The 72,089-nt window shown below is 41.1% G+C and overlaps 1 protein-coding gene across 1 annotated transcript; it reads right to left on the bottom strand.

The window, feature by feature from the left end:
* Positions 1 to 12,626: 12,626 nt before the first annotated feature.
* On the bottom strand, positions 12,627 to 58,197 carry LRIG2 (leucine rich repeats and immunoglobulin like domains 2). The gene is made up of 18 exons (XM_053393509.1): positions 57,918 to 58,197; positions 39,312 to 39,377; positions 37,951 to 38,025; positions 37,198 to 37,332; positions 35,771 to 35,914; positions 34,909 to 35,052; positions 33,948 to 34,091; positions 33,592 to 33,735; positions 30,952 to 31,032; positions 29,517 to 29,588; positions 29,322 to 29,390; positions 26,677 to 26,840; positions 24,413 to 24,733; positions 20,326 to 20,607; positions 18,277 to 18,729; positions 17,472 to 17,621; positions 16,403 to 16,687; positions 12,627 to 15,927 (listed from the first exon to the last, which is right to left on the bottom strand). Exons 1-18 carry the CDS (start codon positions 58,163 to 58,165, stop codon positions 15,698 to 15,700), a joined length of 3,207 nt encoding a protein of 1,068 aa, XP_053249484.1. The 5' UTR covers positions 58,166 to 58,197; the 3' UTR covers positions 12,627 to 15,697.
* Between the last annotated feature and the right edge of the window lie 13,892 nt (positions 58,198 to 72,089).

Genomic DNA, 72,089 nt, shown 5'->3' with positions numbered 1-72,089 from the left:
AAACAATTTTTGAGATGAAAACAAAGGATATGGTAGGATCACAAGATGGCCATATATCATATAACGATTGAGAGGAAATGTTACCTTGAGGAGATTCTGTCACCTGAAATATGGTCATAGAAATGGGCTTATACTTCTTCATCCACCAAGGAGTCAGAAATTGTATTTGCTGCGGTTTCAACTGACAGGCTTTTTAAAAGTTCCCTCATCTAGGATGCTGCCAAAGTTGTGGATGCACGTTGTTGTTTAGTCGTTTAGTCGTGTCCGACTCTTCGTGACCCCGTGGACCAGAGCACGCCAGGCACGCCTGTCTTCCACTGTCTCCTGCAGTTTGGTCAGACTCATGTTTGTAGCTTCGAGAACACTGTCCAACCATCTTGTCCTCTGTCGTCCCCTTCTCCTTGTGCCCTCAGTCTTTCCCAACAGGCAGTCTTTTCCAGGCAGTCTTTTCCAGGCAGTCTTCTCTTCTCATGAGGTGGCCAAAGTACTGGAGCCTCAGCTTCACGATCTGTCCTTCCAGTGAGCACTCAGGGCTAATTTCCTTAAGAATGGATGTGTTTGATCTTCTTGCAGTCCATGGGACTCTCAAGAGTCTCCTCCAGCACCATAATTCAAAAGCATCAATTCTTCGGCTAGTGGATGCACAAGCCAGCCTATATCAGTCACATGAGTCTTCTGGCCTATAGGATAGGATGGTTGTACTCTCCCTCTTTTTTAAAGTATAAAGTTTAGGTTCAGTTTCATCAAAATCTCTGTTGCCTTTTTAGGAAATGTGCTTAAAAACTGATATTTTTCCAAAGCTTGTTTTCAGCCAGATTGGTAGCAAGCTCTACTTTTGGGTGGGTGAAAAGAGGCTGCTGAAAAGTTATATATATATATATACATTTTCATTTTTGATCTGAGCCAAAAGAGCAGCATTGGTTGCGAAAAGTCAGGCACTGCAAAAATGGAATGACAAAACCAAACCAGGCACTTCTCTGGTGTATAGTTAGTGGCACATGGCAGAATGAGGCTGTCTGCTCAGGAGAGGCAATGGGGAATGATGGTGAAGCACAGTCAACAAAGTTCCATGTGCCACATATCCTGCCTAGCACTCCCTAAATTAGCTTGTTGCCCTCAGGTGTGGCAGAGGATGATTTCCTGTCAGCAGTACTGAAGTAAGAGTCAAATGCAAGAGTCCAGTCAGCTTTTGTATGTGGAATGGTGTCACCATTTCGTCTTTCTCCTCAGGCAGCAAAATATATTGGCCCAGCCCTGGTAGACTTCCCTGAGGAGCTGAAGGTGGCATTTGTGGTTCCTTCCGCAATGACCGGATGAGATAGGGTAGCCTGAGAGACAGAAAGCTGGTCTGCACAACACAGTAAGCCAGACTCTGGTTTAGTGCCACTGTGAGAATGTGCAGGCTCCCATGAAGGAACTTGGAGCTGCCTCGATTACAGCTTCATGCCAAGTGAGGAGCCCTGTTTAGGGAAGTTTTTAATGTTTAAAGTTTTATCCTGTTTTTAGTCCTCTGTTGGGAGCCACCCAGAGTTGCTGGGGAGGCCTATCCAGATGGGTGGGGAAAGATAATATCATCATCATCATCATTATTATTATTAGCTTAACCATGAGTCTCACTTTAGAAGGCACACTGAGCCAAACCTTGGCTCAGCACAGCAGTAAAAAGGACTAAGCAGGAGCAAAGTTGTTGCCAGCTCCTATCTTGGAGCTAGGTCATAGTCTCACTAAGCCATAGTTTGATTTACTATGATTTGTGAACCAGTGTCCTGAACCCCTGATGTACCTGGTGACAAGTCAGTTAGTCAAGTCCCAAGTTTAAAATCCAGGGGACAATCCACACAAGTCCAAAATCCAAAGTCGAAAGGTCAGGAAACACAGCCCAGGGTCAGTGCAAGTAAGCCAAACCTGAAATCCAGCAGTCAGGATACAGTCTGGAGTCAAGCCCAAAGCACAGTCCCATGGAGGTCCAGGAGAATCCAAGCCAAGGTGCATCAACAAGGGCAGTTGAGCAGACCCAGCACCTCAGCTCTGCTTCCTTTGTGTACTTTGCATGCTGATTGCAGCATCTGGGCTTGATGAGGCAGGTGACCTTCACCTGTTCCAAGCCTACTCCACCTGAGGAATCACACACCTCCTCACAGAACTAGCGAGCCCCACCTGGCCAGCTAGGGAGCTGGGCTGTGGGCCCTTGCCTGTCTTAGCCTCCTGGAGCACCCAACCCACTGTTCCTACAACACAGAGCCCACCATATTCATGGAGACAGGGCCCCCTCTATCTCTGGTGATGGGTCCTGTTGTTCTGGTTCCTTGCACTGAACCCCATCCCCTGTCACCCTGTGAGTACTTACTTCCTCATCCCCTGTCCTCCTCTCTGTCATCCTACCAGTTCATGGCAACCAGCTCAGAGACTGGTATAAGCTTCATGGCTAAGTAAGAATTAGGACCCAAGCAAAGCAGTGCTTCATTAAGAATCATCTGTGGGTGTGCTCTCTCTTTTTTATTTCTTGTTTCTGAAATGGGATTTCCTCATTATCTCTTTGTTGTGGGCAAAGAGCTTTGAAGGGGGTGGCTGGAAGTCCAAAACACTCACAAACCCATAGTTTTAATTGGACTGTGCTGCAGGGAAAGAATGAGGAAGAGGTTGGGGAAGTAAATGAAAATGAAAATTATATATATACACACACACACACACACACACACACATACATACCTAAGTATATATGTACATAGCTTAAGTTAACTGGTTTACAAGTATGTACTAAGGTGAATAAGAATAAACTTGAAACACATTTTGGGGATTATTTTATAAAAGAAAATTGTTGGAAAATGCAAACTAAAACATGAATCCTTTGAATTTCAGCTACACAGCTTTGTACAAGCCTCATCTATTCTGACTTACAGATGGCCCTAAGGGGTTGACTGTGGCTTATTCACATTGTGATAAATGGAACCACAGCACAATGCAATGATGAGAGTTGCATCTCTCAGCACCAGCTCTTCTGTCTTCCAAATAGGTTTTCTTCAATAGGGAGAAAGAGTGCCTAAAAGTAGCACTGACTTCCATTCATAAAGTGAGGCTTGGATGATGCTTTCAAAATTGATTCTGGGTTTGGGGAACAAGGACTAGGGCAGGGTGAGCAACTCTCAGTCTAGGCCTGCAGCCAGATTTCATTAAGCCTTCTGGCTCCCAACCCACCAACTGCTCTTCAGCTGAGAGTGGGGAAAGGGCTTTGATGTTGTGCAAAGTGTGCACATTGTGGCACCTTACTCTGCAAAAAAGATCTGCTGCCAAAAAAGAAAGAAAGAAAGGAAGGAAGGAAGAAAGGAAGGAAGAAAGAAAGGAAGAAAGAAGAAAAAGAAAAAGGGGAAAACTTTTCAGCAGACTTCTGTTCCTTGGAAACATGCAAGAAGTTGTAAACTTCTGCAACTGCATGTATGCAATTTCCAGAAGGCAACTGCATTATAGTTCCTGCCTTTGTTTGAATAGCTGTAACTCAGGACTTGCAGTTTAGCTGTGCACCGACCTCACTGGCATTCTTCTGCTGGGACTGCCAAGTCTCTTTGCCTTTTGTAGGGTCAAAACTTGGAGGACGCTGCCTTATACTGAGTCACACTGCCTGTCAATCTCTATATTGTCTACATGGACTAGCAGTGGCTCATCCCAGTCCTGCCTGTAGATGTTTGGTATTAAACCTAGAACTTTTTGCAGGCAAAACGTGCTCTACCTTTGACCTATGTCCCTTTCCCAAAGAGAAAGTACCCTATACATAAAGGGTATTGGTGAGCTGCTTCTTCTTAAAAACAAAAACACTTTTCTTCCATTGAAGAGATGCTAGATAAAGCTTGAGAGGAGTTACTAAGAATGAAAACATGTGCATCTGTTTCTTTGGGAAATAGCTTTGTGGGTCTTACTATTTGATGGTTTGGCTTTGCCAACTTCTGAAACTCAACCCTCAACAGCACTGGAGTAAAGTGGCCATCAATCTGTTAAATGTTCTCCACCTGCAGGCTAGAAAGTTGCAGGGTAAAGAGCGAACTGAGGAAAGGAAGTGGATTCGTCCTTTTGTACAACACATTGACTTCACAGCAACGGTGTTAAGTACCGGCTGTCTTAGTGTAGCATAGTGTTAAGAGGACAGGATTGTTTTATAATGGCAGAACACAGTTTAGAGCCCAGAGGTCACCTGTTCAGTGCCCTAACTCAGGGCACCCTAAAAAGGTAAAGGTAAAGGTACCCCTGCCCGTACGGGCCAGTCTTGACAGACTCTAGGGTTGTGCGCCCATCTCACTTAAGAGGCTGGGGGCCAGCGCTACTAGGGCACCCTAGTAGTGCACAATCAAGTAAGAACTGAACGAAAACAACCAAGGTGGTGGTAGAGGTGCCTGAAACGCTTTACTAAATTTACCCTAGAAATACTACTAATCCTTGCACTGGGTTTGTGATGCAGTGTAATTCGGGTAGTATAGGTAGGCCAGCCTTCTCAACTTGGTGCACTTGAGCTGTTTTGCACTACAAACCCCACCAGCTTCTCTGGTGGCTTCCCCACCGACTTCAATCTGCCCTTACCCAGCCCTGGCTGCCTGCCCTACATCCAATCCAGGGAGTGACACTGGCTGTCGGCTTCCTCTTCCATAGTCTAATATTGGCACTATATAATTCAGGAGGGAGGAGTTAGGGGCAAATTAGTTGGTTCCGCCTGGCATTGGTTCTGGCTCCACCTACAGTTGGCCTCTCTGCCATTTGCTATAATAGTTTCCACAGGCAACCACCACCACTGGTTCTAAGGACAGAAAAATAATAGTTGTTGACTTTTGTATTTTCAAAAGGGACACGCACATAGACTCAAGGTTCATAAAAGAGGAGAAAACAGCTGATGGGGAGAGGGCTGTAGGTAGCCTTTTTGTAGAGATGAGCCTAATTTGCCGCAAGTAATTATTGTCAAGACCCTTATTTGCTATTTTAATGGTAAAGATTCTCTGTGGATGTTTTTTTATTTTGATATGCAACATTTTGACATCAATGGTTTTCAACTGCAGTTCATTTTAACAGTACATGATGAACAATTTGAAATAGGATTTAGGAAGTTCTCTATTTGTTCCAGTCATTTGTTTAAATCACCTTAGATGAATGACTTTCCAGTCTGAATTATGGGATTAAGTTTTGATTCTCAGAACGCAGGTTTTTGGAACAGTTCAAAAACTTCATTTTAGCTCTACTACTTCGACAGGTTTCTGAAAACATCTATATAACGGCATAATATCAGAGTGTTCTACTTTTATAACAACCTCAACTACTCCACACACTTTTTTAAAGGCCACACAATAGTTGGGAGAGAATAGGTTAGAGAATGTGTGATGCTTGTCTCTGGCTGTATCCAATAGGTGCCTGAGCCAGAAATAAATTTCTCATGGCATTAAAGTAAAGGTAAAGGTACCCATGTCCGTACGGGCCAGTCTTGACAGACTCTAGGGTTGTGCGCTCATCTCACTCTATAGGCCGGGAGCCAGCGCTGTCCGAAGACACTTCCAGGTCACGTGGCCAGCGTGGCGAGCCAGCGCAGCACACGGAACGCCGTTTACCTTCCCGATAGTAAGCGGTCCCTATTTATCTACTTGCACCTGGGAGTGCTTTTGAACTGCTAGGTTGGCAGGCGCTGGGACCGAGCGACAGGAGCGCACCCCGCCGCGGGGATTCGAACCGCCGACCTTTGGATCGGCAAGTCCTAGGCGCTGACCAATTGCATTTCGCCGGCAACCACAATCTCTTTGCAACAGATGTACTGCCTTAAGGGCAAGATATCTAGGTCCCCCTGCAAGAGTAACTGCATACTTACTATACCAAAAAAGCCATTGATTGAAAAGCCTTGCAGACCTAAGGAAAGATGAAAGTCCTAAATTTTTCAGATAGGTGATATTTGTACTCATTATCTCAGGGGTGGCTAACATGTGGCCTTCCAGGTGTTGCTGGACTCCAGCTCCCATCTGCCCCAGCCAGCAAGGCCAATTCCAGCAACACTGCAGTGAGCACAGGACAGTCACTCTTGAATTAGCTGAATCGGGTCAATTAAACCAGCTCTACGCTTACTGCACAGACACTCAAAGTGAGTTGCAGACTGTTGCAGACTCAAAGTGAGTAATGGTGACCTAAACCAAGGTTTCGTCACCACTGGCAATCATCCCTATCCTCTGGAAGCGGCCTACTGGGTGTTAAATGTGTTTTTGTTCTCCTGTTGTTTTACCACCACGCTGCACTTGCCAAAGATGGATGCAAGCTGTTACATAAGTACGCCCATCAGAATTCTCCCAGCCCTTTGACAGTGATATCCACGGTGCTAGTGTGCCATCTAGGGGCTACACTGCACACATAACCTTCAGCAGGAAGGGGTATTCTCCAAGACCTTTACAATTTGGTTTTTACAACCAACTCCCTCAAGAGGAGAAAAAGGAGCCTGTTGCTGGAAGACAAACCCCTCTCCACCTGTAGAGGCTCATTGCTCATTAATACTTGAGCCTCGCCATTCAGTGAGGTTTGCACAGAGGCCACACACTGTTTAGGGAGACAACATTAAACTCCAGAAGCCAGAAATTAAGGATGAGAAAAATGGCTCTAATGCAGCATCCAATTATCTTTAAGCCACCAAAGGATTAAGGCAAGAATCAGATAAACACAAAACTACCAGAATAAGGAATGTTATTAAGGAAACCCCAGGGAGGAAGCGATTGTTTTCCACTGCGCTCTCCCCCCCCCAAAGGCCCAGATCTTTAATCTTGGCTGCACCAGCCTGCAGAGTTAATTTTTAAATATGCTTGGTGAACTGAGGCTATTAAATATTCATGGTTTTATCTTCAATAAGTTTGGGTTCTTCCCCCCTCACCAAAAGTAGTTTTGCTGTATATTTTATTTGTGATTACAAGCTGTCTGCTCTACTTAAAAGCGGAAAGAGCTGATTACATAATTCCTATTCACACATGATTTTGGACCCCTGCTCCCTAGTTCGCATGTAGCATGAATGCCTGTATTTTTGTAATCGCGCCATGCTAATTATTTATTATTATTTATTAATTAAATTTGTATACTGCCCTATACCTGCAGGTCTCAGGGTGGTTTACAGGATACTGTATTAATAAAGGATACTAATGAAGTCAGAATGCCAGATTTCATGCTGGTACTGCCAAGAGTGCTTTTGCCAGGACATATTTGCAGGTAGAACGGATGGATTTTAATTTTGTTCTGCTTTCATAGGAAAGCAGGTATTTCTAACAGCAACCCCAGGTGGTCTTGTTGCAAGATTCTGTAATCATTAGTTTATAATTAAGACATTTTGGTTTGCATCTGATGTTGCACCAACGGGGTTTCAGTCACACAAGAGGACTTGTTTTCCTCTCCTCCCCGCATGCACCCCCTAAATCTGCTCCAGAGGGCCCAATCTTCTGGAGCCAATCTTGAGGGTGCATATGGGGCAGGAGAGGAAAAGGAAGCCCTGTTGCACTGACTGGATACGGCCCATTGATTTTCAGTTTCAAAATACTGATTTAAAACCCCAGCATGGATCTTTGTTCAGTGGGATTCAGCTATACTGGCAAGTATAGTTCTGGTTCACAAACAAATAGCAGTTTGGAACTAAACTCCTTGCCTGGACAAGACATACTCAGATTGCAAGGATGCCTGTGAAAAAGGCAAATACTACCCCCCCTTCTGGCAAAAGCTCTGAGTAAGCAGGGCTGCAGCCAGCTCTTAGTGAATAGAGGCTGTTTTGACAGCTGGCAGCAAAGCTGGAGCCTGTGCCCTTCTGGAAAAGCACAGTTCTGGCCAAGGCAGTCTGAAATTTGCTGCAGCTGAGAAACTGTCCTGTGGGTGACGGTATTTAGCTCTGCAGCGGCAAGAACAGCTAAGAGAAAAGTAGGGCAAAAGTTTTTCCTCCTACTAGAAGTGGCACCAGGCCAAGTGTGTGACTTGAATATCAAACGTGAGTCAACCATCACTCCCTGCAGCTGGGGTGCCCAGTGCACGTTTTTCCAGGGCTCATACAGGTGTAGCCTGCTGGTTTAGCAGGTAGCAAAGATAGGATTTTACTACCAAGAAAGGGCAGAAAAGGGTGGAGCAAGTCAAAGGCTTGGAGCATCAAGCAACACGGCAAAGGAGAATGGGAAGCTAGGATTTGTTTTTTGGGCAGAAGGCTTTATGTTAGGGGGGCAGAACTGAGTTATACACAACGTAATTGGTCAGTTAGTTACCGTATTTTTCGCTCTATAACACGCACCCGACCATAACACGCACGTAGTTTTTAGAGGAGGAAAATCCGTAGGCATGCCACCCGTAGGCATTTCCTCCATAACACGCACAGACATTTCCCCTTACTTTCTAGGAGGAAAAAAGTGAGTGTTATGGTGCAAAAAATACGGTATGTATTTTATTTATATACTTGATGGGGGGCAGCTGCCCTCCCTGCATCCATCCTGGCTACGCCCATGATGGAAGCACAAACATCTCCATCAGAAAAAAAGGCTATCATAATGAATTCTAAACCAGTGCATTCCTGCAAGCTAGTAGGAAATGGTAGAAATGTACTGGAAACTGTATTTAATACTAATACAGTGCTACCTTGGTTCCTGAACAGCTTGGCTCCCAAACAAATCGGCTCCTGAATGTCACAAACCCGGAGGTGTTCCGGTTTGCGACTGTTTTTTGGAAGCCGAATGTCCATTTCGGCTATCGGCATTGTTTCAAGGTCCAATCAGCCAATCAGAAGCCATGCCTTGGTTTGCGAACATTTTGGAAGTTGAACGGAGTTCCAGAATGGATTGAGTTCGGGAACCAAGGTACCACTGTAGTTGGCATTTCATAAAGTGTTTAAAAGTGCATTGTATTCAGCCTTAATTCTGAAAGGAAAGTCAACCTCCGTATTGCAGAAGGGAACCTGAGAGCGAGAGAACAGCAGCATGTGCAATGTCCCCTCAACAATATGGTTGAGATGAAATCTGAACCAGGAATTCTCTGAGTCACGAAACCACACACTCTTAGCCTCTAAACCGCTTTGATATGTCACCTTAAAATGCAATTTTAAAAGCATTTGTGTCCCTTGACTTTGGCATTTGTAATTTTTACATTTGGTTTACAAAAGCTCAGGACAGTATCTTATTAAAAGCACATGTAATATCTGCAGAAGTTAGCATTTTGATATTTACTTTTTAAAAACAGTCTTGCCAGAACTCATCGCATGTTTGAATGTGGATTGTTTTATTTCTTCTCTGCCCTTTGCTGTAAGGTCCCTGTGCAAAAGCGCAGTATTAACATTAGCTAAAACAATTTACAATCAAATTAATAAGGTGGATTCTTAAAACATAGCAAAGGCCATGGTAAAGATGTACATCCTCAAATTATGACAAAAACTACACAATGCAGGTGCCAGATACACTTCTGTGGGGGGAAAACACCACATCTTGGCTCCCCCACCCCCCTTCTAAAGGTGCTAGAACTGCCAAGGTCGCCTCTCTGCTGATATTAAAACTTGAGTGTCTGTATGAGAGGTGGCAATCACATAATCTAGTATGAGGTATGGTGGATAATCTCTGAACAATTAACAAAACACAAGTTTTGACACATATAATTGAATGTATCTATGGTTCTTACTTTTATCAACCAACACCACCAAGACTGGTAGTATGCGAAGTCTAATAGATTAACCCTCTTGAAAGTTACCAAAATGGCCCTGGGCCAGTGCAATGGGGGTTACAATCTGGAAGTAATCTTCCGTCTAGATTGAAGGGATCCCTGAAGTGGTTGTTGGAACTAGAAGTCCCTAAATTGGTACTTGAAGCTCAGCCAAAGGAGCAGGTGGACAGGTCTGTCACATATTTCATTCACAGTTGCCTCAGAAAGCTCTGCTCAAAAGTATCTTTTACTCAGGGGATTGAGTAATGGTTAAGCCATGAAGGCCATAGCTGTGTGCCCTACATTTGTTAGCCTAGGGACTTTTAACTCCCTGTGCAGATAAATGCATTTGGTGTCAGCTGAAGAGGCACAAAACATTAGCTTTCCCTTGGCATACACACATTTAGGAACTATGTGACGCAAAAGGTGTATAGCTTGAATTCAACAGAAAATAATTTGCTGTTCAGCTGGAAAGCAGAATACTGGAACAAAGCCATGATAGATAACACAGTACTTAATTACAAAATTGTGAATGGCTGCCACGGCACATGCAAGCAGTTAAGTGCCAATTCTCAGATATGGGATGGCCAGTTTTGAAACATCCAAATGCCAGCTGGCAGTCTTTTTAAAATTTAGGTTTTATTGAATTCTCTTTTATGAGATTGGTTCCCCCATGTGCAGCTCTGATACTGAGAATGATGGAAGGAAGGAAGGCCGTTAAAGACTATGCAATGTTTTGCACTTCAACTCCCATCAGCCCCAGCCAGCACAGCTGGTTGGCCCAGGTTGATGACAGCCATAGTCCAAAGTATCTGAAAAACACCAAATTGGGGAAGGCTGTATGTAATACACCCTTCTGAAATCCTTTTTCAACCACTTTAGACCTCTCACAGAGAATATTCAGATTCAGTATTTTGCTTTCCTCAGATAACAGTGGCTTAATTTAATACATTTTTAAGATTAATATGGTGGGGAAATTAGTGAATTCACACAATCCCGCTTCCAGACCAGCATTCTGATATAAGTTAAAACATGCAACCCATGTAAATGTGGAAAATGTATTTCTTTAAATGAGATCTTTGATACCAGATGTCAAAGTGAACACAGAGCAAAGTCTGTTAGCGAAGCACAACTCAACCCACACTAAAGGCCAATTTTAGTTACATGCTGAACTGCTTCTCCCTCCACATATATTTCAAATTGAATGGCTAATTCTGCATACAAGGCTACCTTGCCCAATTAAATCTATAGTGTGAGTTGCTTTCTTGATCCAAGCTGAAGGTGAAGCATCCAAGTATCTGGGTGTTAGAACTCTCATTTGTTGGGGTCCACATGCCAACATTACAGCAAATAGAAACTTTGGTGTACACTTTCACTGATACTCAGATGCTGGGTGCATATTGAAGTTTCATGCCTGCCTCCTTTCTTCATTATGCTTATGAGAAGCCCTGAAAGTAATTATGGGGTAGAAACTTATTTATAGCAGCATTGACAGCCTAGTACTCATAGCCTTGCAATATGTTCATATCATTTGCAGACAATTCTTTTCAACATATGCCAGTGGCTTTAACAGATAAGTGAAACACCCATGTCTTCCCAACATAATTTCAAGGCTGTAGCATCTACCTAAAGTCTCTTTTTTCATGGTGGTAGCTTATTATCATGTCATTGGAAATCAAGGCTCAGGAGTGGATAAAAATCAAGTTCAGACTCACTCTAGTTATTCAGGATGCTCAGGACAGCCACTTACAAGTTACCAGTATTCCAAGGAACAGAAATAACATTCAACAGGAACTCCTTCCTTCAGTACAAGTGTAAAATATATTCATACTGGACACAAGAAATGGACTACGCGCTTAGTCCTTTGTAAGACTTTCCTCTTCCTCTATATTTACCATGAAAAACCAAGGAGTTCACTGTGTCTCTTTATTGGATGAAGGTATATTACAATAGACAAACATATTACACATGCTATACAAAATATACATTCTGATAAGTGAGAAAAATATAAATAGATACAAGGAAATGACAGCTGCAAGCAGGGAGGCATTGGTTTGTGCTGCCTTAGAAAGGTCCAGCTACAATTACTTTGGCATTGGCAAAAATCGAAGTATTAGTCAGTGGAAAGAACTTTCCTCCCATCAATTTAAAGATAGAGAAGAGATGGGTGAAGCATGTTTCAAAATTAAGTGCCCTTGCTTCAGTCCCAAACAATATCCCTTACAGTGCCTCTTATTTTAGAATGAGAGAAAAAATTCACCCAAGGAGTCCCCCCGCCCCCCACAATTTATACCACACATAGAATGAGGCACTTCACAATCCTTAGATTCTTTCCTCTACGTGCAAGAATATTCTCAGCTCAGCTCAAAGATCCAGCTCTACTGCTAAATCCCATCACTCCTCTAAACCTGCGTGAATTACCATATTTTTTGCTCTATAAGACTCACTTTTTCCCTCCTAAAAAGTAAGGGGAAATGTGTGTGCATCTTATGGAGCGAATGCAGGCTGCGCAGCTATCCCAGAAGCCAGAACAGCAAGAGGGATTGCTGCTTTCACTGTGCAGCGATCCCTCTTGCTGTTCTGGCTTCTGAGATTCAGATTTTTTTTTTCTTGTTTTCCTCTTCCAAAAACTAGGTGCGTCTTGTGGTCTGGTGCGTCTTATAGAGCAAAAAATACGGTACTTTGCACAACAATCTTGCCGCGATGGTAAAGCACTGAAGTTGAGTGACTGACGAAAAGGCTTGGGCTAGTAAATTTCTCTCTGTATTTATGCTTTTAAGTTTCTAGTGTGAACACTCAGCACCATTTATGCCATGGTTCATTTGAATCCTGGCATATCTCACTCCAGTAATGCATGTTGATACAGGATGAGACCTTGTCACTGTACACTTTGCCAGCCTCTTTCCTAAAACCTGAATAAGGCATACCAGATTTTCTATGGGAAAGTCAAGTTGTCCTAACTTTTTCGGGGTAGGTGGGTGTGGGATGAGAGCTGCAAGGGCTCATTTACTGGAACAGTTTTACATCAGGCAGGAGAGGAATGCTTTAACTGGAGGCATGTGCTGCTGTACATGCAGAATCAGCAACATGAGATACCACTGCAGTACAGCCTTCCATTAATGAATGATTTTAACCACAGTGTGACATCATGACACACTTTTGACTTGGATTACAAAAGAGCAATTCATGCCAGTTGCCCTGTCTTCAAAAGATGTGAAGCAGACCAGATTAGCTTTAGCTACTGCATTACTCTTACCCTTAAAAGCACGTAGTACTTCACAAGGGGCTGTCCAAATGAAAGACACTTCTCTTGCACAACTCTTGGCCTAAGACCAAATCCCCTGACATCTGAGACTAAAGTGCCTTTGTTCTGTGAATGATGGGATGGCTCTCCTCCTCCCTCTCCCCACCCAAATATTGCATATCCAGTATTTTCACTTTTGCTTCTATAGATCAGATATGGGCTATCACAGACAATAAGGCATCAAGCAGTGAAGGAGGCGGCAGTTAGCAGTGATACTCTAATGCTGATCATATACATTCAGTACTGTGAAGCAAACACCTGGCAGAGACAAAGATAGATGGCTACATCTCTCTGCTCCGAGAAAGAGCGGATTTAGGCTTCTTGTGGACCACAAGCTGACTTGGCTTTAGATGTTTAAGACACTTTTGAAGGCCCCTGCTTTAGAACCCTGTAAGACTTTTGGGCGTAATATAAAGCAGGAATAAGCAGCATGAGAGTTGGCACTATCCACTACTGCCAATAAAATAAAGGCAAGGAACTGCCATGAAATGAGTTTGCACTTGTATAGCTTAGGTGCCTGGCTGGGCTCTTGCTGTAACTGGGACAAGCCCTCTGGGGATTCTTAAGTACAAAGGAAGAAGAAAGTACAGTTGTTCTCAGCTAGAACTCCGGCTTCATGTAAGAGGATACACAGCCATAAGAGAATCCCAGAATTCTAACTACTAAAAGGAAGCCTGCAATCAACCTGGCCCAGTCTGATTCATAATGAGCTGTATGCAAATAAGTTAACTTAACTAGGATCTCGATTGTCCTGGCAGGACTTTCTTACCCACATCATCTTAATATAAAATGACACCCAAACAGTCCAGGTAACACCTTTTACTGGGCTGTATGGAAAGATTGCGGCACAGAACAGGAGTTGTGGCTAATCTGCACATATAGTTTTTCATGTGTTTTGTTCCGACTTAAGAACATGCCAGGCCATAGATAATATAATTATATCTAATTCCATGTTTACAGCTTGCAGGATGTCTTCAAGCTGCACTCTAGAACCCCAAAATGTCACAGCATGTTAAGATTAGCAAGAACTAATAGTTTGACCTTCTTTACCCTGAGTTAACATTTCTTTGCTTGCAATTTCTCCCCAAATCCCCTTACTTTTGATCATGTGCTATAGGAGACAATTTGGGGTAAAACAGCATGTTTGAAGGGTGAGAAATTCATTTCCATTCATGCTGTGACAGCTGGAATAACCAATATTTCCTCTATGGCTAGCTACAGGTGTTCGCCTCATTAAATCTGAAGACCCATGTATGTCCGACACTTGATTTCTCTCAGATCTCACCGGAAAGCATTATTTGAGATATAAAAGTTCTACCTAACCTTTGACAGCTCATCCACATATAGACGTTATCACTTCCATCTTTCTAATCTCTAGGACACAGTGCTGCCATGGTGTTAATCTTTCACAGCAGTCGTGAATTTTAGAAAATGACCCAACTTGACAGCTCATTTACCTGAGACTTTCAACAGTAACTGACACAGGAAAACACTTGAGCTAAGTTTGGTGCCCAAATTACATATATCTAACCTTGTTTCTGCTCCTCTGCAAGGCCAGCCCCACCATTAGGTAAAATGAGATGGCTGCCTCAGGCAGCAGAAGCTGGGGAAAGGGTAGCAGCAGTGCAGTGTTGGAATACACACATTTGAGTGCCCCCATGGCTTACCCTGCACTTCTTAGCTAGTCTGTTGCCCTCAGATGTGAGAGGGATGCTGCCCACTGCCAGTGTTCAACCATCAATCCATTTGGCTTCTGTACAGAAAAGGGGCAGGGGCACCATGTTTTCCTTCCACCTCAGGTAGCACAATGACTTGGGCTTGCCCTGGTATGGACCAGTTCACATGAAAGCCCCATGCAAGACAGCTACTACCCACACCTAAGACAAAAAATGTGTGAAGAGCCATCACATAATGAAAACTTCTACAAACCAAGTATCATATGGTAATTATAACCATCGTGTGCAAAACATGATTGTATAAACTGGCCCTCAAGCCCTCAATCCTAGGAAACAAGCTATTTATAGTATCTGGTCAGCAAATGTCCAAATGACAGGACAATATGTAGTTTTTGGCATAGTGTTTTTTAACATTTCAGCCTGAATGTGTTTAGTAGTGTATACAAAATATTTATATTATGCAAATGTATTTACAACTGAAGTATTTATTCACAGAAAGGGTAGAGTAAGTTTGTGATTGGGCACAATGATATGAGTCCCTGCTAGTCATCAGGAGGAGAATATAAGTCAATCAAGTGCTTCATGCTTACGATTACTGAGGGATCTTGAAAATGGGCTCTTACAAGTTTATTTCTTCAGCAGGAAACAACATCTGTGAAGCTTTCAGGGGATTGCTCCCAGGCAAACAAAAACCTCTCATTTATCATATCCATTGCTGTGTATCCTTTATTCTTTTCTGCCCACCATTCAGTTCATTAAACTGTTGAGCCTTGTGCACATCTTATGCAGAACAGAAGGAAAGGACTCTGTCATTCCTTTTTCCCTCTTTACTTGTAGCTTGTAGTCACTGATTTTGTCCACTGATGCTGCAATGCTACACACATACACCTGGGAGTAGGACCCATTTAACTTGAAAGAGACTTACTTCTGGGTAGAGATGCCTAAGATTGTTCTGTAAGCCTCTGTTGCAAGCATGGAACATCTTTGACCAGGAGGCCAAACCTGAGGTAGTAAAGATACTGTTAACTCCAAGCCTGCTGCTAAGGCTTCTTACTTTTGATGCATTTTATGTAGCTTCATGATGTTCCTGTATGTTCCGAGTCCTGTTAAAGTCAAAGTTATGTTCATGTAACCTGTGGCAAGGTTTGGGGGAAATAGCTTGCTCACGTTCAGTCTCTGTGATGCATTCACTTTGCAGAACTCGAGGCACCTCATGGGTCTTTGGTTGAGTTGAGAAGTGAGGATGCAATGATCCCATATCTTTACTGATGCCCCATAAAGGCAGCTGAAAAGGATCTGTGGAAGGAAAATGAAAAAAAAGAAAGACTGAATTTATGAAGAAAGCTCCCAGCACAACGGTTCTCCATTGTCTTTGAAATTCTGGCAGTAAGAGGCACATTATTAAGTCAAACTGGTTTTGCTCTTCCTAATATTGCAAAATTATTGTTAGAACCAACAAACACAAGCCTAAGAAACAAGAGGCTCCCTACAAAAACACAACCACAAGAATATTCTTTTGAACCTGCAAAAACCAGAACAGATTTCTAAGTGAGCTGAAGCAAGTGTTAAGAATATACGCATTAAGGAATACTTGTATCATATCACATACCATATCATATCATATTGAAAGCAGAATGTTTGATTTTATTTTGTAATGCAGCCACTTAGTACTTTAACTATCTGTTCTGTGACAGACTGCCTTGCTCTTATTCAGCTGAAAATGGAATAATTTTAAAATCAAGATACAATAGCATTAAAATACACCACTTACCACTGCTGCATGGTTGAGAGCATGGCTTCCTCTCATGTAGTCTGTCTTGATTGTTAAGGAAAACAGACATGTCTCTGTCACCTGAGAGACTATCCAGAGTGATGGCTTCATGCTGGGGGCAGACTGGATAGGGCTCTTTAGACATCTGCACCATTAGGCTGGAAAGCGTTTGATCAAGTGGGTCATCTTCGGTGATGTATGTGTAAGGACAATATTCTCTGGTTCTGGAGTAGATGTTGGCATTGTCATAGCAATCTGAGCAGATTACCAACGGCCCTGTGCCACCTAGTGGAAGCAGAATAGTGGGTAGTTAGCAGAATATTCTGGCATGGGTCATCACTATAGACCCTTACAAGGTGGCAGAAGCATAAAGCCTAGCTTGCAGAGATGGCAGTCCTTTGAGCCAACTGGCTGGAATTGGCAGCTGTGCATATATTAAATTCTGTGCATATTAGGAAACAACTTTGAAAACATAGAAGAGTCTTATCAGCAAGTGTCACAGCCCCAAGAAGAAAGCTTCAAAATAAAAGTCAATGAGTGAGGCACTTATACACATTTGCCGAAAGGGAAAGGACTCTTTCCCCCATCACAGTTAACATAGTAGCACTTAGGGGTTTTTTTTTGTTTTTTTTTTAAAAGAAGCACAGGAACACAAAAAACAGAGAGCATGGGTGTGTGTTGATTCCAGTATGTGACAATTTGCCTACACAGGATAGAAGCTGTGAGCATGTATTTGGTACAAGTACCTGGTTATTTGAGAAGATATCTGCTCCCTTGAGGCTAACTGTGATAAGCCAACAGAAGTAGAAAGGAAGGCAGAGGGGACTTTCGGCGATGTAGCAAGTGAAGTCTCATGCTGGGATCACTTAACACATAAGTTATGCTTTGAACATGCACTTTTGCTTAAGAATGCAAAAAGTGTTTTGCTTGATCACATCAAGCACCACAAAGTCCAGCATTCTTTGCAATAACTTCAGCAACTAGCAGGCACTTGGTGAGCCACTAGAAACTGGCCAGTGGACCATGATCTATTTTCTGTCCACCTCTGATCAAGAGAATCAGGGCTTACCATCTGTGCCTTTGTGCACATATCCGTTGGAGGGAGGCATAAGTTGCTGGTTGCTTCCTGCTTCAGAATTACTATAGCCTTCCTGTGGCTCTGACAGAGTCCCTTGGGAGGATAAGTAACTGGGAATGTCAGTAGGTAAATTTACCTCCTCTGAAAGAGAAAAAAACCAAAAGCAATATGATACTGCATTTTTGCTATGGCAACAAAATCATCCAGCAGATGTCTGTAAAAATGATGGTGCTCACATAGACCTCACAGTATACAAGTAAATAAAGATCACCTTGTGGGGATAGAATGCAGTTCCTAGGAATATTTTCCTTTTATTCCTTTCTAATGCTGATTTATGGCAATCTTTCACAACTGTAAAAATGAAATTTCCCCACTGCGATACAACACCCCTTTGTCAAAGCATAATGAACCAATATTCTGAACATTTGCCGTTTATGATGGCAATTTCTCTCTCAAATTCTGTGGCTTTGTTGAAAAGCTACAAGATCATCACAAGCAGCCAGACTAAATCCTGTCTATGCTCATTTACTGGTTTGAAATCCTCTCCTATCCAACCCCTACTTCGTCCCTTTGCTCATTTGACTGTTACATGGTATCAGAGACTGTCCATACCTATGTGCATATAATATCCATTATATACCCTCTCCATCAGATGTCAGGCTGTTTTCCAAATGAAGAACCACCCTGGCAAAGGGACCACATACCAAAACTCCTAACCGTAACACAGGATTTTCTTCTGGTCATGCTGAGCTGAATGACTCCAATCCCACACATACTTATGCCGAGTGCTCCTCACCTGTGCTAGTGATGCTGTAGTCTTCACTCTTCCTTCTCATATGGTAGATAACAATAACCCATATCAAGGAGGTGCCCACAACGCAGCAGACTACAACAATTATCACAATGCCAACTGTCGTCCAACCATCTTCTTCCATGCCACTTTGGGAAGTTTGGGAAGAGTCGCAGTTTGGTGAGGATATGACATTCAGGTAAATATGGCCACGCACTGTGCCAAGTGTATTGGACATTATGCAAGTGTATTTTCCAGCATCCTCTAATCCAGCATCTACAATGATGAGGAGTTGATTGGCGGCAGCAAAAAAATGTCGTTCTGTTACTGTGAGAGGCCCATCATCTTTGGTCCAGTTAAGGCGAGGGGCAGGACTGCCACTAGCAATGCACTGCAACACTGCTGTTTCACCTTGGGCCACAGTCCTGTCTTCCAGGGGCCTGACAAATGAAGGCGTTTCTGAACACAAAAAAGGACCAGATTAGATTTAATGCTACAGAATTACAATGACAACTGCATGAAACCAAAGATACACTGCTACATATATGCAGATTGTGATTTTGAAGACTGATCTGACAGCAATGTAGCTCATGGACAAAACAAAAGGGGAATGTGTGTGTTTTAGGCTATACTCTCTCTGACAGAGAAAGAAGCCTGGTGTGGCTAACCTGTGGCCTTCAAATTGTTGTGGAATTACAACTCCAGTCAGCCACTGGTTAACTACCTCTGCTGAAAGTGTCTAGGGGTGTTCTGCTTAATTACAGACTTTGTCCAGTTCATATGCCAAAGCTCATGGGAGTATGAGAACAGCCACCTTTAAAAGAGTTCTTGGTTTTCTAAAGACGAAGTAGTTTTAGGGGGATGTATCATTAGTTTAATTAAATTCTTACTGCACATGCATGCCCTATACAGAGTCTGTCTCTAAAAACTTAGCACAGGAGAACATAGCAGTGACAGCATATTAAACCAGATCTCTTTCAAATTATCCAAAATTAAGTGGGTCAGCAGCAGGCAACCATACTAAAAACAGATGCTCTTGAATTATTTGTGTTAGGAATTTTTTTTAATGGGAAATACCAGACCAGCTTCTTCCCAGATTGTAAATCAAACAAAAAAGGAAGGAGAAAATTGTGGTGTCCCTTTTCAATGCTGCAATTGCATCCACTGGAATGAGCTCAAAACTACTTTTGAAAAGTACCACATAACTTTAGCAAATCCAAACCAGTAGGCGAAGCTGATTCAATTAACTTATCTCCCAAGTTTGTTCCTACCCCCCAAATAAGGTGAGACTTAGAGCAGTTCTCAGACTTGTAGGCTTCCTCCTCCTCCTTGTATGCTTCCTTCATTTGCCTGTGGGATAGCTCAGTCGGTAGAGCATGAGACTCTTAATCTCAGGGTCATGGGTTTGAGTCTTATATTGGGCAAAAAGATACAGTGGTACCTTGGGTTAAGTACTTAATTCGTTCTGGAGGTCCGTTCTTAACCTGAAACTGTTCTTAACCTGAAGCACCACTTTAGCTAATGGGGCCTCCTGCTGCTGCCGTGCCACTGGAGCACGATTTCTGTTCTCATCCTAAAGCAAAGTTCTTAACCCGAGGTACTATTTCTGGGTTAGCGGAGTCTGTAACCTGAAGAATATGCAACTCGAGGTACCATTGTATCTGCATTGCAAGGGGTTGGACTAGATAACCCTCACGGTCCCTTCCAGCTCTACAATTCTACGATTCAATTATCTTTTCATCAGAAAAGGAAAAATCTAAACTATGAGATCCTGTACTTATCTGAACATCTGGCCTACTATAACCCCAAATATTGAAACTATCCTTTAGTAATTTGAGTACCTTGGTTACTAAAGTAATGCCATGTTCAGATAAGAATGGGCTTTCAAGATTGGGTGTTACCTTCTCCACATGGTGAACGGAGATGAGGATGAAGTGCGTGAACTTTACTCCTCCTGCAGCCAGAGCATTCAGGCAGCCCACAAATACCACCAATTACAAGCATGAAAATATACAGTAATCAAATAACCCATGCAGGCTTCAATAATTTGCTTACCTAACACTGTCAATGTGGCATTTGCCGACAGACTCCCGGCCACATTTTGTGCCATGCAGCTGTAGATGCCCATATCTTCTATTTTCACATTTGCTATGAAAAAGACATCGTCTTCTGGCATCACATGCATGCGCCTTTCACGAGCTGCAGGGAAGTCTGTGCCTCCATCTTTCTGCCAGGAAATCTGAGGTGGTGGATGGCCTTCTGCAGCACATTCCAATTTAGCTACAGCTCTAGTCCGGATTGTTAGATCCATTGGAGTTTTCACAAAAGAAGGCAGCTCTGAATGAAGACACACATTAAAATAACTAAGTAAGGTTTCCTAATACTAGTCACAGCATCCCTAACTTTCACTTTGTTAAGAATGGCATAACCCTTGTTAAGTTTTTCAAGCTCTTTAATTTAGATCTGTAAGAATTCTAGCATACTGCTCTTAAAAACCACCCTAAACAGCAATTCAGATCTCACGAGAAAGGAGGATGTTACACCTAACCTTTCTTTAAAAGAAATAAATAAACTGGCACACAGCAAGCTTGTGAGTCCTCATCATGTTTGAGCTTTTTTCTTGAATGAGGTTGCTTGCAGAAGTTTTAACAATTTTTCACAGGAGAGACAAATGATTTTTGTCTTTTTCGAATATGCCACCCCTTGAGAGCTCTCTTTCTGTCCCTCTTACACCCATTAATACTGATTACAGCGGATGTGAGTTATTTTAATTCAGCCAAAGGTAAGTAAAAACCTGCCCTGGCAAAGACCCCATTAGGCTGCTTTCATTTAGTAAAGGGTAATACACAAGGGAATAATTTGAAACTGGCTGCACCTTTAGCAAGGCAAGAGAGAATCTTTATTTGCCTAGCATAATAAGCAGCTGAAGCTGCTTCTTAGACATGGACTAGTTCTAAAGAGGCAGTCCTGGATTGATGAATCTGTGCACAAAGAGATTACAGCTGGTACAAACACTGCTCATTTCCAAACTAGAAAATGCTCGGGGGAAATGCTGCTGTTTGGGCAGCTCTCTATGTCTGGTTAGAAGGAGTCTCTGGGGACTTGTGCAATCCAAAACTACTACTTGTTTTTTTTTTTTTTAAATGAATATTTATTGAATTTTCCAATTTTATATAAACACAAAAAGAAAAAGGAAAAGAAAAATATTAAAAACAATTCGGTTTCAATAACAGTTTTTCATTCACATGTTTCTTTGACTTCCTCATACCTCCCCTTCTTGTTCTCTAGTTCAATTTATTAATTCAGCAAATCCTAATCTCTTAACATTCCTTTTAAAATAAAACCTTATTTTCCATTCAACTTTTTTAAATTTAATAACATAAACAATTATAATCCCCATTATCTTTATCATAACAGCTAGAGACCACCAAAGTTCAAACCAACATCTTTTCAAAGTTCATTAATTTTATAATATTTCTGTAGATAATCCTTGAATTTCTTCCAATCTTCTTCTGCTGCCTTTTCTCCCTGGTCGCGGATCCTGCCGGTCATTTCTGCCAGTCCCATACAGTCAATCAACTTCATCTGCCATTCTTCCAGAGTGGGTAGATCTTGAGTCTTCCAGTGCTTTGCTATAAGTATTCTTGCTGCTGTTGTAGCATACATAAAAAAAGTTCTGTCCTTCTTTGGCACCAAATGGCCGACTATGCCCAAGAGAAAAGCCTCTGGTTTTTTCAGGAAGGTATACTTAAGTACCTTTTTCATTTCATTATAAATCATTTCCCAGAAGGCCTTAATCTTTGGGCACGTCCACCAAAGGTGAAAGAATGTACCTTCAACATCCTTACATTTCCAGCATTTATTATCGGGCAAGTGATATATTTTTGCGAGCTTGACTGGGGTTATGTACCACCTGTATATCATTTTCATAATATTCTCTCTTAAGGCATTACATGCCGTAAATTTCATACCTGTGGTCCATAACTGTTCCCAGTCAGCAAACATGATATTATGTCCAAGATCTTGTGCCCATTTAATCATAGCTGACTTAACCGTTTCATCCTGTGTATTCCATTTCAGCAGCAAGTTATACATTTTTGACATGATTTTAGTTTTAGGTTCTAGCACTTCTGTTTCTAATTTAGATTTTTCCACCTGGAAGCCAATTTTCCTGTCCAAATTGTATGCCTCCCTTATCTGAAAATAATGTAACCAGTCTCGGACTCTATTTTTTAATTTCTCAAAACTCTGCAGTTTCAGTCTATCTCCTTCTTGCTCCAAAATTTCCCAATATTTTGGCCAACTGGCCTCCATATTGAGTTTTTTCTGAGCTTTCGCTTCCATTGGTGACAACCACCTTGGGGTTTTATTTTCAAGTAAATCCTTGTATCTGATCCAGACATTAAACAAAGATCTCCTGACAATATGATTTTTAAATGCTTTGTGAGCTTTAACCTTGTCATACCACAAATATGCATGCCATCCAAAAACATTGTTAAAACCTTCTAAATCCAAAATGTCCGTGTTTTCAAGAAGCAGCCAATCTTTCAGCCAGCAGAATGCTGCTGACTCATAGTACAGTCTGAAGTCTGGCAGGGCAAAGCCACCCCTTTCTTTTGCATCAGTTAAAATCTTATATTTTATCCTGGGCTTCTTGCCCTGCCAGATAAATTTAAAGATATCTTTCTGCCACTTCTTAAAACAGTCCATCTTGTCCACAATTTGTAGTGTTTGGAACAGAAACAACATTTTAGGCAATACATTCATCTTAATAGCTGCTATTCGACCCATCAAGGAAAGCTTCAGATTTGACCATATTTCGAGATCTTTTTTCACTTCTGACCAGCATTTCTCATAATTATTTTTAAATAAGTTCCCATTTTTAGATGTCATATTAATCCCCAGATATTTCACCTTCCTCACCACAGACAGACCTGTTTCATTCTGGAATTTCTCTTTTTCAAACAATGTCATATTTTTCTCTAAAACCTTGGTTTTGGTCTTATTCAATTTAAATCCTGCCACCTGACCAAATTCTTGGATTAATTCTAAAACTCTTTTTGTACTAGATTCTGGCTCCTGTAATGTCAAAACTAGATCATCTGCAAATGCTCTCAATTTATATTGTTTGGCTCCGACCTGTATACCTTTAACCAACCGGTCCCTTCTAATCATGTTCAGCAAGACCTCCAGGACCGATATGAAAAGTAAAGGGGAAATTGGGCATCCTTGTCGTGTCCCTTTTTCAATCTTAAGTTGTTCCGTAACCACATTATTTACAATTAATTTAGCCTTTTGTTCGGAATATATTGCACCTATACCATTTTCAAACCCTTGGCCTACCCCCATACCCTGTAGGTTCTTTTTCATAAAACTCCAAGAAATGTTATCAAAGGCTTTCTCCGCATCCACAAATATCAGAACAGCTTTAGTATTTATATCCACATCTAGCTTTTCCAAGATGTCAATTACGTTCCTCAAATTGTCAGATATATGTCTTCCCGGCAGAAAGCCCGCCTGGTCCTTATGTATCTCTTCAATCAATACTCTTTTCAATCTCTTAGCCAAAATGTCAGCAAAAATTTTGTAATCCACATTTAATAAGGATATGGGACGGTAGTCCAAAACTACTACTTGTTACATCCAAAACTATTCCAATGTCTTCAGTTTCCCTAGTGCATGGGTAGGCAAACTAAGGCCTGGGGGCCGGATCAGGCCCAATCGCCTTCTAAATCCGGCCCACGGACAGTCTGGGAATCAGCATGTTTTTACATGAGTAGAATGTGTCCTTTTGTTTAAAATGCATCTCTGGGTTATTTGTGGGGCCCGCCTGGTGTATTTACATGAGTAGAACGTGTGCTTTTATTTATAATGCATCTCTGGGTTATTTGTGGGGCATAGGAATTCGTTCATTATTATTTTTTTCAAAATATAGTTTGTCCCCCCACAAGGTCTGAGGGACGGTGGACTGCCCCCCTGCTGAAAAAGTTTGCTGACCCCTGCTCTAGTGGATTAACAAAAGAGAAGACCTCTGGGGGGTGCCTTTCCTTTAGGCCTCTGAGTGAACTATCCAAAGTTTCCAAACCGTTTTAGTGATTTTTGAGTGCGTGTGGAGAAAGGAAAAACAAAAACTACTGCATACCATTGACAGTCAACTTGGCCTTGTTGGAATAATTAGATCCAAAGTGATTGGAGATGATACACTGGTATTTTCCTTCGTCCGTGAAGTTCACATTGAAAAGGTGCAGGAGAGTAGTGTACTCCAGTACTTCGCCATCTTGCTGCTGGTACCTGACAAAATTCTCAATGTCTGCATCATACAGTATTTCACTGTCCTTTCTCCAGGTGGTGGACATAGGCGAATCACTGCTGCTCACCGCCTTGCAAGTCAGGGTGACGTTGGTGCCTCTTAGTGCAATGGCAGTCTCAGGATGCGCTCTGATCTGTGGCTTGGGAAAGTTATCTGTGAAACACAGATCACATTTCTTCAGCATGTAACTAAGCTAACAAATACTGATGCAGACTGTAACAGTTGAGCTTGTGCTGGAGGTGACACTTGCCCTTAATTCCTCTAACTAAGAGACATCTATTATCTATGTGTTTATACTAGAACTGGCTATGTGGGAATGAAGCAGGATGTCAGTGTTACGAGCATAAGCAAGAGGTACACTGCAAGATGAAGGGATTTTGTCATGAGTCCTTAGAACTCACCATTAAGGAATATGAACATGAATAAATCTGCAGAACGACAGTTGCAAGGTCTCTTAAAACCCAGTTGTATACCTCAATTGGAGGGGGAAAGAATCACTTTATGCATTCACCACAAGTGATATTACCACTTCCTTGTCACAATGTTTGCTCACTAACTATCTGAATGCTACCTACTTTCAGGAATTAAGCCATACTGCACTGGGCAATATTAATTTCCTTCCCTAATTACAATTTAGTTGTTAACACACACTCATCATTTTGGCAATGCATACGTATTGTGTGCAGCCAATTGTTGCTGGAAGGAAGAGAGATAAAGGCCCTGACACTCAAGCGCTCAGATTCTGCCTACCTAAAGGACTTCAAGAAGATCCAGACTACAATGTTAATATCTACAATTGCTTTTTTTAAAAACCCAGTTTAAAGTCTTTGCAGTTAGGTGCAAAAATTCAACAGTAGTACTAAACAGCAATACTGCAGCCTCTTCTTAATAGATTTTTGGATTAAGGGGTAGTCAACATGCATATGTCAAGGTCTTTCCTGGTAGCCCTGAGGGGACCCTCCTATCCCTGCTGCAATTGAAAAAAATGTCATTTATTGTGGCAAATAGAAGGCTTTTTTTGAAGGCTAATTACAGCTTGGGCTGAATTTGGGTGTGGACACCACTGTGACACCCGCCCACCCCCACCTGTCAATTAGCCTTGAAAGAAATTTTCTTTTGGCTACAGTCTCTACAACAGAGGACGGAAAATTTCAGGACTGCCACAGCTGGGGAAAGGAAGAGTTAACCCCAGAAAATGTAGTCCACTCCGCATTTAGATTTGAAAATTAGATTCTTGCAAGCCTAACTGTAGCAATGTCTTTAGGCTTGAAACAAAACAAACAATCAAACAAACAATTAAATTTTTGCAAGTCTAATTGCTGGGGCTGTAGTGTGGGGTGGGTTGTCCCCTCAATAGTTTCTTATGTTCTGAGATATGCCCATGGGCCAAATGAAGGTTGCCACCCCCTGGCTTAGATCCTGGGAGAGGAAGAGCTTTTACGTTTCAGCATGACATAATTTCACTGGCTTCAAAACAAAGGCTTCTTTCACACTCTCTGCCCCTAACTCTCTCCCTCCACAACAGATTTCCCATAGGCCTTTCAGTTATTGCTAGACTATGACTCCCATAATCCCCACACTCTGTCATGCTGGCTGGGGCTGATGAGAGATCAAAGTCCAACAACTTCTAGAGGCCCACAAGTTCTCCACCCCTCATTTCCAGTGACTTCCTATAATGGTTCCACTGTGGGAAAACTCCTACAGATGATGATCTAGAAGTATCTTTAAATGAACCAGTGTTCCTGTTAATCTTTGGAATCTGGATACAAGAGTGCGCAATATACATAAACAGGAAGCATAAATGTTGTCTTGTAACACCACAATCCATGAAAATCCAATTCAGGTTGCAATCCAAACCACGCTTACAGAAAGTAAGCCACACAAAACTCAATGGGGCTTATGTCTGACTAGACATGCACAGGATTGTAATATATCCACTGAACAAGAATCCACTGAATATATTCCACTGAAGCCATCTCCCCTCTCCCCAACTCTCACACATGATTATATTCCAAGGCAGATGTCATAAGGGCAATGTGCCCTGGGAAGCTACGATACAAATGCAGTAAATAAATAAAGCCATTAAGAGCACAAACCACAGATGAAGTCTTCAGGGTTCACACTGAGGATGCTCTGGCCAGACAGCCATTCGGGGTGGGCACAAATGACACCGACAGCATCCTGCAAATGGTTGTGGTTAAGCCACTGGGGCAGCCATTTCAATTGGCAGTCACACAGTAAGCTGCTAGTGTTCAATACCCTGAAAATGTAAAGGCAAAAGGAAAATGTCTAAGTTTTTGTAAGTAAGCAAATGACACTTCATCTGCAGTCACCAAGCAGATTTCCCCCCCCCATACATCTGCTGAAGTATTTGTAACACTATATATGTGAACTGCCTGGTAATGAGTCCTAACTGTATTCTGAGTAGCTTCAGCATCTCTCGTTGCTGTAAACAAATTCACATTTCTCCATCTTCACATATAATGTGTTATTCTAAATGAGAGGCTATTCCACAAAAAGGTCACCTTCCTACAAAACACTTTTTTAAAAGCATCCTTTGCAGGACAGTAGAAGTACAATCACGTAAAGGACAAGTAAGAATGAACACCCCCACACACACACTATGAACCAAGTCAAGAGGGTAAAAAGACATTAAGAGATGTTCTTTATGTTTTAGACAGCAATAGGGTACATCTGGCCCTATAGGTGATGTTGAACTAACTCCAATGGCCCCACATGGCCATAAATTGTGGGAGTTGAAGGTTCTTGGCTTCCAGGGGACCACAGGTTTCCTATCTCTGTTTTAGACAGTTCAGGGGATCGCAGGCCTTTAATATAAAATATACTGTAGTGTAAATATGTGGCAAAAGAATATAAATCCCAATCCATACCCTTAAAAACTATATCCACACCCACAATCATGCCTCAAGGATAAACCTAAGATTTCCATCAAAACAATGAGCAGTCTATGAGAAATAAAACATGACACTGTAATTTGACTGTTTAGATGATGCTGAGCAGAATACCTCTGGGACTAAATCAATTTCTAGCATTGCATTATACACATGTATCTTATTGGTTATATAACTGATTTCATAATAATGCCTTTCGCAAACACTGTAATTCTGAAAATGTCTCCCATTCTTGACAGCAGGTATGAAAGTAACTGGTGAAAACCCAGAGTAATGTATCAGTCCATTTGAGAATTCTTTTCCTGAACACACACAGGAAATGGTCCTAAATTGCTCAAGTGCAGAGCCAATTTTGACCTCTATACCCTGTGCAGGGAAGAACCTTCAGCAAGACTGCATTTTACAGTCCATCTGGTAAGAATTAGCTAACTGAGAAACAGTTTTAACAAACAGTCTTCATATTCTTCATTTTAGAGAGCGCTTATATGATATTGCTTGTAAAGGAAAGAGCAGGATTCTGAAAAAACAAGCCTGATGCTTAGAGGACAACAGCTACTCACAAGGCAAAGAAAAATACTAATTTCCACAAGAAAATAATGTGGAACAGCATTCTCCATCTTTTTCCAATTACAGAGAAAGCACTGTGACCTTGGCCCTTTCAAAGTACACAAAGCTGTCTCATTACCTTGCAAGGCTAGATGTTTTCTTATTTTTCTCTCCTAAGCCTCACTGTCCATTTTCTCATCAGTATTACTTTCAGGTACTCATTTCATGCCAATTTTTGGAACTCAGTCCTGTGAATGGTGTACCAGATACCTGACTAGCCAACCACCACATGCTCCACGCCACCAAAAAATATGACTTGCTGGGCGTGTCATGAATCTGTTTGCATATCTGTGTTTTATGCAGAGCTTCAACAGATGGTTGCTGCCTGAAAATTACCTTGTGTGGAACTAAGTTGACTCTAGCACCTTGAGAGGGGGGACTGTTCTGTTTTCTGATGTCAAACCATATTAACATTTTGCTTCAGACATCAGGCTTACCGTATATGTATCCCGCCATTTCTTTTGTAAGAAAACAGTTGGTATTCCATATTCATTCTTAAAAGGGTCATCTAACCATTGGCCTCTCAGATGAAACACCACAAATATTTTCAGGACCAGCTTTACCAGCTCCTCCCCCCCATCCTGAACTTCTATTATCAGCTTAAATGTTTATGTATGACTTAAGGCTGTTTTTAGAGTACTGCATATACTCTACAGCAAAAATGAACTCGTATACAGATTGTGGTGTACTTCAGACCAGTACTATGTCATTAACTGAAATTGTCAGGAAATTTCTAAAGCCATTTATATTGTTAGCCCAGTTTGCATGTTATATCAAGCCATAGTTTAAAACAAACTATGGTTCAATGTGAACAAGCAGTGTGCTAGCGCACCCTGCTCAAATATTCCCAGGGCATTCATTCCCAATGCCTGCCATGCTGCAGATGAAACAAGAGTCTGTCTTGTCATGTTATCCAAACCCTGAAAGAAGTGGTTTGCTTCTCTCAGACCATGAGGAGTAAGCCAAGAACAAGCCAAGGAAACTAACCATAAGCGTATGATCAGACAGGACAAGTAAGACTTTGGCTTGTTTTATCTGTGGTGCAACAGCAGGAACAAGGGAGGAGAACCAGTGGAGCATTTGAGAATGTATTACTAAAGACCATGAAGAAATGAAACTGAGTTCCAATATACTTTTATTGATCACAAGTGCCTTGCAAGTAAAATATTTATACCAGTTGTAACATTTCTATTGAAGTAAAATATGTAGGACTAGATACTTACAGTTCTTTAAGAAGAGGCTGGGAAAAAGCACTTTCTTGAATAGACATTATTGCATTGTTGTTCAAATCTCTGCAAAATTAAGTAAGAATCGTGCCTGCATGAGTGAATTGTGTTCTGCACCTCTGAAAACTGGGATGCATGCAAATTTGAAGAGAAAACTTGGTTGACAGAGAAAAGGTTGCAACATATACTTACAGATATTCAAGAGCCTGAAGGCTAGAAAATGCTCTCTTTGTGATTGACTTAATCTGGTTTCCTTGCAGAATCCTAAAATATAGCCCAAAGGAAAATCTTAAGTAATCTTAAGTAAATTAACCAACATTTGTTACGACATCAGAATCGGGGAGCCTGGTAAATAAGTGTTTAGGACCACCACCCCCGCCAACTCTGATGCAGAATGTGTTGCTACTATAATGGCTTCAAGCGCCCCTCCTACTTCTCTGGCCTTAAGATTGTAAAAGAGGAGGAAGAGGAGAGTATACACATTTCCAAAGCACCGAATTAAGGGTCAGAAAATAACCAGCAGGAGGGAAAGGCAACTTGCAGAGACAGGCAGTCAAGTGGTAGGCACGTCGCAAATTGCATGGGCAGAATTGGGAAAAGATATAAAAATTACAGGTTAGGGGTCCCTGACAGTGGCTAGAAGTTTCCCCATAGCTATTTGTTTTCCAATAAACATACAAGAGGTGAAAAGTAATTTGTGTCCCACCACATGGTGGTGCAGGGGCTTTTCCTTCATAAATTGTGAGGGTAAGAAACCTTTAGTGTGATCGGTGGAAGGGAGAGGAAGAACACAAGCTGAACTGTGCTATCTACAAGGCTACAAAAGCCCTTGGACCCTAAAATCAAAAGGTTAAAAATTACCCCTTTCCTGACTTCCCTTCCATATAGGATGAAAATGGGCATGACTTTGAACCATGTCTGTAAGAATATACTGTAAGAGACAAATTACCTGAAAAATCCTAGCTCAAATTTGGAATGTCCAAGTCAATTTTTTTCTTGATGTACTAGTGATCATAAAGTAAAGGTAAAGGGGCCCCTGACCATTAGGTCCAGTCGTGGCTGACTCTGGGGTTGCGGCACTCATCTCACTTTATTGGCCGAGGGAGCTGGCGTACAGCTTCCGGGCCATGTGGCCAGCATGACTAAGCCGCTTCTGGCGAACCAGAACACCGTTTTACCTTCCCGCCGAAGCAGTACCTATTTATCTACTTGCACTATGACGTGCTTTCGAACTGCTAGGTTGGCAGGAGCAGGGACCAAGCAATGGGAGCTCACCCCGTGGCAGGGATTCGAACTGCCGACCTTCTGATCGGCAAGTCCTAGGTTCTGTGGTTCAGAGTAAAACTCTTCAGGTGATCATTTGTATGAGTGTAATCAAAGCTCTAAATTGTGTAGCAGGGAGCTTCTAATAATAGAAGAGGCTCCCCAGTTCAAAAGAATGCCTTAATTCATGGTGGTTGTAAAGATGGATAGGGTAACCAAGGGGTGGTGGAGGCTTTCCAGCACAATCACATGCCTGAGTGGGGCTACTGATGCATAAGTTTTTGAAGTTTTTACTAAATACAAATACTTGGGTCTTCACTTCCATTCTGGTAGGTATGTCAATTCTATAACGAGTAAGACTTACAATTTACTGAGCCTGTCAAGTCCAACAAATGCTTCATTTGAGTCTTCTATGGCCCAGGAGATCTCATTATTTCGCAAGTCTCTAAAGAAACAAATGCACCAAAGAACAACACATGAGAACTTTAGCCACAACTCCAACACCAGCTCCCTGCCGTTCCCTTTGCTGGCTTGTGATTTTTGAAACGTAAGATCTCATCTATGCAAAGAGATTGTCCGCCTGTTTTACTAGACTGGGACTATAAATCCTCATAATGGGAAATCTGCTGGCTTCAAAACGGCAGAACTCTTTGCAGAGACAGTAATAGTAGTGCATAGTACATACCCTACCCTAACCCATTATGATCAGACATCTTTGCATGAAAGCAATTTTGGGCACTTTTAATATATGAAAATGTCCCTATGGAACCAATACAAAGTGAAAGACAACTGCTCAGTCAACTAAAGTTACCAGCATGCTTGGGACTCACATGCCCTGCAGCACTGTTTCCTCAGCAGAGTAACATCTGTTAATCTAGTAAACACAATATGCCATTGACCATGAACTGGGGGAGCCTTCATAAGAGACTTATGAATTGAATTAATGCTGCCTGTACATTGCTTAATCTTCTGGAGTGAGAAGCTTGTAATGACGTTAGCATATTAAGAGATTATATACAGGTCAGGTGAAGAACGGCTAGGCATAAAAGAGTAGAGTTTCAGAGAGAAGTGTGGGTGGTTCTGCTCACAAATCCTGTTACAGGCTAATGGGATTTCTGTCTGACCCTTACACTGCACTTCTACCCCCAGCATAGAAGAGAAGGCTCTTGTTTAAAACCAATTCAGCAAGGTCCTCTTGGGCAGGGGAAGACGCTTCATTAAGGTCTAATAGATTCAGCAGTGCATTTCCTTTACAAGGCAGGTCATAAATATATCACAGCAACAATTCTCATTTTGATTACAGCTCAGTGAACAGAGGAATTTAGAGCTTAGCCAGCAGTTTATCAGTGACAAGGCATATAAGACGCAATCAATACTGCATTTTTAAATAGGGGGATTCTGCTGTTTGATACAATCTATTGGTATATATCACAACATTAAATATGTTGTTTCATTTGTTTCATTAATATTATAAAATGAGAATACACTTAAGAAGATCTGCAATGCTTTATACATAACTGCATAAACGTCTGTAGTCCAATGCCTTGCCTACTGGCTGGTTCCATAACTAAAAAGATTTCTCTCAATGGCTGTGTTCACGGGTCACACTAAAATTAAGCGGCTACACCATAGCTTAGCAAAATATGTATAGGCCAAAAGAAGCAAGCTATGGGCTTATGCATAATAGCTCTTCTTTTTCTGTGTGGTTTCTGCTTCCCTGTGGTTTTTTGTTCTGTCCAAATCAACAAATTGTAGTGAGGCTGTGGTTAACACTAGTGTGTTTGAAACAAGCCAAGTTAAATCACAGTTTGTTGGTTCAGAAGCTTCAGAAAGCCTCTTGCTGACCTTGTGGGAAGAGGAGATGGGAGGGGGGATCATGTGAGTCTGAGGCTCACTATGGCTGATTCTAGTTACTGAAATTGTGCTTAACCAGGGATAGCCAATGTGGTACTTTCAGCCAGCATGACCAATGGTCAGAGATGATGGGGGTTGCAGTCCACAACATCTAGAGGGCACCACATTGGCTGTCTCTGACCTAAGCTGCTTTAGAGTGATGTATTAACACAGCCAATAGGTCCGCTAGCGTTAACTTACACCTTACAAATGCAAAGAGAAGCTTGTACAGTGGTACCTCTGGATGCGAATGGTATCCGTTCCAGAGCCCTGTTCGCATCCTGAAGCAAACGTAACACACGACTGCGCATGTTGCGTTTTGCTGCTTCCGCACATGCCCGTGACGTCATTTTGAGTGTCTGCGCATGCGCAAGTGATGAAACCAGGAAGTAACGCGTTCCATTACTTCCAGGTCGCCACAGAGCGCAACCCGAAAATGCTCAACCTGAAGCGTATTCATCCCGAGGTATGACTGTACTGCATAACAAATCTTCTAAGGGCCACTTTTCTGCCTGGAACTAGGTCCTTGAAGTGGTAAAGTAATAAAAATAGAATATATTCAATTTTATGAGAATTTTCTTGGCTGTTAAAATTCCCACATTTCCATCCCACTTTGAAGCATGGCAAGTTCTTTTGAAGAACCTAAGAAACTCAAAGCAGGCCCTTATTGTGTGGGCCAGCTGAGTTTGCTGTTCATGCCTGGTTAGGCATGAATGCTTGGAGCCCTGTTAAACATTTTCACCCCATTGTCTAAAGAGCCAGCGACCCTGAACCAAAAAGCCTGTGGGTCAGCTGCCTGACACCTCCTTAGATTCTAACAAAGTCCACTAATTAAACTGCTGCTCTTTTTCATGCTATTGTAAGTCTAAAAGATTAGTTTTAACTGGATCATTTAAAGTTTGTATTAAGATTAAGAGACTATAACTGCTTACATAAGCTTTTCTGAAGACTATGACTATTTAGGCATGTGCTAAATGAACCAACATTTAACATCTGCATTCATTTTTTAATTTAAAATCTGCTACTTTTTATTGGGTTTTTACTTATCACAGTAAATAGCTATACTCTTCATAATAAATGTCTACTTTATTTATCTGTTTTACGCACTTACAAAGACTGCAGATTTGAAAGTCCTTTAAAGACACCATCTGCGATATGACTGACTCTGTTGTCACTCAGATTTAATCTCTCCAATAAACTCAGTCCAACAAAAGCAGATTCATCTAGGCGGGTCAGCTGGTTGTAAGATAGATCGCTGAAATGTAACACAATGGAGAGAAAAATTTAAATAGATAAAAAAGTAGAAGTGCAATGACATCACGAAACTATTTAAGAAGAATGAGACCTTTTTGTTGGAGAAATTAAGCAACTTTCCCTGCAGAAACTAAAGGAAGATCATTTTTGCTACTGATTTTACTCCAGTTAACATCAGAAAAAAGCCCCAAGGAATCAAATCATAGTTCTTACAGTTCAGAAAGCCTTTGGCAGAACTCCCACGCATCAGGACTGATCCTGTTAATGGCATTCTGGCTGATATAGAGCTGCTGTAATGCCTTCAAACCATACAGCCAACCCTTGTTTATGTCTGTCAGGTTATTCTGTTCCAGTTCTCTGTAGAAGCAAAAGCAAATGTTATATGTGAGCACTATACTTTTCTACCACTTTACTGGGGACACATGCAGAGTGATTTACAAATACTAAGCTTCATAATAGTTCTCAACACACAAGTAAAAATCAGAGTGCGCAGTGAAATAAAATGGTTAACTAGGAAGCAAGAGACATGGGGAAAGTGGCCTAGTGAGGCAGGAACAGGGTTAGCTGATGAATTCAGTAACTCAATTATATTTATGATTCTATTATTTGGGAGAACATGACCTGCCACCATTCTATGGAAACCTAGAAGTTACACAATAGGAAACAAACTGTTAAATGTGATGATTACACTCTCTACCAAAACCAGTTAGCCAGCTTGGTCCAAACTACTCAACCCTGGGAAACTGTTCAAATCTCTAGAGGCATCCACTTATCGTTCTGCTTTGCTTCTTCTAAAGTTAAAAAAGTGGTGATCACTTTAACACTACAAAGACATCGTAACAATGTGTTTTGTCCTATGAAGGAACATAACTGAGAAATAATCAACTCAATCAGAAGACATGCCAGTAATTCAGCATAGTGCTCAGGAGATGGCTTGTCTGATGGAATGATCTTCCTTCTCTGTGCCCTCCCAGTTCTGGAAGTTCTCCCACCCATTCATCCTAAAACAATGAGGAGGAAGGAGAGCGGGGAAGAGACCCATTGTGCGAGTGGATGTCCTTGCATAGGCTTCTGCTAGCAGGACTGGTTAATTAAATCCAGTCCTAGGTTTGTTGATAATCAAGTACAATCCTCCAGGCCTTCTTATGAAGAGACCATAACAATGTGTACTTACAATTCTTCCATGTTATCCAGTCCAAAGAAGGCACCATCCATTAGCTTGTTAATTCCATTCCGTTGCATTTTTAATGATTTTAAGGAGTCCAAGCCTTGGAAGGTAAGGCTCTCTATTGTTTTAATTCGGTTTCTTTTAAGTTCCCTAAATTATAGTATTATAAATGTTAGTTGGTTGAAATCAGAGTATAATCTTTATTTGCTTTATGCTTCTTGTCTCACAAAAACACTAATAGTACTATTAAGTTTCTGATCTGTGTGGATGTCATTTAGCCATTCAAAAGGGAAGCAGCAGAACTGCAAAAAAATCAAATGCAAGTGAGCAAGAACTTAGTTGCAAAATCATGCAACATGAATTCACTGATTATCAATATGAATTTCCCTGCCAATTCTCTGCAGTTTTGGAGGAGCAATACAAATCCGGACCACAGCACGGAAGGAATTGCTTGAACTTGCCCTCCCCACCTCCTGCAGTGATGATTATCCCACTGGAGGCTACTTTCATTTTTTAAAAAATGTGCACATAAAATGCAAAGATATATTTAATCTCACATCTTTTTGATAGCGCTTAGCAGTAGCAAATGAGTAGGGTGGAGTGGTAGCAGTGCCCTCCCAGCCAGTTGGCAGGGTGGGGCAGAATGAATTGTCCCCATCCTGCCAACTCTGGTTGGCAGCAGCAGTGGCAACCCTGCAGATGCGCCTGCACCTGCAAGGTGGACACTATTGGTGACCTAGCACTCCTCCTGACCCTGTTCCAGTCCAGTGAGTGAAGCACAGCTGCACCCATTCCCTAAGTGCTGTTGCTAACAGTGCTCGGCATATTCAGCATGAAGGTTCAGAACCCATAGGGTATAATCACTTACAATAACTGTACATGAGGCAACCTGAAGGTCTTCAGTGGAATCATGCTTATTCTGTTTCTGTTTAGTTTCAAAACGATTAAGAAGCTGGTTAAGTTATCGAAACAGCCTGCTTCCAGAGTAGTGATTCTGTTGTTGCTCAGATTCCTGTTAAAGCACAGTCAAAAGGAACACACAGCTTTATATCATTGAATCCTGCTTGACAAACTACACAATAATTTCAAAGGAGCTGCTATTCCTTCCCTCAAGGAAGCCCAGTTTCAAAAAGGAGAAAGTTTATTGTAGGTTATTTCACTGATCCTGAGTGGCTACAGTCAAGAGCTAATCAAGGACAATTATGTACATAAGAATATAAGAGCAGCCTGCTGGATCAGGCCAAGGGCCCATCTATTCTAGCATCCTGTTATCACAGTAGCCAACTTAATTCCTGTAAGAAACCAGTGGAGGTAGCCACTGATAGACCTCTTCCCCATGAATGTGTCTAATACTATTTTAAGGCCATTCAAGTTGGTGGTCATCAATGCCTCCTGGGGAGAACTAATTTCCACTTCTTTATGTCTGTTTGAATCTAGTATGGGGTTACCAACCCAGCACCTGTGGGTGTCATGCCACCCATGAAAGCTTCCAGTGGTGCCCCTGAGCAGATGCCTCAGCTTTCATTAAAAAAAAAAGTAAGTCTCCAGTCCTCTTATAAAGTAGTTTTGGAGCAAAATGTGCAGGCGCCTTACAAGTGATTTCCATGAAATTGGAGTGGTATGGCTACGCTGTATATTTTCCCTGGTGCTGTGGAATGTTCCCTGTTGTTATTAGACAGAAATAGCATCTGTGTTTGTGTGTGATCTCCATAATCAGCACCAGCAGGACATAGCTGACTTCCCAGGGTAAGAATGAGGTTATTGAGATTGGTCGTCTCTAATTTTGTGTCATGCCACACTCCACGCAGCAGCCATTTTGTGTTATGCCATGCTGCCTCCATGGCAGCCATTTTGTAACTGGTGCCCTCTCTCAAAATTCAAAATGAGCCCACTCATCAGAAAACATTGGCAACCCCTGATCAAGTGTAAATCAATTTCAGTTGAGTAATCCACACCATGAACAATTATATAAACATTTATCATGTTCATCCTCCTTGCCCCCTCCAGCAAACAGAACTGCACGTTCCTGCAATCCAGAGGGACTCGGTTACAAGACCTTGAATTATGAAACTATAGCATTTCCTGACCACATTAGTAATCAGAACAGATTTATAACTTTGTTTCAGAAATCATTCTGCTGTTGAGAAGTTATGTGAAGATGAAACATAAAAGAATTCTGTTGCACAGCACTCCATGCTAGTTCCTGAATCCTTTGGGAAAGGTGTTGAAGATGGATATACAGATGTTAAAGTATGTGCTTTCAACATAGCAGGTTAGCAACCTCCTCCTACTTACAGATACTTGAGCTGCATCCGTGGGAATGAAGAGGCTTTGATTTCAGAGATTAGATTAGAGCTGAGGTCAAGGTTCTCCAAGGAAATGTAATGCTGTAGCTGATCAGGGACAATCTCTGAGATTGTATTATGCACTCTAAAAATAGAAAGAAAAGTGCTAGACCATTCCTGAAGTTCAGCAGCAAAATTTAAAATATTTTAGCCTAATGCCATGGGTCTCTAATGCAACACACGGAAGTTATTTTGATGCCTGTAGGAATCTGGTTTAAACAGCCAGTTGAAAGCTGAACCTCATTCTCTTAGTATGAGTGTAAAGTTGAGTTTACAGCAAAGCAACATCAAGGGATAGAACATTTCTCTCTGGGAATTACGATTCCAGAACAACTTAATTGAACAGCCCACTGTCCAGGGGCACAATGTAACAAAAGTCAGAGTAATCAGATGGGCAAGTTAGAAAGATTATGGACGCTATTCAGCTATTAACTGGTGTTTTGTAATGTAAAGACATACAATACTTCAAACATAGATTTACACTGAATAATAATAATAATAATAATAATAATAATAATACCCTGCCCATACCCAGCCACTCTGGGCAGCTTACAGTATATATAAAAACATGAACAAAACACCAAACATTAAAAAAACCTCAAGTGCATGCTTCAATATCCTTTAACAATGTTCCCACCAGTCAATGTTTGTGCACTGTTGATGCTCAACTGCAGATTTAAAAAACCCATAAATATTTACTTACAGCGAGAGTTGCGTGATATTAGAAGTCAATTCACCAAAGTACGGAATATCAGTTAGTTCATTGTAATTCATTTTTCTGAAAGAGAGATTCCTTTACTGGCACTTTGAATATATAGATGGTCAATAAAGACAAAGGGTAACCTAAACACTGTATGTATTTAAATATCATCACAACCCTTTCACGCTGGTTTGACACCTGCAAAACACAAAGCTAGCATATTCCTCAACTATGAACATAATTACAAGTCTGGAAAGCTAAGCAATGCAGAGCACATAACTGTTTTACTTAAACTAGCAAAACCAAGAATTTCAATCATCATGGGTGGGCAAAGAATTCAGCTAGCAAGATTAGTAGTAGTACTATAAAACTGACCCTGATATACCTTATCAATGAAAAGTAAAGATATGATGTTCATATAAAATATTCTGAATATTAAAATATGACTATTTGAATTTAGATTATAGATTTGCCTTCCCTGATGGGCATCCCAGGAGCTGTTGACACCTAAAATCTCCTGATGTTCATAAATATAGTATCTCTACTGTTTTCTGAAGACGCTTGAGCATGCAAATATTTGGGAGTCGAAATTATTGCTAAATCTTGAAGTCAAAATTAACAAAATTCCCAACAACACAGCACTACTATTTCTATCTTAATAATCAGAAATTAAGCAATGGAAGTCCAACAAAAAGCGCACACTCCCAACTAACTGTAGTCTGCCAAGGTCACAGAAGCAAGTCACAACATTTAGGATTAAAGATTTAAAAAATTCACCACAGCACTCCAAAGCTACAAATCTACATATGCTGACCTGGAAGTAAACCCACTGAAGACAATGGAACTTGCTTATGAAAAAATATATGTAATGTTGTGTCGAAATCAACACTATTCACCTTCAATCTAAAGCATTTATCATTACTAGAGGGATGCAGCCAAAGACTATGCTGGTCGATTAATATCAGTATTCAAATGACAACCACCTATAGTACCTGCCATATTTGCATCTTCTAATCAGCTTCCCTTCCTGGGACTGTTCCCTGAGCCAACCTTACTGTCAAAAAGACAGGCAACTGGTGCCCTCAAGATATTGTCAGGATTACAACTCTCATCGGCACTGACCACTGGACCTACTGGCTGGGGCTGATGGGAGTTGGGAGTCTAGCAACAACTGAGGGCACCAGGCTGGCCATCCCTCTCTGCTTAGCACATTTTTTTTTCTATTTCTCCTTTCCTAAACCTCTGCCTGTTCTGTCCCCCTGAAATATTACGGCAGCTCAGCTGTTTGCTGACGGAAATTACATTACTATGCCTACCACCAAAACAAACCCATGGCATATTACAATATAGCTAGAAGAACTTACACTTCTTGTAGTGTTTGACCCGATGAATCAATGCTCCAGTTAGAAGATAATAAATAACTCAAATCTCTGAGGATAGAAAAAGAAAATTGCAAGATTATGAATAGTTCAGACAGTATAAAACTAAATTTATAAAACTTCAATGATGGTAGAGGTACAGTGGTAACTCGGGTTAAGAACTTAATTTGTTCCGGAGGTCCATTCTTAACCTGAAACTGTTCTTAACCTGAGATACTACTTTAGCTAATAGGGCCTGCCACTGCCGCCGCGCCGCCACCGCACGATTTCTGTTCTCATTCTGAAGCAAAGTTCTTAACCCGAGGTACTATTTCTGGGTTAGCGGAGTCTGTAACCTGAAGCGTCTGAAACCCGAGATACCACTGTATTTGCAAACTGATTACATACAATCTAACGTTACATCAAAGAGACAGAGAATCTTCTAGTCTCACATCTGCAGCTTTTAATTCATTCATTCAAAAATTCATCCAAGTTATCTAGTCCTGAGCAACTACCACATGCCAATCTGTACTTCAAGCTAGTAGTGCAAAGTCCTAATACACTGGAAATGCTCATTAAAAGGGGGACAGGGCCCAGAATGTGCTTTAAATATTCTGACTAAAAGTATGATAGTTTGGTTAAAAGATATCAAATTGGGCAAACTAATCTACACTGATAACATGGATCATGGCACTCTTAGTTCTTTTATACAACTGACTGAATAGACTGCTTAGATAGAACATGGTTTTCCCCTAGTATGTTTTAGATGTTCTAGATGTTTTAGAAACGAACACAGATTGCTTGTGATATCCCAATTGGACAGGTGCCACCTGGATAAATTACCAATTACTGAATACAAAACCAATGCTTGCTATTAGTTTGAACAAGCATCTATTGCACTCCCTATGTCAGCTTTAAAATGGATTGAAGAAATTAAATGTAACATGTATCTGAGACAAATGCCAGCTCCAAATCAACTGCTAAAGTGTTGAGATAAATACAAAATAAGCCAAAATTTATCAACTTTTGCTTGGGGGAATAATTAAACGAACCTATTAAGAAAAAGCCTAATTTGTCAAGATTTGCCAAGATAACACATGTATTACTTAGAAAAGGTTTAAATTAGCAATATTATATTATTAAATACTATTAAGCAGTCAACATACTGGAAATTCTGAGTTAACTAAGACCTTTTAACATACTGCAAGACGTAAGTGTGGGAGGAATGTAAAGAATATAGTCTCAGTTATATACAATGTTTTTAAAAATAAGTCACCTGACTTGCAAAATAAGTCACCTGACTTACAGTAGAATCAGGATTTACAACAAAATATTTCAGATTTGACTATAGGGATATATCTCTCACGTTTTTCAATATCAGCTTCTATGAAAGAAGCAATAAAATAAAATACTATTACGGTATAACTGAAGTGAACACAGGTAGAAATTTTTAAGTAGAGAAACATATTTGATAGAGCTGTCATTAGAAAATCACAGAGCAGTTCACAAGATAAAAATACAATGCAAAGGCACAAATAAACAGTTAAAAACATAAGAACCCCTCCCACAAACACATTTAAAAGGCTGTAGAATATCAATCTGTCAAAGACCTGGTTAAAAAAGAACCTGAGATAAATCAGAAATACTACTTATAATTATGATATTACTCCAGAATGTATTGCTTGAACAAGAGGTGAATGGGCTCAACAATAGAAAGTGACTAATCAAAGTTCAGGAAATAGCAGGAATTGACAAACTGACTGATACTGTGTATCAAAAGTAGTAAGCTGCATCTTCAAGTTACTTACTATGAACAATAGTCTCAACTGATTATTTAAATATTTGTGGGCAGAAACTGTTGAAGGCACACTAGACTATTTTTATTTAATTAACACAATATAAATTAAAATAACCTGTCAGGGAACTGCCATCGGAGCCAAGAGTGGAGGTAAGGCTCCCCAACGATGCAGGAGAAGGGACCAGCAGGGAGAGAGAGAACACTTCCTTTGGGGAAGGAAATCGGCGTGACACCAGGAAGAAAGGGCAGCAGGGAAGGACTTCGGAGAGATGGCTCCAAGACTCTTCCACAGAGACCAGCGGGGAGAGCCCAGGACCTCCGCTGGCCACGCCCACTCTGCGCAGAAGACTTCCGCGCAGGGAGGCTAGGCGGAGACTTGGCGTCAAAGAGCTTTTATGTTGGAAGAAGTTCAGGAAACGCCCACTGACGGATTCTGTCAGTGACTGACACAGCCACGGAGAAAGGGCTGTCCAGCCAGGGAAAGGTTTAGCCAGACAACGTTGCCTAGAGCAGCAGCCCCTTACGCACAAGCAACCCCCAATTCCCTTTACATAACCCAATGCCAGAATCAATTCAAACATGCAGTTCCGTACACGATAAAGTTCTTGTGGGCCTGTACTCTGATACTTCATATGGCTGGCCATTTGTTTTATATCACACCACATGTCAAAAGATTATATCAGATACATAAATTATTTCTGACGTGTACTTTTCCTATGAGACATAATTTTTGTAGGATTACCAGCCTCATACAAACAACATGCTTAAGTCTAAGAAACACATGAACTTACCAAACGTGTGGTCTTTTTCTGTGCTAGGGGAAGTGGGAAACTTTGGAAGGAACTTGGAAGGGCATGTTTTAAAGGTGAAACAGCCTATATTTCCACACTTTATTTTGCTGCGTATTTTATGATTTTAAATCTCTCCTGGGGTTCTTTCACCAAAACATACTTGCCCCCAAACTGGATCTTAGAATCCAGGGAATTCTCCTTTCTATATATATCCCACCACCACTCTAGCAAACCATTTTGAGGTAGGTAAAGCTTTATGCAAGGAATCATCTGTTAAGAAATCAAGAGGAACTTAAACATCCAAACCATACCAGAGTTGACAGATGGGGCACCATACATATCCAGTCAAAATATTCAACACTGACATGGTGACTTCATTAAAGCAAGGTTTATAACCTAACTGAAAGCTTTCAGAAAACATGCACACCTTTCTACTAAATCTTATGTAGCCAATATTATTTGAGTGTTACAGCAAGTGTCTAAAAATCCGGTGAATGTTTACATTTGCACATGAATGCCAACCACGCCAATATGAATTTTTAACTGTTAAAAAATTGTTAATGTTTTATTCAATTTACGTTATAAATGCTGAGTGTCATGATTAGGTAGATGCATGTAAGTTTTTAAACATTTACAAGATTTGCCTGGAATTTACAATATTCACAAAAGACAGAACTGTAACATGGAATATTATGGTAAATACATATATAGCCAAGGTGGTGCCCCTGCTAGTATGGCCAATGGTCAGGGACTATGGGAACTGAAGTCCAGTAAATGTGTGGTGGACACCATGTTAACTATCCCTGTGATAATATACTGTATTTGGGAAACCTATTGGCTGTGAGTCCTAGGAGACCTGCTCCCTGCCTTGTAGGCCTTTTCCCACCTGGCCTAGGAGGGCAAGACCCTGACTGACTCCAGCTACAAAAGCTGAGACTGCTGAAGTGGACAGATACCATCTTGGTGCAGAACCAAGTCATTAAGCCTCAGCTGCCACCTGCCATGGCAGGTTTAGCAGTAACAGCAGCAGATATGCTCAATGGTTATGATAATATTTTATTCTCTTGTTAATTATGTTGTTTTAAATGTGCATTTTCTAACTGGCTTCCTTTAAGTAATGTTTTCTTTTGAAATGTGTTTTTTTTTTTGTTAACTTTGCTGTTTAGATAATATTTTCATTTCCTGCTAATATGTTGCTCTGAATGTAATTTTATATTTTACTTTCTTCATTAATGTTTTATTTGATGTTTTAATGTGTTGCAAACCACTCGAGATTTTGTTCTTTAAAATAAAAAGCAGTATAGAACTGAAATTAATAATAATAGTAATAATGCTCTGAAAGTTGAATAAGAAAGAAACTTATTCCGTCAACATCAGCATGATTGTATGCATTTTATGGAAGGTTCTAACCTGAACTTTCAAAGGGGCACTAGGTTGCTGTTTCTTATTGCAAGAACAATTTCCCTGCTGATTCTTAAGAGTGAGACCTTGGGCCTAAAACTGGCGCTCCTAAAACAACTACAAACATACAATAATCAAAGCAGACTTCTATTTTTACCTTGTTAATGCATTTTGGCTCTCTTCCAGAAAAGAGATGAGACCCAGGTTGCTTGTGCTGACAGCTCAAGCACAGTATGTGAGAGAGCAGGGTTGGCACCTAGAGCAAGTTTATGAAACAGTCCAGATAACAAAGATGGCAAGCAGTTTATCTTGTCAGAATGACCGAACTGTTGACAGACGCTGGCATGTTTGAACAATATCTCCATTAAAACAGAAAGTTCCGGCCCAGCTAGTCAGCCATACCTATCTATCGATGAAGTAGTAGCTATTTCTCCCCTGATTTTTCTAAAAGCTTTGTCCCCTAGCTAATAACAGAACCTGCTACTTACATTTTATAGCACCTCTCTTTTTAAGATGCAATATTATTATTGCTATAATGGAGGTGCTACACCAAAACAGGAGACAGAAGATCAAAAATAAATTCTCATTAATTGTGTTTTTTTTTTAAAAAAAATCTGGTTTGAGCAGACTCAAGAGGATACAAATTTGCTGCTTTGAACTTTCAACCTTTGAGTTATGTCAAATTATGTCATACTTGGAGTAGACCAATTGAAATAATGGACTTAAATTAGTCATGAGTCATAAGTTCACACTACTCTTAAATATGGCTTAGTTAGTCTGATACATCCTTTTACTACAAAGCAACTCAGTGGACAATTAGGAGCCAATTCACACACCACTATCAGGTTAGTAATGAAACATGAGGAACATTTCCTCAAAATAATTTACCCTGTTATTCTTTCTACCAAATGTTGCAATGACCAGCTTCATATTTTGAATTATACTGTAATCCAGTAACCTGCCACACCATCATGCCGTTGCAATATTTAGCTAGTAATGTTTTAAACAGACTGAAGTAGCAACAAACAGGTTTTCCAAAGGCAGCTCTGCTGCTTGTGTTGCAAAAGCAACATGCATATTAGGCAAAAATAACTGCACCTTGTTATATGAAGCAATCAATAACTGGTTAGGAACAAAGTGATAATCATATTCAAGCAGAAGATTTTTCCCCTCCCCTTTCCAAACATGTCAGAGCATACAAAAGTCATGCTAAGGCAAGTAAGAAATTCATAATAACCTTAAATGGAAACAAAAAGCTGACTCGAGTTTTGCTGCTTAACTGTTTTACCTCTACTGGGTATCTGAAGAAGGTATCTGAAGAAGTGTGCATGCACAGGAAAGCTTATACAAACTTAGGTGGTCTCTAAGGTGCTACTGGACAATTTTTGTATTTGTTTCGACTGTGTCAGACCAACACGGCTACCTACCTGAATCTGATCTACCTCTACTGTTAGAGGCAGAGTGCTTCTGAATGCCAGGTGCTGGGAATCGCAAGTGAGGAGAGAGTTGTTACTTTGGGGCATCCAGTTGGCCACTCTGAGACTAGGATGCCAGATGGGCCATTTTTCTGATCCAGCAGGCTGTTCTAGTGTCCTTAATCACGCAATCTATTTTGTCATTAGGTCACAACCAGTTATAATTTTATGACATGAATCTGGCAAATAAGTCAGATTCATCGCTACACGGCTGGTTGTTTATCTTGTAGGTTTCTGTTTTTGCGCTGGCAAGGACATTAGCTGGTGGACTTTGAAGGGCTGACTACAAGATCAAGCAGATATCTCTTTGCTAAAATAAGTATAACTTAAACCTGTATAGGAGGGTACAGCTGCCTTAATAAAATCTAGTTACGCTTGTCTACAATAGGGATTTCACGGAGAGTTGCAAAACAAACAAACAAAAGGCAATTAAGAAATCTCTAAAGAGAAAGCCTTCCCCTGCCACAAAGTTTTATTGTATAGAAAACAAACCACAGAAGTGAAACAATTTTTGTTACTGTATAATGGAAATGGAAAATTGCTCGTGTCAGGTTTTTTAAGTCATTAAAGTACTTTACACCAGGGTGGATTTGATTTAAATCCAATCAATTTTAATCACGATTTTAATCACTAGTCAGTAAGACTTGATTTAAATCATTTTTTTTTTTACAAAAATACTTATTCTTCCTGGTATCATCTTAATATTTACAAACACAGAAAGGTTTCATTTTTGGAATAATAAATTTTCAGAGAAGTTTTTATAGTTATATCAAAAATTACTGATTTGGTTATACTATTAGAAATACATAGACAGATAATTATGAAATTATTGTGAGGTTTAATAGGTTAACTGTTTATATTTGGACAACTTTTATGCTGTAGTTTATTGGAAGGAGAAAAATAATCATTTCCTTAATAACAATTTAAACAATTTATTTAACTAAAACAATAACAGTATAGCATATGTATCCATGTTCGTTAACTGATGTGATCAAACAATTTTTTTTTTAACAGACTGAGTTTTAGCACACATGAAAAACTTAAAACTAATCCTTATTTCCTGATGAATAGCCTTTGGACTATAATGTAACTTAAATAGAAAAATATCTTTATAAAGATTTTTCCTCCAAAAGCATTTTATTTTAAAAATCCAATTTTTAAAAATTCCAATTTTAAAAATCTGAATTTTTTTAATCATTGATTTTTATCTACCCTGCTTTACATACAAAAAGGTAATATAGTATCTTTAAGGTTCTGGAAATGCTTAGATCCAGCCTAGCTGGATTCTAATGTCTAGCATTCCAATATAGAGCCTGAATCCTAAGGTAAGTAAACATAAGGAAATTCACATCAGTAAACTTTCCCGTTCTCTCATTTGTCTTCTAAAAAGCCTCTGTAGGAGGTAGAGAATAGAGGGCTCTCATGGACAATATGGGATGGGTTGCTGCTGGGATGAGAATCATCCAATACCCTCCTATCAAACATTGTTCAGGAGGGACTCCTGAAATAAACAAGAGGCTGGAGGGGGGAAGACGAAGATAGGATACTAGCATGAAATTTTATGGATAAAGCCCATTAAAACTGTCTTCTCTTCAGTTTTTCAATACTATACATACTATGAGACTATCAACAGGAAAAATACACTAACGCTGGACTCAGCAGGGAAAGCGGTTTGTCTTTTACTGCTGTTATAAACCAAGCATCTACATATTCTGGTCTACAGGGATTCAGCTGTAGTAAGCAATGAATTATTAAAATACCAGTATCATGTAGTCAGAGGTGCTGTTAATGTAGCTGTTCGGTACCATGAAGCTGTAAATAATTGAAGGAAGGTATGAAGAATCACAGCACGTTTTTGAAGCAGTTAGGTCTGAATTTTACAAAGTAGCAGAGAAGTGTAGATGATCTTTCCTTCCTCAGCAATCAAAACAAGGGCAGCAGGGATGTTTTTTTTTTTTTAAAAAAACCCATTACTCTTCAAATATTAGCTTGGAACACTTAGAACACCAATTACACATTAATGGTGCTATTACAGACTTTGGCAAAGACATCTACAAAACTGTGCTGCAATCTGTAACTGTGCTATATTTGTAAACTGCAAGTGGGGCCTTTATTTCTGTATTTCTTCCACAGTATGAAATTGCCAGAGAAACTGTACCTTCCTTCAGGCTCATGCTTCACAGTAGGAAAAAAGAGCATTGCTGACTAGGGACTTGTTCACACTAGAATGGGTCCCTGAGGCAATGAATGAGGGAAGAACATCAGCTCCTTGGTGCCAGAAGTGATGTTAGTGAAAATGCAGATGTTTCAGAGGGAAGCAGCAAATAAGAGACTCACACAAATACTCACAGTGACTTTATAGACACAGCTTCGCAACATTAAGACCTAGAACAGACTCCAGCAGACTTGAGGCACCCTCACAGAAGCTAATCACATCTTTGTCCCACCATCATCACTTATGGTAAAAAGAAAAAGGTTTTAGCAACCTTTCATGCTTAATCAGTGCCCATCCAAAAACCACAACCTATACCAGGGCAAAAAGGGATCAGGGATTGTCTTAGCTGCACAGAAATTTAAACTGTATTGCCAATTTCCTTCTGTCTGCAGCTTATAGACCCAGATTAATGGTACAGCTGCCTGATGTCAAAAGTCTCCTCTTTCAAGAAGGTCAAACTGACACCATAGGTTTCTAACATTAAGTCAGTGTCAGCAAAGTGTCCGGCTTGATGTATGGTATTAGATCATCATTTCCAGAGTCAACAGAAATGCCTTTCTAATAATACTGCTCCAAGTGAGCAGTTGCTATAGTTATTAGTTAACTGCAAATAGGGTAGAACTTTTGGATAATATTATTAAGCAGCAGTTTGCACTATGTACAGGTTGAGAAAGTCTGCTACACAGCATTCATTATCATGCCCATATCATTTAGAAGATGCTTGCATAAAATTCTTCCTCTGGCTAGCTGTGCTTTCTTGGGCTTGTGAAAGGGATGAGTGGCAACCTTGGAACTTGGAGTAGTATCATTTTCATCCACCTAGGAATATGCATATGACTGCAGAAATGCAGCCAGCCATGTATGCTTTATGGAAAACTCCTCAGAATCACTACCAGCCATGCATCCAGCACCACTCAATTACCATTAATATTTTTAAAATTATTATTCCTATGAAGTTTTAGAGGTTCGCTATGTTAAACATTTCTAGACATTTGTTCTATACTGAGCACATTTTTATTTTGACACTGCAAGGCTTCACTTGGCACTTGTAAGCAACACTCTAAAGGGTGACAGATTGGTTAGAAATGGAAGAGAAAATAGTAATCACTTTGATTATATTGAATACCCCACCACGGAGCCTGTTTGACTGCATCAGCTATTAGCACAAAGCTACCCCCATGGGGGTATCCAACTTGCTATTTTCCTTTGCCATGAATGATTCATAATTCAGCCCTAGAAAAACAGCCTATGGTATCTTTCACCACTATGCCAACAGAAACTGCCAACAAAATCCCCTGAGGTTCTGTTCTGCAAGTTATGAACTAATGGGCAGATGTGCCAAGGGCAAACAAAGCCCTCGTGCCCCACATCACAATAAAGTATGACATCTGGCAACAGATTTTTGTCTTTGAAAACCTATTATAGACCAATTCAAGTGAAAAGTAATAATTTTACACACTATTAACTTGCTATTTGTCAAAATACTCCACAATCACAATGAATGTACCCATGCTGTTATTTACAGCACTTCGAAGATTGCATAACATGAGAACCCCACCTTCTCACTGTATTTGCTGCTAAGCTGGTCTGTATACATAATCCTTTGCCTGCTTGGACATAAGGGTTTTTTTTTTTGGAAAAGCTAAAAATCTGCTCTCATTACAAATGTCAAGGAAAGATTTTCTTTTGTTTTCCTAACGAAACACCTCACTTATTCTTGAAGAGGAAACCATTTTTCTTGGCAAAGGCTTACATGTAACCTGGAAGAGACTTGAAAGGCTTGTTAAATGTAATAAATGGTAGAACATTATTAGTGCACTTAAGTAATATTAAGCTCAACTTCATAGGTACCACAGGCAGAGCATTTCCCAGCTAGCATGTTTTGAGTGAGGAAAAAAAAGGATTAACTTTTAAAGTTACAATTTACATGAAAATTCTCACATTTTGACAGTGCGGATGGTTCTGAATGATCAAATGTCTAGTAGTTGATGCAAAATAGTTTTTCAGCTTCTTAGAGAATGATGATAGAAACCCATGTCAGTGTCAGAGAACTGTTTGTGAATATACCACAATTGTATACTGATGGTTGTGTTGATAGGCAGTTACAACACAAATAAGATAATTTCAGTACTGGGACTGGTCTACCCAGTCTGCTTTGTAGAGTTAAAGCAGGAGTATCTTGTTTAATAAGGCCTACTGTTTCACTTGAATTCCATCAGGAACTACACTTATTTTCTGAATTATCATGAAGTGTTAAGGAACCAAAATGTAACTCTGGTCTATTTGTACCACTTTAGAATGAAAGCAAGGTTCTCACATGATTCAATACGCCACGTGGAAAACAACCCTTCCTCAGTTCAGCCTCCATACCCAGGGACTGGAAACAGCCAATGTAAACATTTTTTTAAAAAGGAATCGGGGGGGGGGCTTTCCTGAAAAATTACAGGCCACACAGCTTAACGTCTGACAAAATGCACTGTTAAAGACAAAATCACCAAATATACAGAAGAATAAGCCTTGCTGAAGCACAGCCAGCATGGCTTCCACAAGGGTAAGCCCTGTCTCACTAACCTATTAGAGTTCTTTTACAGTATCAACAAGCATAATAGGAAGAAGTGATCTACTTGATATTATGTATGTGGACTTTTAAAAAAGCTTTCAACAGACCCCCAAGTAAGTTTGTTGTTGTTGTTGTTTAGTCGTTGTGTCCGACTCTTCGTGACCCCATGAACCAGAGCACGCCAGCCACTCCTGTCTTCCACTGCCTCCCGCAGTTTGGTCAAACTCATGCTGGTAGCTTCGAGAACACTATCTAACCATCTCGTCCTCTGTCATCCCCTTCTCCTTGTGCCCTCAATCTTTCCCAACATCAGGGTCTTTTCCAGGGAGTCTTCTCTTCTCATGAGGTGGCCAAAGTATTGGAGCCTCAGCTTCATGATCTGTCCTTCCAGTGAGCACTCAGGGGTGATTTCCTTAAGAATGGATAGGTTTCATCTTCTTGCAGTCCATGGGACTCTCAAGAGTCTCCTCCAGCATAAATTCTTTGGCAATCATGAAATAATAAATAAGTAGTTCCTATTCCCCAAGAGGAGCTCAACAGGAAGCAAAGAGCAGGAATTAATGGACAACGTTCCTGATGGAGGGAGGTAGACAGTGGAATCCCTTAAGGATCAATACTGGGACCTGTGCTTTTTAACTTGTTCATAAACCATCTGGGGTTAGGAGGTGAGCAGCGAGATGGCCAAGATGCTAATGATACTAAGTTGTTCAGTTGTTAAAACAAAAAGGGATTGCAAAGAGTGGAGTTGGATGGTAAAGGGAATGGAGAAACTCCCCTATGAGGAAAGGATGTTAAATTTGTAGCCTTTTAGTTTAGATAAAAGGTGAGTAAGTGATAGAAGTGCAGAAAATTATGCATGGCATGGAGAAAGTTGATAGAGGAAAAGCTTTTCTCCCTCTCCCATAATGCTAAAACTCATGAACATCCAATGAAGCTGAACATCGGAGAAGTCAGGACTGACAAAATAACTCCTCACACAGTGCACAGTGACGGCCACCAACTTTGAAAGAGAATTAAACAAATTAATGAGTCTAAAGGCAATCAATGGCTACTAGAGAGAAGAGGATGCTGGACGAGATGGGCCACTGGCCTGATCCAGCAGGCTCTTCATATGTTCTTAAGAATGGCTACGATACCCTTGCCAAAACAAGTACTTTTTAAATTACAGACTTTATAGTTTTAAAAGAGATAAATCATTGTTTTGTTTCATTCACTGCACGTTATAGTAATGGGGAAATGCTGTTGCTCAGTGACAGGGGACACACTTTACATGCAGAAGGTCCTTGGTTCAATTCCTGGCATCTCCAGAGGTGGGAAAGACCCTGTTTCAGACCCTGGGGAGCCGTCACCAGACTCGACAATACTGAGTTAGATGGCTCAGCAGCCTTGAGCTAAATTTTTTATAATGTAACAAGCAAGAAAAAGAGAAAGTGTGTTGTAGCTCCTCCGCTTTTCTCCCCAGATATACTAGCCCTTCCCCCTACTTTTTGTTGGAAACCAAATACTGAGTTAAAAGGGGGGGGATTGGGAGGGGACACAGAAGAGAACTTCCTTTGTTTCAGATTAAGTAATTGTAAAATCATAAACTGTCTTGGCTAGGACTGGCATTAAGAACATTTTAAATTTAATTAAGATAAATACTTGGCTATAATACAAGAACTATTTATTTTCAAGGTGTGAACTGATTTAATCCCAAACGGCTTATAGGTTGTGAGTTCTTGCTCATCTCCACCCCTTTAATTTAGTGAATTTGAGGAAATTAACACATATGCATTCCAAATCTTACATGTTTACTTTGAAGTACGTATCATTGTGCTCAAAGACGTTCAACCGTTATTTTATTTCAAGGTGGCTCGAAGGGCATGCAGAAGACCCTAGGCACAGTCCCTAGTATCTCCAGGTAGGGATGAGAGATACTCTGCCTAAAACCCTGGAGAACTGTTGCCTGTCAGCATAAATACTGAGCTATGGTTTGATTTGGTATATGGGTGCTTCCTATGTTCCTAGTAACACTTCATCACCACAAGGACGCCTTATGGAGCAACTGAATGATCTCCACTTTCCTCCCCCTCACCTCCTGATTCGGTCCCCAACCCTCCAGAGCAGATTTGAAGGCACACACAAGGGGAGGAGAGACAGGAAAGCACACCACACTAGCACAAAAAACCACCCATACTTTTAGTTATAAGAAAACTCAAAGCAACTAAACTTCTGTACAAGACTCAGGATTTGAGTGCTTTGCATTAATCCAATGAACACTACACCTACAATCCAGAGAGCTAGCAAATACACAGAATCATAGAATTGTAGAGTTGGAAGGGACCCTGAGGGAGGGTCATCTAGTCCAACCCCCTGCAATGCAGGAATCTCAATTAGATCATACATGACAAGTGTGTGTAGCTCATCATAGGGTACATCTTCTAATTTATGGGCTTTAATTGAGTACTTGACACACTGCAAATGCTTTTTTTGGGGTGGGGAATATAATGCTCAGACATTGTTTGTTAATGAAGAATCCTTTCCCAGAAAGACACCTGGGCTATAGATACAGATCACAGTTAAACCAGTCAATCCATAAGACAATACCATCATCCATTCTCCACATGGACACCATGTTAAAATGCATGGATTGGAAGCTCAAGTGGAGATTTATTTATTTAATAAGTTTATTTAAAAGACAGAGAGGCAAGGAGGAAAAGAATGGATGAACTGATGGTGTGCCTTCAACATGGTGAGTGAAATAATGCAAGATGAAATCTTATATATAGCATGTCAGACCAAATAAAGGTTAGAAAAAAGTAACATATCCTTACATACTTTGGAAAGAGAAAAGCAGCCCCAACGAGCAAGATCAAAGGCCTATCCAAACCAGCAATACATTTCAGGGAATGGCCAGGGCACAAAAGCAAAATGCTCTCCCATAATTTGTCACCAGCACTGAATACTGTAAATTATATAATGCCTCTGAACCTGGAGGTTTTATTTAACTATCAGTTTGACAGATTGTGAATGAATCTATCACTTTAGCCCTGCTTAGGGTGGTGCACCAACTGCAACTAGACTTAATTTTTGCAATGCACTCTACGTGGGACTTCCTTTGAAGAGCCTACAGAAACGTCAGTTGATCCAGAATGTATCAGCAACAAAACTAGTTGATGTTTGTCTACATGAGCATATTATACCTGTTTTACAACAGCTGCACTAGTTGCCTATTCACAATTCAAACTGTTGGTGATTATCATTGAACTCATAAACAGCATGTGCTCAGGATCCCTGAGGGTTTGTCTCCTCCCGTATCAACTTGCCTCCACCCTAAGATCCATTAGGGAAGCTCCTCTTCATGTTTTGATTGTGAACAAGGCACAGCTGGTTAGATCACAGAAGTGAGCCTAGATTGCGGAACTCCCTATCTTGGGTGCCAGTTTGGCCTTCTCTCTCCTTGCTTTTTGCCACTTTAAGACGTTTTAGTATTAGTCCAACAGGCATTTGACATGCTGAGTTCTTCAGGATACTTATGTGATCTTATTTTAAAGACTGGTTGCATCTTCTGCACTTGCCTTTTTTTCTGATGTTGGATGCCTCTTGAATTTCATTGTTATTTAAAATGTTAGGTCCCTGAGCACTAACAATTCTGTAGAAGGGTGGGCTATAAATATTTTTAATATCACCATAGTCTGTGGACTCCATTAGCTGCTGTACAGCATGAACAGGGTCAACAACTCTTGGCTGGTATTGACTGCAAGTGAAGGTTTGTCATCATGAACCAGCTGCCTCAACTTGGGAGAGGGGCATGTTCTTGTCTCTATCACCATGCTAAGCTAATATTACTGATTTTTTTTTTAAGTTGACTGCTTTTGCAAAAGAAAATGGTGATCATCCTCTGGCTATCAAGTGATAAAGTAAAAACAGAATTAACTAAAAGAAAAATGTTTAGTTTAACAGTAACTATTAAACAGTTTTTAAAAGGGAACAAGGATTAGAAATCATAAAGCATTCATGTAAAAAATAAAAAGCAAGGTTCAATGATGTATTCAAAATTAGATCAAACAAAATTCTAGGTGCATACATTTTGCAGGATGAGTGTCAGGAACACTGCTTTAAGGTGCTTCTGATCTTACTTGCAAGGCTGGTTCCAGAGAGCAATGTGGCAGGCATGTTCTTGACCCACCTGGCATTTGTATTATGAGGTGCCACCAGGCACTATTTTGTCCTCGGTGGTATTAAATGTCCATGTGAAGACATAAGGAATAATCACTTCAGGATTTGGAGCAAAGTGTCATCAGTATGCTCTTGGAGCTTGATGAAGACTTTTTAAAATTACAGCAGGTATTTTAAATACCGTATTTTTCGCTCTATAACACGCACCCGACCATAACACGCACATAGTTTTTAGAGGAGGAAAATCCGTAGGCATGCCACCCGTAGGTATTCCCTCCATAACACGCACAGACATTTCCCCTTACTTTCTAGGAGGAAAAAAGTGAGTGTTATGGTGCAAAAAATACGGTAAGTGTTTCTGATTTTACAGTTAACTTTAACCCATTTTATTCTCACTATATCCCTTTTGTACACCACTTAGAAACAATAGTGTTAAGCAGTATATAAGTGGTTGAAAAAATGAATAAAAGATTTTCCTGCAGCTTGGATTAAGCACTAGAGGACTCAGCATGTTCAGTGAAAATGGGATGCTGACTAACTGTTGAGGTTTGGAGGGGCGGAATGGAATGAAGAGACTGGAACCCTGAACAAAGGATTTTCACACTGTAATGTTTTGTTTTAGGGCTCCATGTGTTACCATCTATATGCTGTTTGGTGTAAGTCTTGCACAACAGAACTAAGTCACACATTTATTACACAATATGGAAAGCTAAATGCCATATGACGTGGCTCTCTTATCTTGATTAAATAAAGCCCACGCTCAGTAGCAGAGCATTTTCTAAGAGCAGGAACCACAAGCAATGATAGCACTTTTCTAAACTTTTAAAAGCAAAAAACATTTTTTCAATTAAACTTAGAGAGCAGCTAGCAGATGTTCACCAGATTTACTTAATCAAGCAAAGTAGCAGAAAGCATCTCACGTACTTCTGCCTGCAATCCCAAACTCTTACACAGGAACATTTCCCACTGAATTCAGTGGAATTTACTTACAAGTCGATATGCACAGGATCAGGCTGCAAGACTGGTAAAGCTCCTTCTCTCATACAATTCATCCTGGACCCTGTGGTTGGTAGGCTTGTTGCACTAGGCAGTGAGGTAGGTATATGAGAGCTGTCTGACTGTCAAATATGCTATTGCTTGAACCTGAGAAGACAGAGACCCTGACAGGTTTCTGCCACTAAAGCATTCTTGTTCTCCAGGCATATGAGGTAGTGAGCCCACTTTTGTTTTTAAGTACTTCCAGGCTCTTCTGCTTTATTAAAAAATACTTTTAGTGGCCATTTTAACTAACATACATTATTTGTGTAACAGCTATTTATTTCATGACACCCTGGAAATCACTATGTGTGATGGTCTATAAATTTGGATAAATAGATTAGGCATCATATTCAGAAGTATCAAAAAATGAATCTTAAATGGTAGATTTAAGATTAGACTGCACTAAAGGATTACATACACTTCATAAACATCTATGCAGAAAAGTAATCAGATTTCAAATGGGGGTTTTACGCACTTACAATCCATTTCTTCCAAATATCAATTTAAAAAAAATTAATGATGCTACAGCTCCTTTATTTAGAAAGACATGTTGTGAAGGAAAACACATTAGTCTTGTATGCACATATACATCCGTGCATACAAAACTAATGGAAATTCTGAACTGTGGGGCCAACAGGACATAAAATGCAAAAGGTCTGTGACATTTCTAAGCAAGGAGCCTGTATACATTTGGGCTTTGCACAGAAATGTTACAGACCCCATTGTTTATCATTTTTTTTATCATTTTTTCACTGTGTACCCACATGTGTATATATGATCTGCCAACTGAGGATAAGACTTCATGAATCTTGACAAAGTGAGCTCATGTCTACAAAATCTTATGCTGGAATACATCTGTTGTTCCCTAAATTAAAGGCTGCAATTAAAGGCCCACTGAATTCAACTGGGCTTACTCCCAGGTAAATAGGGTTAAGATTGCTATGTAAATTAGCTGCATTTCGTTCCAACAGGACCAAACTGAGTCATGGCAAGTTTTTCATACTGATGTCAATAGGATCGAAGTTCTGGATATTAAGTGCCACAATACTTTTTCTTGTGTACATGGCAAGTTTAGCCATCCTCTGCTTTATTGTGCAGATTTAGACGTGTGACAAAAAAATAAATCACACTCCTCTGGCTTGACTGTAATATCCCCAAGATATTCAAAGTCATCTAACTAGCAACTGCCTTCCACAGTCAGTAGCAATACCATTATTAGGAAGAAGTAGTCTCATAATTAAACGACTTGGCATTAAGGCCAACTATGAGAGGTCAGAAACAGCCCTGGGCTCATGACCAATGACTAGAAGAGTCTCATCAGGAACAAAAACAGCAACCACACTGCAAAAAGAAATCCCAGTTCTGTCTTTCACAATATGAATTGCAGACAGATTCCATTTTTACATGTCAAAACAATACAAATACAAATACATAAATGTGCACTACCTTACCTTTTTCACTTGCCTTTGGTATGCTATTTATAGACACTAGCTGACTACACAGAACAATATTTAGCATAGGGTTACCTTAACCATCAATGATGCTTCAGTGTCTGACTGAATAACACAAAGACACATCCCAGGATCTTCCCCAAGCCAGGCAAGACAACTAAGTTTAGCAGTTATCCCTCTCCCAAGTACTGTGATTCCATCAAGGGGTCTTGTGAACTTCTCACAGAGAACTTCCAATACCTGCAGCCTACTACAATTACCAAAATTACCGGTAGTTGCTAGAAGTCAAATTGGTTTATTTGGTACATTTATATCCCATCTTTTCTTTCAATGAGCTCAACATGGTGTACATGTTTCATGACAACTACACTGACATAAAAACTACCAGCATGTATATTTGAGTGGATAGACACTAAGCAAAGGAATACTGGGGCAACTTATTTTCATGAAGACAGCCCCAAATTTGCCAATCAGAAAAGGGACACTCTTGAAAAGGTTGGAATCAGAACTACAGAAACAGAAACAATAAGAGAAATAATGATGGTAACTGATGCTCAAACTTTAATAACCATTTTTAAAGGAAACAAGAGTCATACTATATAGCTTTATATATTGCTCCACAATAAACCATATCTAATATACCACTAAGTGATACCTGTTCAACATGTTCAGTGAGATAACTGACAGGCAAGTGTAACATCTGTGTAACATGATAAAAGGGTCCACTCATGGGGGAACAGCACAGTAGCTACCTAGTCCTTTATCTTCTAGCGAACATACTTCAGCACTTCTTGGAACACTGTCACAAGCTCCTTAATGACATTGAAAACAGTCTCCTATCTGCCTGCCTTGAAGTAAACATCATCTGATAACAGAGCTGAGCAACTGGTGTCCTCTCCAGATTTTGTCAGACCTCAGTTTTGATCATGACTACTGACTATGCTGGCTAGACTGATGAGAGTTGGGAGTCCATCAACATCTGGAAGGCCACAGGTTCTCCACCCCTGCCTTAAAATAACAACACTGTCGGATTTCCCTGACTGTGGACACTTAGCCAGTACAGCAAAACTCCACAACTGGTGTTTTGGTCTTTTTTGCGTGTTCAGCAAAAGTTAACAGACCATACCACAGATTCACCAAGGCCAGGTTCAGACTATCAGTAGCAACTCCTGCCAACTTTTATCAAGACCAAGTGGAAACGCTGTCTGAAAAAAGTTCCAATAAGTGATAATAGGACACAACAGAAACCGGCAGGCGAACTATGCTGTTGTAAAAGCAGCAGAACCCAAAGCGGACCCCTTCACACAAACGGGTTTCGCGTGAGCGTCCCACCATTTGGCGAACAAACACAAATCCACAGTTAGGAGGGCGAGAGAGAAGACTCAGAAGCAGTTCCCATTGTTTTGAGACACGAACTTGGCACCTGCAAGCGAGGGGATCCACAAGATCCTCTTACCTGCCCATCCTTCAGCATCCACGCATACAACCACCCCCGCTCAGCTTTGCCCCGCGTCAAGGTGAAAAAACGAGACGGGAGGCTAGATTTGCCCTTTAGGATCTGAAAAGGACAACTTCTGAAACCCCCACTCAGGATACCGCTTTGCCCGTGACGACTGAGGGGGAGGTGGAAGCACCTGCCGTGTCTGCGGGGCGGAGACCCTCCTGCCCCTGGTGAAAAAGCCCCGCTGGGGAACATGAGGGAGACGCAGAAAAGAGGCTACTCACCTCGCGGAGGGGCCCCCGCTGCGAGGCAAAGGCGAGAGCAGGCCCTGCTCCAGGCTCCGGCCGGACAAGCGGAGGCGGCTGCAGTCCAACACACCTCGCCGGCAAGAGCAAGGCGAGGCGGCGCACGGGTCCCCGGACGCCCCTTGGAAAAGAGGCGGGAGGGGGAGAAGCAGCAGCAGCAGCAGCGCCGCCGGCGGGAACAGCGCCATTGGCGGCGCCCCCCGGCCAGGCCCGGAGCTCCACCGCATCCTCCGTCCCTCTCTTTCTCTTCCCCGCCCCCGCGAAGGCCCTGCCAAGCCAGGCCTCGCCGCTACGAGCTCGGCCTCATGCACGCCCCGCCCCCTGCTTGCTCCCCGCGGCCTGCCCGTGCGCAGAGCTGAGCCCACAGGGGAGAATCCGGCCTGGGCCTGGCCGAGCTCTGCGCACGCGCGCCGAGCCTTGGGAGAACGTTCGGGGGAGGAGGGGGCGGGGCCGCGGAGGCGCCTCGGGCCGCCGGAGGGAGGCGCTTGAGCGTCGGCGGAGGAAAGGGCGGGGCAATTGCACCGCGGGTGGTGAAACTCCGCCCTCTACGCTCAGCTTTGCCGGCGGCGGCAAGGTTGACTCGAGCGCCTTCAGCAGCCCGGTCCTCGGTGTGTTTACCCAGAAGTCCACTGTTTTCAGCGGGCCTTACTTGTGAATAAATGGGAGCGGGGCTGCGGGGATTAGGCGTTGCCCTTCGTCCGTCCTCCCGCTCCGTGCTTGCGGGATAAAAGGGATGTGGTCAGCCCTGAAGCTGTGCGACCCTCACCGTCTCCTCATAAATACAGGAGTCCAGTTTTTTATATATATATATTTAATCCCTACACATCCACCCATCAAATTCAACATTATATCCATGTCTATGAACAGAACCATGAAAATCAGGAACCCAGCGTCACCACTGTGCAAAAACGTGAATCTAAGGCATTGATCCTGCTGATCTTACATAAAGGTAAAGGGACCCCTGACCATTAGGTCCAGTCGTGACCAACTCTGGGGTTGCGGCGCTCATCTTGCTTTATTGGCCAATGGAGCCAGCGTACAGCTTCCAGGTCATGTGGCCAGCATGACTAAGCCGCTTCTGGTGAACCAGAGCAGCACACGGATACGCCGTTTACCTTCCCGCTGGAGCGGTACCTATTTATCTACTTGCACTTTGACGTGCTTTCGAACTGCTGTGTTGGCAGGAGCAGGGACCGAGCAACGGGAGCTCACACCGTCGCGGGGATTCAAACCGCCGACCTTCTGATTGGCAAGTCCTAGGCTCTGTGGTTTAACCCACAGTGCCACCCCTTACATGTTGTTGTTGTTGTTGTTTAGTCGTGTCCGACTCTTCGTGACCCCATGGACCAGAGCATGCCAGGCACTCCTGTCTTCCACTGCCTCCCGCAGTTTGGTCAAACTCATTCTGGTAGCTTCGAGAACACTATCTAACCATCTCGTCCTCTGTCATCCCCTTCTCCTTGTGCCCTCCATCTTTCCCAACATCAGGGTCTTTTCCAGGGAGTCTTCTCTTCTCATGAGGTGGCCAAAGTATTGGAGCCTCAGCTTCACGATCTGTCCTTCCAGTGAGCACTAAGGGCTGATTTCCTTAAGAATGGATCGGTTTGATCTTCTTGCAGTCCATGGGACTCTCAAGAGTCTCCTCCAGCACCATAATTCAAAAGCATCAGTTCTTCGACGATCAGCCTTCTTTATGGTCCAGCTCTCACTTCCATACATCACTAGTGGGAAAACCCCTTACATAGATTTCTTCAAATTCACCATCAAAGAAGAACTCAACCCCCTCCCCAAGGATGGCTCTCTATGAAGGATGTCCCTCAGTGTGTTTGGTTGAGCATGCTAAGCTGTCCCCTCCCCATTATCTCAGTGTTATCTGTGATCCCAAACAAATGCACTTATCTCCTTTCAGGTGAGGGCTGGAGCATGCAAGGCCAGCAAGCACAGAGTGCTGAGAGCAGGGCTGGTGTGTAGAACCCTTATGCCCCTTGCTCATGCTGCATTCGGCCTGAACAGTGCTATGGATCTTTTCGATTTCTTCAGGAACCCCCTCCCCCCGAATACCACTATCAAAGTGCAAGTATCAGTGTCCATGGATTGTACCACAAAAAAAATCACACACACATCACTTTCTGATGCCACTGCTACACAATCCATCCTGGAGTCTGCAGAGGAGGCTGTCATTTATTCTTGTAACAGAGCATCCCAAAATTCTATCTGTGGTCCTTTTTGGACTAGCTGCTGTTACATGACCTGATTAGGGCTTTATCTTCTTGGGGGGAAATCAGTATTTTCTCCATACTCTTGCCAGTCAAAATGGGTGCTACCATTAGGCAGGGTGAGGTTATTTGCCTCGGGCAACAGAGGTTGAGATGCCACTAAAGGGCATCAAACTGCCAATTATTTAGCTTATTATAATATTTTCACAATGTGAAGGCGCCATTTATACTTTCTGCCTCTGGCTCCAAGTGTTATGGGCCATCTCAGTTGCCACCTCTTGTGTCAAGTGAGATGGGATTCTAAGCAGGGGTTGTGCTCCGTGTGTTTTATTAGACTCCAACCAACTTACACTTTCCCTTTTCTTTTTACAGATGGCTGATGCCTTTCATCTTGGCTGTGAAGTTCATTAAACCTGCAGCAACATCTTATAATGCTATGAAGTTTGAGAGGATGACTTGGAGAAGTGTCCTAGAAACTGGTAGCTAGTCCTAGAAACTGAAAGGGCAGAACTATCAGACAACTTAACTTATTTGGCACTGAATCAGAAAAAGAGAAAGATGCCAAGTGCCCATGGTGGGTCGGCCTCAGACATAAACTGTGATGGGTTACACCTGCTGTTGAAAGTCATGTAAATGGTGTGGTCTGAAAAGTTCAGTGGCACATACGTAGTTTTCCCCAATAATAAAGTGTGATAAAATGAACTAAGAAACTTGAAACAACTGATAAATGTTTGGCCTTGGTTTGATCCAGTATAATACAGAGAATACATAGGTCACAGGATAAAGTAAAGAGTCTGTGGCACTATAAAGACTAACAAGTTTATTGTAGTGTAAGCTTTCATGGACTATATAATACAGTGGATTGCTGTAAACTGTAGTCCATAAGAGTTAATGCTGTATAAGCCCACACACCCACACAGCTTTTTTAAAATAACACTATTCACTATTACGGAGTATCACTACCTCTTTTTTTGCTGCCCATGCCAGCCATTTTATGCTAGCACCCTCAACGCTTTTGTCAATATATTTGCACTGGTACCTCATTTTTCACCAAGAAAGCACTGTATGGGGGTGGGGAGAGTGTGTGTTTTAAGGAACCACAAGAGTCTTTATTGTGTTTGCTGCAACAAACTAATCCAACTACCCTTCTGGAAATAGAATATACCCTAAAGTAAATGATATCGGTATAATAAGGTTACCGTCTTTCGATTTTCCAAAAGCAGAAAACAAACAAACCAGTGCTTATTTGGGTTACTCTTAGGACTCATGTGCCTTTTAGTATTTGCAACACAACCGCAAATCTAACATTCTGTTCCCATCACAGCATCTCCATGCTACTTGAAAAGACTTTGCCTGTTGAATTTATGTCTGATGTGCAGTTGTTGAAGGCACAGAATACCTGTCAGAGAAGATATTGTGTACAGTGTCTCTGGTCAGGCAAAACAGAGCAGTACCAAATAACAGTCCATTCAATATTGAGTACTTCTAGATAATATTGAATGGGACAAAATTAAACACATTCTTCTCACTCAAAACCAAAATATGAAAGTGTTCAACTTTGGGTAGATCATGCCCTATGTACTTAATATAGGAAGAACTCTAGGTGAATCTTCAAAACTCTTTGGTCACTGTCATTTCATCAGTGGTCTAGTTTCAAACTGTGCTCTTTTTGCAATAATACAAATTCTTCCTATATTCAGATTTCTGTTTCTTCTCAGCAGAAGCTACTCTTAGTTTGAAATTTCCTTTAAGTAGTGGCACATTCCATTGTACTCCTGTATTGTAATTGTTAGCTGGTACACATCTGTTAATTTTGAGAGGAAGTCTTTTTTAGCAGGTTCAACCCAGTCACACTTACATTGTAACTATATCAGCTCTTTCCCACCTCATATGACAAATTTGTCAAGTTTCTGTTTCTCTCTCTCTCCCCTTAACTGGATTAGAGGTTAATTACAAAGTGGGCCTATTGTGATTTCTTGTGTTAAATATGCAAGAGGTTTGCTTACTAACAAAGGATTATAATAGACACTGTAGCTTTTTTTTTTAAGGAAGTCTGCTGTTTGCCCTGAATCTGAGTGTTTGCTGTCAATTTACATTAAAAAGAAAATATTTTTCACTGTATATATATAACAAATCATGGAACAATGAGGACAGAGAGGAAAATGCGCACGTGAGGTTGCCATGGTTTGGAAAACACCATGTCTGTATTGAACCTTACTGTATTGAACCTTACTGTCAAAACAAACAACCTGCAAAAACAATTGAGCATAGATATTTGTGGTATTACCTTTTGCAACCATTTCCTTATTCATCTCATAGCACTTTTCCAAATCCCTAGATTTGAAAAAGCAAAATGAAGAGAAGGGATACAGCCAGACTACTGAGCTAAGGCCCCTCCCTAGAATGAACGCATATAACTAGGTAGAGAAAGACACTGTTGTGGCACTGTTTAAGTACCTGTTTCCTGTAATTCACTGACACAATTACCTATGTTCCTTCTTTCCATTATATACGGAGGAACAACTTAATGTGAGCTACCACATATGATTAAAATATAATATGGAAAGTGGTCCTCTTAAAACTCAACTGAAATCATTTATTTTTAAGTGCTTTCTTACTAAAGCTACAGGAACAACTGACCTGATTGTGAGCCTATGATGTGGGAGAATATTCCACTGAAATTTAGTTGCTTGGGGTTGCAGCCCTATTCTCTTTTATTTATTTATTTATTTTTATAAAATTTTTATTAGTTTTTCAACATATAATATAAGACAATACAAACAACAAACACTGACAAACAAACATATAAACATGTATAATTTCATAAATTTTTTCGTATACCCAATTTCAACGACTTCCCCATGCCTCCCTTTTCTGCATCCCTGTTTTAAACTTTTTTCAGCAACCCCTGGTCTGAATTACTTATAAATTCCTTTCTGTAACCCTTTTCTTTCCTCTTATCCAATCATATCTCTGCAAATCTGCTATACTTTTCCCATGACATTTTAACACTCAGTAATTTTGCAAGAATTTTTAAGATAAAATTTAAATTTCTTCCAGTCTTCCTCCACCGTCTCTTTCCCTTGGTCACGGATTCTGCTCGTCATCTCTGCTAGTCCCATATATTCAATCACCTTCGTCTGCCACTCTTCCAGCGTGGGTAGTTCTTGTATCTTCCAATACTTTGCTAGTAGAACTCTTGCTGCTGTTGTAGCATACATAAAGAACGTCCTGTCTTTCTTTGACACCAATTGGCCTACTATGCCCAGGAGGAAAGCCTCTGGTTTTTTGTAAAAGGTACACTTAAGCACCTTCTTAATTTCATTATATATCGTTTCCCAGAAGACCTTAATCCTTGGGCACGTCCACCAAAGGTGGTAGAAAGTACCTTCAGTTTCATTACATTTCCAGCATTTGTTATTGGGCAAATGATAAATTTTTGCAAGCTTGACTGGGGTCATGTACCACCTATAAATCATTTTCATAATATTCTCTCTTAAGGCATTACATGCCGTAAATTTTATACCGGTGGTCCATAACTGTTCCCAGTCAGCAAACATAATGTCATGGCCAATGTCCTGTGCCCATTTAATCATAGCTGATTTAACCGTTTCATCCTGTGTATTCCATTTCAGCAGCAAATTGTACATTCTAGACAGATTCTTAGTATTGGGTTCTAACAATTCTGTTTCTAACTTTGACTTCTCCACCTGGAAGCCGATTTTCCTGTCCTGTTTAAAAACTTCATTTATCTGGTAATAATGAAGCCAGTCTCTTACTTTAAACTTCAATTTCTCATAACTCTGTAATTTCACATTTCCACCTTCTTGTTCTACAATTTCCCAATATTTTGGCCATTTAGATTCCATATTAAGTTTTTTAACTTCCTTGGCCTCCATTGGTGACAACCACCTAGGGGTTTTATTTTCCAACAGATCTTTATAACGAATCCAAACATTGTATAATGCTTTCCTAACAATATGGTTTTTGAAACTTTTATGAATTTTTACCTTGTCATACCATATATATGCATGCCAACCAAACCTATTATTGAACCCTTCTAAGTCCAAAATGTCTGTGTTCTCAAGAAGTAGCCAGTCTTTCAGCCAGCAAAAAGCTGCTGCTTCATAGTACAGTTTTAAGTCCGGCAGGGCAAACCCCCCTCTTTCTTTTGCATCAGTTAATATCTTAAATTTTATTCTGGGCTTTTTGCCCTGCCAGACAAATCTCGATATGTCTTTCTGCCACTTCTTGAAACAGTCCATTCTGTCCACAATCTGCAATGTTTGAAACAAAAACAGCATTCTTGGCAAAACATTCATCTTAATAACAGCAATTCGGCCTAACAAGGAAAGTCTCAAATTCGACCATATTTCTAAGTCTTTCTTAATTTCTGTCCAACATTTCTCATAGTTGTCTTTAAATAAGTTCACATTCTTAGTTGTTAAATTAACCCCTAGATATTTCACTTTATTTGGTACCATTAATCCAGTTTCACTCTGAAACTTCTCTCTTTCCTCCACTGTTAAAATTTTTCCCAGTACCTTTGTTTTTTGTTTATTTAGCTTAAAACCTGCTACTCGACCAAAAACTTGTATTATCTCCAAAACTCTTTTAGTACTAGTGTCTGGCTCTTGCAAAGTTAAAACTAAATCATCTGCAAACGCTCTCAACTTATATTGTTTAGCTCCGACCTGAATCCCTTTTACCAGCTGGTCCCCTCTAATCATATTTAATAACACCTCCAGAACAGATATAAAAAGTAATGGGGATATTGGGCACCCCTGTCGTGTCCCTTTTTCAATAGCAATTTCCTCAGTGACCACATTATTTACAATTAGTTTTGCTTTTTGTTCAGAATAAATTGCACCTATACCATTCTCAAAGCCCTGGCCTACCCCCATTCCTTTGAGATTCTTTTTCATAAAACTCCAAGAGATATTGTCAAAGGCTTTCTCAGCGTCCACAAATATTAATGCTGCCTTCGTATTAATATTGTTTTCAAGCAACTCCATAATGTCTATTATATTTCTCACATTGTCAGATAAGTGTCTTCCCGGGAGAAAGCCAGCCTGGTCTTTATGAATCTCACCCACCAAAACCCTCTTCAATCTTTTTGCCAAAATGTCTGCAAAAATTTTGTAATCCACATTAAGCAATGATATACGGCGGTAGTTCTTAATCTGGTTCTTATCAGTCTCAGATTTTGGTATAAGTGTAATGTATGCTTCTTTCCACGATTCAGGTGCCTTCTTCCCCTCTAAAATTTCATTGCAGACTTCCTTAAACGGTTGAATCAACCAATCTTTCAAAACTTTGTAGTATCTGGAAGTCAAGCCATCTGGTCCTGGAGATTTTCCCAATTTCATATTTTGAATGGCTCCCTCTATCTCTTGCTCAGTTATTTTCTGGTTCAAAGTCACTTTACTTTGTTCAGATATTTTTTGTAATCCATATTTTTTAAGAAATTCTTCTATCTCTTTTTCGTCCACCGGCCCTTGTGCATAAAGTTTTCTGAAATAACTCTGAAAGCAGTTTCTAATCTCGTTTGCAGCCCTATTCTCACCTTAGGGAGTAAATCCCATTGAACTCACTGGGAGTTACTTCTGTGTAAGGCTACAGAGAGGCCAGACTGTAAAAGCTGAACATTTGATCAAGGAATGAGAAAACACAAAAGTGTATAAGCCACTTTTTGGACAGGTTTATGCCACCAACTAAGAAACTGTTGTGCATGAAATTATAAGTTGTTAGGTACAAAACCCTTAGTTCAAATCTTGCCTTGGCATGAATTTACTTGGAGACCTCAAATCCCTGTCTCTTGGTCTCAGCCATGCATTTGCAACTTGGGTTCAATACTACCCAACTACTTGACAAGTTAGTGTAACAGTGGTCAGCAAACATTTTCAGCAGGGGGCCAGTCCATTGTCCCTCAGACCTTGTGGGGGGCTGGCCTATATTAAAAAAAAATGAACAAATTCCTATGCCCCACAAATAACCCAGAGATGCATTTTAAATAAAAGGACACATTCTACTCATATAAAAACACGCCGATTCCTGGACTATCCAAGGGCCAGATTTAGAAGGCAATTGGGCCGGATCCGGCCCCTGGGCCAAAGTTTGCCTAACCATAGTAGATAGCAAAAAGGAGTTATCACATTTCCAAATATAATCCTATACTTATTTTTTTTAACAAAAAAAACAATACTTGGAAATGTGATGTCAAAGACTGAGCTTGCTACAACACTTCTCTTCCAGGTGTTAAGATTCTTTCATATGCAGTATAACTCATCCTTTTTTTAAAAAAAATAATCACCTATGTAGACCTTCACATCCTCTGATGTTAGAAGAATAGCTGTAAAGGAAGTACCTAGCCACACTGTTCACTATGCTGATTTGTGACAGGAGCCAGTGGTAGTCGGCTGAAAGTGAATGTTTAGGGGCATGCTAAGGTATGGTATGGGATGCGGGTGGCACTGTGGTCTAAGCCACGGAGCCTAGGGCTTGCCAATCAGTAGGTCGACAGTTTGAATCCCTGCGACAGGGTGAGCTCCCGTTGTTCGGTCCCTGCTCCTACCCACCTAGCATTTCGAAAGCACGTCAAAGTGCAAGTAGATAAATAGGTACCACTCCGGCAGGAAGGTAAACAGCGTTTCCGTGCACTGCTCTGGTTTGCCAGAAGCAGCTTAGTCATGCTGGCCACATGACCCGGAAAAACGGTCTGCGGACAAATGCCAGCTCCCTCGGCCTATAAAGCAAGATGAGCGCCGCAACCCCAGAGTCGTCTGCGACTGGTCCTAACGGTCAGGGGTACCTTTATCTTTTAAGGTATGGAGGGGTTTTTCTTAGGGTATGCAAGACAGATAATCAAAACCAAAATGAAAGTCTGTTCTTATTAAGTATCCTCTATGAATGAGATTTGTTGGTGTGTACTCCCTACTACCCACAGGTAGGATGGAAGAGTTGGTCATTACAGCCTACTTCCTGTTGTGCAAGCCCTGCTGAGAACCTCCCAGGCAACATTCCATTCAGTTCTCTACAAGTGTTTATTGGCAGGACCAGTTAGACAGGTGTTGCCAAAATGCAAGAAAAACATACCCCCCCGCCTCGGGTGCTTGCCAGGTGTGGGGGAAAGCCACCCAGGAAGTGACAACACCCTCTGTTTGATCCCCTGCTTCCAGTATTATTGTGATCATGCTTGCCTTTCTGTACAGTACAGATTTATTTCAGCTAGCTGATTTCTCTCTCTCTTTTCTGGGTCAAGCTCACTTTTCCATCATTACCGCCCCTCTCTCCTAGTGAGGCATCTTCCAAGCTTTTGAAGATAAAGACGTCTACAAAAACCTTGTATTTCCTGAATTACCAAAGAAAAATAGGAATTCCTGCTGTATTTCTTTCTGAAAATGGACAGTTTATGTCTCCTGGTTCAAGGAGCTTCTGGGTATTCAGTGTGCCTGCTGAATCATGGGGACTTCAGCAATTCCCACCCCCTCAGAAAAAAACTGATGTTCCATCAGTTTGAGTGGCTATTATGAAGTGGAAAGTTGATTTGAGGGTTGTATGTGTGGACTTGGTGTGTTTACTGACTCTGATAAGCTTGTACTTTTTGTCTTATCACAGCAGGGATGAAGTAGCACCTCTTATTTCAAAGCAGGGGCAATTATGTTATCTCTGCGGGTGCTATTTGCCAATCTTCCACATGCCCAGTAAATAAGCTCTTCCAAATAAGCTAAGCAGCAGAAGAGATTTGTTACACTAACATGCAAGGCTACTAGTATTTTGAAAAATTCCAAAGTCCAACCAAAATGTCAAGCTTTTGAGTCTCCTAGAACTCATAATCAGGTAGATGTTAAGCAAGATGGGAAGAAGTTGAACGGAAAAAGCTGGCTAGGTACTGAATCCATAGTGTCTGTGTGGGTGAAAAATTCATTTTTGCTGTATAGGCAACTATCATTTTGTGCATGTTGAAAGCACCATTGCTTCCTCTCAATAAAATCAGGATGATTGCTCCATGAACAGGTCATTTAGAAGTAACCCTTGTTTCTCTAAAAGTCATCATAAAAGGGGAGATGGAGGAGGACGACAGGAGCTTCCTCTATCTGTTCATACTCCTGTCTCCTGCATTCAATGACACCCACACTTTGGAACACACTTCCCTTGGAAATTTGGATGGCACCAACAATTTGTTCTTTTAGGTGCCTCCTTCAGATTTTCTTGTTAAATAAAGGCATTTTCAGAGTAGCATTGTTGGGTATCGTTCCTGTTGGTTTTACATATAAATTAAATGTATTTTTCATGTTTCCATGTTACTGGGCTTGGTTTTGGCTTTTGTTTTTATATCACCACAATATTTTTGAATGGTTGGTGGTTCATAAATTCTTTGAACAAATAAGCACATTTATCATCTAGTTAGAAACTATCTTTCCAGTGAGGACAAAGCAAAACGATTATTTAACACTTCAGTCACACAACCTGCTCAGTGCCTGCTGAGCTCAGCTTGTGCTAGCAGGAGTCATACAACCACCCTCTGAGAATGTGCTACTAGACTGAACTCAACATAGACTAACTGTATTTCCAGCAGCATCTGTGTTTCCGAGCCATAAAATCTCAGCGCAAAGTCTCCACTTCACTTCTGAGAGATCCCCGTCTCCACTCCTGCTTGCATGCAGCTCAGCTGAGAAGCACCTGGCTGCCTTCAGGTGGTGCAGGGGCTCTCAGATGCAGCTTCCGGGATGCCTCCACCTTCCCCAACCCCAGCTGAGCAGCCCCAATCCAGCTCCTGTTCCCATGCAAGCAGCAACGCTGCCTAGCGGACCAGCCCAATCCCATTCCTACTTGCCTGCAAGCAGGAGCAAGCTGGGTGTGTGTCTGTTGCCTGCTCGCTTGCCAGCCCAGCCCAGCCATCCTATTGTGGCTGCGGCAACAGAGGGACCCAGCGCTGGAGGGCAGCATGTGCCTGCTCACTTGCTGTCCGGCCCGCCTTCCCTCACTCTGAAAACGGAAGTGTGGCACTCAACACAGAAGCTATACTCATAACAGCGCATGTTCGGCTTCCGAAAAACGTTCCAAAACCGAACATTTCCAGGTTTGAAGTGTTCAGGTTCCAAGTAGTTTGAGAACTAAGCTGTTCTGTATTTATTTTTCCTGATTTGAACTGTATTTATCCCCCCCCGGTGATTTTCTTGAGTCAAAATGAGAGTACCCCTAAACATTTTTTTTTTAAAAAAGCACTGAGTTATAGCATAAAATTATATAACAATGGAAAGATAATTTAATGAAGAATGTAATGCAATAATTTTTATGAAGGATTATTTATTACAACAGCAGTCATAAAGAAGAAACGTGAAACACACAGAAAAAAATGGGATATACAGATTAAATTCCCGTGTTGGCCCTTTGTGATAAATAAGTGGGTTTTGGGTTGCAGTTTGGGTACTCGGTCTCTAAATGTTTCACCATCACTGCACTATAAGGTAAATGTTTCCTTAAGAAGATAGCTCTGAGCAATCCAGCCCCTCCCCCCATTTAAACCTATTGCCAATTTCCCTAAATCACTCCAACTCAGTTTTCTCTCATTAATCAGGCACTGGGGACTATACTTGCAGTCTTCACTCAGGTCCATGGCATCTTTCTTCTGAGGTCTCTCTGGCATCTCTCAGTACTTCTGCTGCATTCTAGGTTGAGCATTCATTGCTAGCTCAGGTATTCAGCAAGGCTGCTGCATCTTGGCGTTAGAACTCTCTCAAAGGCCTGTTTCTTAGACACTTTTCTGTGCAGACTTCCTCAGATCCAGCTAGTGATTTCAGCTCTTGTCTTCCCTTAGGTGTTTGAAGCCTCTTGGCCTAGATGTTTTCTTCAGTTGAATTTTCCATCCTCTTCCTCACATACCCTCAAGCGGTGCTTTTTTCTGGCGGTATGCAATGGTACCCTGTACCATCACTGGGGGCAGGGGGGGGAGGTAGTAGGAGGGTTCTTGAACCCCTTCAGAGCATCACACACCTTCCCTAAGCTAGGCAAATGCTTCCCGGGCTTGGAGAAGGAGGCGTGAGTTTGTGTCCCAGCAGAATGTTGGATGGTATGACCAAGGCCAGATTTAGGTTTGATGAGGCCCTAAGCTACTGAAGGTGATGGGGCCCTTTATATGTCCAGCTGTCCTTTGTCAACAACAAATTGTCACTGTTTTTTGGTGTTGAATATATGCTATATGGTAATTTATGGACCTAACAGGTATCCAAAGCCATTTGCACATAACAAATAGGAGCCTACACAACACAAAACACTGTTGCTGTATGTACGTAAATTTTATTTTATTTGTTTTTTATCTTTATTTTGGAAATGTGCATCCAGTTTCTTATTTCCTTTAAAAAAATTTGGGGCCCCCAAGAGAGTGGGGCCCTAAGCTATAGCTTGTTTAGCTTATATGTAAATCCGGCACTGGTATGACCCAGTAGTGAAAATAGGCACGCACAGTCAGGTACTGAGACTACAAAAAAAGGTATGGTGTTGCAGCAAGTCATTTAATTATCATGCCTCATGTAATAACTATATACCAATAACTTAATGAAGTTCCAGTAAAGCATTTAATTGTTTCACATGTAATTGTTTTTCCTGGCCCCGATGAATTTTTGCAACCAGGGCAACCGCCCAGAGTACCAGCATCATTTTTTCTCGTTACAAAGCACTGGTCAAAGCACACAAAGATCAACATTCACTGAGGTCTGAGACCTGCCTTTTATGCCTGAAAAAGGGTCTCTCCAGCCAAATTTTTTAAATTTGGATGGAATTCAGACCCCACTCTCCCCAATCAGGCCAAAACTGATGGGATCAAGCAGTATGTTCACTGCCTTAATCAATTAGAACTCACTGGTTTTCAATCCACTGTGTCTAAAGACTGAAAGCTCAATCTCAGAACCATTTTTGTTCTGACACAAAGTGGCAGTTAATTGAACAGCCACCAGCAATCTCCCCTCTGATATTTTGCATACATCACAGCTCTTAACAGAGAACTGAGACATTTTATAGCCGGTTAACTCTTCCATTTTTTAAAGTGAATTTCCTTGTCCATTCTTTTATATATTTTACCCCAGAAATAAAACCTGATTTCTTCAAAGGGGCAAAAAGCAAGTTCTTAGACTGAGACCAAGTTATTTTCCTTATCATCTAGTTTTCTATAGGGAGGGTTTTTTGTATGGAGAAATATTCCATTAGAATTAGGTGTTGCCTACCACTGACAGATACCTGTACCTATACTGCCACCAAGTGTCTGCATGAAAGCTCACAGTCTGATACCTGATGTTTTTCTGAGCTCTCTGTTCCAAATGGTGTTGGCAAACACGTTTGAAAATCAGACTGCAAATGCCCTGGGTTGCCCTCAACCCAGGGCAGACAATTCACAGCTACCTGCTGCAGATCATAGCAATGCTGCTGCCTGCCACCATCACCGGGAGCTGCATCATGAGGGTCTCACTGATGCCAGGGATGCCACCAGAAGACATTTTGCTGAACATCCCTGTCATAGCTGGCATCAGGCCATACCCAGAAGCAGCAGAGAAGAGCATGAACAAAAGGACTCGTGAAAGGGTGGGGTGAGGGGCACAATGGTTATATCCTGTCTCAGTACCCCAGAGCACTGAAAGACAAGAGGCAAGTTCCTGGCAACCTATTTATTCACGTAAATCAGGAAAAAAGGAACCTTTGTCCCTCCAAAAGCTGTTTGGCTTTATCAGCCCCAGGCAGCATGGTAGTCCCTTGTGGCAAAAACATAGAATTACCCAGAATACAGTTTCCCTCTTTCTGTGCCATACTGATTTGGGGTTTATTTTTCTCAGTTTAATGCTAACTACCAAAATGGTCCATCTTACCCACTCTAGCATTAGGCTTTGAGCTGCCTAGTTCATCCTGGAATCTTGTTGTGCTTTTAATGTTGCTAATCCATTCT

The sequence above is a fragment of the Podarcis raffonei genome, chromosome 6 (assembly GCF_027172205.1).
Source record: "Podarcis raffonei isolate rPodRaf1 chromosome 6, rPodRaf1.pri, whole genome shotgun sequence".
In the NCBI taxonomy this organism is placed as follows: domain Eukaryota; kingdom Metazoa; phylum Chordata; class Lepidosauria; order Squamata; family Lacertidae; genus Podarcis; species Podarcis raffonei.
The sequence above is the reverse complement of the archived record's forward strand: the minus strand, read 5'-3'. Positions and strand labels throughout refer to the sequence as shown.

What these genes read in the sequence shown, in the direction of transcription:
- LRIG2 (XM_053393509.1), bottom strand. Translation starts at nt 58,165, where the DNA reads ATGCGGTGGAGCTCCGGGCCTGGCCGGGGGGCGCCGCCAATGGCGCTG. An exon ending in GGCCAAGTTGACTGTCAATG is followed by an intron (nt 20,608 to 24,412) that starts GTATGCAGTAGT and finishes GTCTTCATTCAG; the next exon opens with AGCTGCCTTCTTTTGTGAAA. An exon ending in CTCTCAACCATGCAGCAGTG is followed by an intron (nt 15,928 to 16,402) that starts GTAAGTGGTGTA and finishes TTCCTTCCACAG; the next exon opens with ATCCTTTTCAGCTGCCTTTA.